This window comes from Paralichthys olivaceus, chromosome 12 (assembly GCF_024713975.1).
Source record: "Paralichthys olivaceus isolate ysfri-2021 chromosome 12, ASM2471397v2, whole genome shotgun sequence".
In the NCBI taxonomy this organism is placed as follows: Eukaryota; Metazoa; Chordata; class Actinopteri; order Pleuronectiformes; family Paralichthyidae; genus Paralichthys; species Paralichthys olivaceus.
In genome coordinates this window covers 23111137-23172084 of record NC_091104.1, presented here as the reverse complement: position 1 = coordinate 23172084, position 60948 = coordinate 23111137, and the positions used below count along the sequence as shown (strand labels likewise).

Here is a 60948-nt window from a genome sequence, read left to right as displayed (position 1 = left end):
CAAAATTCATGGACAAATTTAGATTATAACCTTTAAAGAAAATGAATATATATGGCTCAAGGTTTACGAGTGTATTAATACCAGTGCCATCTGAGTGGAAGATGAATCATTTCTTCTTTTATCAGCCTCTTTACCTTTTCAGACATGACATATACAGTTCGCTGTAAAAACAGCCGAAAGGGTCCAAGGACACATAAACAGACGGATGGGGTCCTGTCTATTGTTCTGACCATGTGAGGGAAAATGTCACTGTTAAAGTCAGTACTGTGCTGTATTCCTACAATACCTAGTAACAGAGAAATCAAATCACTTAAGGTAGTTACTTGTAGATACCTTTAAATAAAATACATTATAGTAGAATAAGAAATAATGAGTAGGCCAAACATAAAAACACTATTATATATAGATAATTTAAAACACCACCCAAGTCACTTAACAAAATTTAAACTACTAGGACTCAAATCTTAGGGGTATGATTAAGATTTATTTCAATTTGAAAATATACCCATAAATTTGTCATATGAAAACAATTATACAACCTTGGACATTTTATCACAACAAGATCACAAGTTTAACACCCACGTCCCTGCAATACAAAGAATTAACCCTTAATTTAATTTTTTCCCCATAAACATTGAAAACATTTTCAAAAAAAAGAAGAAAAAACTTAACAATACAAGATTCCACTACAACTTTCAAATTGCCATCTAATAAATACCCAGAACCCCTTGGTGCCCCAGGAAAGAATCCCGTCACGCTAGCTTGGAGTGGCGCGATCAAAGAAAAATGCAAGAGGTGGGGAATTGGGAAATTCAACCTATAAATCTGTGAAGATCAACTTTGTCTCGTCCCAAAGAGGGCACCAGACGGTAAATCTTTGCCATTGTGTCTGGTCACAGTCTCTTTTATATTATATCAAGGGATTTGTGTGGCAGGAAAATCTGCCCATGATTTATTATGATGTATACAGTGGGTTTAACATGCCATTTCTATAGCTGGAAGCCTTTCCAGAGTAATAACACCACTGACTACTGCTATTTCTCAGGAAACGTGTCCAGTGCAAAGTGAGCTCTATAGTAAAGACAAAGCTCGGGTTTCACACTAACATTTCCTTGAGTTTAAAAAAATCCCTGTTGGAGTCGTTCCAGAGGGGACAGTGACCTATTTCAAAATTTATGCAGCATTTCTCTTGAATATGATCATTGTGAGTTTGCATACAAACATAGATAATCCTTTGTTTTACTCAACATTGACAATACTGTTGTTACAATGACCCAACAAGAACAAAGGCCTGGAAAAATGCTTTGGACCCTTTCATTCATTTTCATTGTTCTGTCCAACAAGAAAGGCAATGCGTGCACATGCACAAAGAAACACACGAATGCAACATGCGCACACCGATGCACTCACGCATACACACATGCGCGCACACATGAACACAACACGCACCCCTTTCACACTGCAGCTAAAATGGGTTTTAGACAATTTAGTTCTGACATGTTGCAGCGATGATAGTTCTACTGCCACGCGAAGATGTCCCCTGTCACTCCCAGCGGCTCCTTCCTTCACCTTGATGTCACGGTGAGTCGACAACATCATTACTCATCACATCACCACTGAAACACATGCCTAGTGCAGCACTATATCACTCCCATATTGATATGTTGGTTATACTAGTATATTCAATGTACTTTATGAGAACATTATTTCATATAAACACGTCCACAGTTTCATGTATCACTTTGTATATTCACATGTCCACTTTTTCACTAGATCACCGTCATATTGACACCCACTATAATAGTACATCAATGTCGTTTGTCACAAATCCACTGTGTTATAGAAAAAACATTTTTTTAACTGATATGTGTGTACTGTGTTGTTATCGTATGATCAAATCATTTTCATGTTGACCCGTCTCGGGCCGCTTGTTTCTGTCACCTCAGCTGCTGCCCCGTTGGATTTGCGAGGGACATATTCAATATCAAAGTTGCTCTTATGGCGTCCTTTCCCCCGGCTCCAGGCGAACAGAAGCAGGAAGCAGAACACAACAACACCTAGGAAGGACAGGCAGCCCATGGCTGTAGATATAATGATAGTCTTAATGTCTATAGGGACTGTCATGTTATACAGTACTGTCCCATTCCCCCATGTGCTGTTAGAGTCTGTCAAATAGTTTGAGCTCCTGTTGCTGTAGGGAGATCTGTCCCCAATACTCAGGCTCTTCACAGCTAAAGAGGCTGACAGACTAGCATTGCCAGCAGGGTTACTGGCAATACACAAGTACACCCCGCTGTCATGCAGCTCTGCTGCCTTGATCTCCAGGGTACCATCTGGTTGGACTTCCACCCTACCAATGCTCTTGGCTGTGACATAGCGTCTGTGAGGTGTAATCCAGACCACAGAGGGCTGCGGCGCTCCCTCTGCCATGCAGCTGAGGCGGGCAGGCTGACCCTCATCAGCCATCAGCAACTGGGTCGTGTTGGGCCCAATCCGTGGTTTAGTGCAGGTCATGTACCTGGACACCAGAGGCTCCTTGAGGTCACGCAGGTTTTTCCCAAGGAGGTGCTCGGGGGCAGTGCACTCAGGCTGGACATCCAGAATCTGCAGAGAGGGGGGCTTGTGGCTATTGAGCAGCCAAAGCAATCTGCAGTCGCACACTAATGGGTTTCCTCCCAGACAAAGCCTCTGGAGGCTCTCTGGTGAGGCAAACACTCCCCTCTCCAGAGAGTCCAGGCGGTTCTGTGACACATCCAATAGTTGCAACGATTTGAGGCCCACAAAAGCAAACGGCTCAATAGAAAGCAGCTGAGCCCCTTGGAGGCGGAGCTCCAGCAGATGTGGGAGTTGGCCCAGCTCTCCCTGATGGATGTGCTGGATGCGACAGTTAGACAAGTTGAGATGTGTGAGGTAGGGCAGGTTACGCAGCGCTGCGCCGGGGAAGGCAGACAGGTTTGTGTTGGTTATGAACAACATTGTGAGGTTGAGTCCATGCAGTGAGAGGGGGGGTAGCGTGTCCAGCCAGGGCCAGTAATCAATCTCTAGTCTGCGGAGATGAGACAACCTCTTAAAGGAGAAAGGCTTTAAAAAACTAATGCTCAGGTAGCGCATGCGCAGTTCGACCAGGCTGTGCAGATGTGCTAGGGCATCAGTAGGGACCACGGTCAGGTTGGAACGTTCCAGGATCAGAATTTGGAGTCCAAGTAATCCTGTAAAAGCCCGCTGAGAGATGAAAACTAGCTCATTATCACCCACCTCCAGGGATGTCAACCTGCGCAGATCTTGGAAGGCATGATCCAGGAGAACCACCAGTCGGTTGTGGCTGAGGTCAAGGCGGGTGAGGTTGGTCAGGCCGGATAGAACACCAGCAGGAACCAGCTGAAGCACGTTACTGCGGAAGCTTAGCGAACGTAGAGCAAGCTGAGAGCGAAATGAGCCAGGCTCTACCACACTGATGAGGTTGTCACTGAGATCCAGGTCCTCCAGCTGCTGGAATGAAGAGAAGTTATCTGGCGTGACGATGCGTAGTTTGTTCTTGCTGAGGTCCAGGACGCGCGTTTCAATGGGGATGCCTTCGGGGATAGTGGGCAGGCGCTTGCGGTGGCAACTAACCGACTTGCTTTGGGCGGAGCACTCACATCGGGCGGGGCAGCTCAGGGCTGTGCTGACCAGGAGAAGCACCAAGGCCCCACCCAGGATGAGGTGGCAGTGCTGCGGGGCTGGGTGTCGCATGTCTCTTTTACCCGCGTTGCCCTCTGTCATGGCACAGCTTCTTGTCCATACAGAGCACCATCACGAATAAGCCCTACAAGACACAATACAAGAACAAAAAACCATGTTAGACTGCTGCATACTCATCTCAACTCAGACTGTCTTAACCTGCAGGTCCCAAACCTTCTTACATTTTCAACCTTTTACACTGTCTGTCTAAAGTCTTTTCTCTCTTAATGAACTCTTCCGTTTCCTAGCAATGAGGACTTAACAGAAATTCACAGCAGGGTGAGACACGGCGAGAGAAATATCAGCTGCAGAAAAAATGTGAATGTTCTTCAGTGTGTTAGCACAAAAGGTTGCAGGAGGCTAACTGGAGATGTTTTACGAGAATGGAAGATGTTTCAGCTCAATGGCGAGAAATGACCCTCGTTAGAGAGGGCCAAGTGCCCATGTGGATTTGTTGTGCCTGCGTGTGTGCTACTGTGTATTCTGCGTCACAGATAATGGAGTGTACACAATATATATATATATATATATATATATATATATGAGTGTGTGTGTAGCGGGGGGTGGGGTGGGTAGGAAATGGAACATGTGGCAAGCGTCAAACTAAACAGGAAATATCTGTAAATCAGTCCACAGAGATTACAGCAGCATTGGCTTGACCCACATAACTCCAGTATAGGATGAATGGAACCGAACATATAGGATTTCTTAATGATGCAACAATGTTGTGTTTAAGCGTGAATGTATGTATCACTGTGTATCAATATATATAATTGGGTGAATTGGGGTAGTCTGGGACATCCAACAAAATATATTCAACAGGATATTTAATATAATTTTGCATGGTAGTCATGTCACAGAAAGAGATGGGGCAAATGTCAATCAGAAGCTCCCCCTTGGAATTGTACGACAAGGTCAATGACATAAGATTCTGACAAGATGAATGTAAAGAATATAAATGTGTCATAAATAAGACAGTGTTCCTAATTGTTATCAAATTATGTTTAGATTTTTCATCAAATCTGATTGATAATGTCGGACAGCATGCTTTGGCTAATCTGGGACAGTCAGCTAAATTCTCTAAATGGGGAAATATGAAGTAAAAAAAAAGATAAAGTAATGATGTAGCAGAGGATCTGCAGTTGTCAGACAGGAGTTAATGGTAAATACAGTGTGTCTATTTTTGCTTGCTGTTGATTAAATTTGAATCCATAAAATGATAAGAATAGAACAATTTAATAGAATGTTTAAATTTAAGATAGTTCTTTATGAAAAAATAGGACTGTTATACGGTTATATGAGTTAATGGCATTTCTTTGAATAAAATACATTTTCTTATTCAGCTTTCTGTCCTTTTTTCATAATGCTTAAAAATTGGTAGGATTTAACTGGGCACGAATAAAGCAAAGTGGTTTAGGCTTTTTATTAAAGTCTAATACAAGTGTCCCAAATAACAAAGTGACCTTTGCCAGATTATCAAACTCTGGCAGAGTTTTCTTTTTTGGCACAAAGAACACTAAAAGCTGTGTCATGTCTCCTCTCAGTATGATATCTCCATTCTTTCTGCTGAAGCGGTTAGAAAACATCTTAAGGATTACAGAAAGGTATAATATGTTGATCTAATGTGTAAATCAGATACCAGAATAGGTCACAGAAGTCAGATTGCCTGAATTCGATATTAAATCAGAGGAGAGCAAGCAATAAATTCAAGAAAAATAACACATGCATAAATTTACATAATCCTGGCTACGGTTTCTTCATCACTCTTCCAGTTTCCTTACACTGCTTGGTATTTTTTTTAGCTTTTTTCATGAAAGGCTTTTCCAACAGCAATCAGTGAAGTTTTATCTCATGTTAAATTCATTTTATTTCTAATCTATACAGTATGGAGAAACACAACATGACTGCAGCCACTCTCTCAATATAGCAAACAGCAAAAGCAGCAGCTGATGATGATGTTATGACTCTACAAGTCACAGATAAGATGAGAGTAACTTCGTGCCACCATTACTTTACTCCAGTGGGTTGAAGAGAGCTGTGGAGCATATAGAGAAGTTAGTACAATTTACAGTGATACAGTAATTTAGTCATTTCTTGCACATTTCATGAATTGGATCTGTGGGTGTTGCTTCCTGGCTTTCTTTTTACATTTTGCTCATACACATGGCTCCAATCCACAGCCACTGTAGCCACGTGTGTGCGTGTGGTAGGAGGGTGTTACGGGGAGATGAGATAACGACGGGGTCATGAGCGAAAGGAGTTCAACTGTTGAACATTATGTTCTGTGAAAGCCATGTCTCTCCACAGCTCAGAATGGCACGGACCTTGACAGAAAACCAGCAGCCACAGGTTGTTGAATTGACAGATGGCTACGCAGAAAGAGCGGCTGACCATAATTGCCTCATTACCAGTAGTATCTGTATTCTGCTCGTGGCTATCTTTGCCAATTAGATGTGCAAAACATAAGACACGTCTGCAAGTGGAGGAAATTTGAATGCACGATCGTAAAGGCGCAGAGAAAATGCATGAAATATGAAAGGCGCATTTAAAAAGCTTTTTCAGCTGCTCGCAGAGCTCTGTCAATCACTGCAAAGTAGGATCCTGCCAAGGTAAGCAGATGATGAGCACACAGACAGACACATGCTTTACTTTGATAGTGAAGTGAGTGACATTCAGAAAATAGCTGAGATGAAGGAGCTGCGGAGCATGCATGCACACACACACACACAAACACACACACACACACCTGCTCACTCGTTTTCCTCCCACAGCACTCACCCCTCCGCCCGGCTCAGCAACAGCAGCAGCACTGCTCGCATCTCCGTATCTCCCCTCTCTCCCTCTTTCTTCTATCTATCCCTGTTTTATCTCTCCGTCCTCCTGTTCGCACATCTTCCACCTAACTCCTTTTCTCTCTCCAGTCCTGCCTGGCCTGGCAAAAGCCCTAGTCCGTTCATCAGTCCCTGCAGGCTGGGTTTTTATCGATCGCCGCGCAGACACATCAGATGCCAGGAATGTAGCCTTTAACAAAGAGCAGGCCGTTGCCACAGCAACTACAAGCCCTTACTCCCATCCGCTCTATAGTCTGCCAATCAAATTAATGAAAAAGGGAAGAAATAGAGTAAGTAGGGTGACATTTTTTTTCATATTCCTTTAGTCCTCGCATTTAGGGAACACACAAATAGAATTACAGTCCTGGAAATTCATTGGTAGAGCGGAGGCTAGTTTAAGGTGTTTCCGAGCCGTCACTCTGGCTGCCTTGCTATTTGTCGACCTGTCTTTTTGCCCATCCATCTGCTGCTCTGGTAACTATCTCTGTCTGTCTACCTTATTATCCGTCTACAAGCCTGCTTCTCTCTTTGTGCATCAGTCCGCCTTAAACCGTCAGCCTCTGTTCCTCCCTGCCTCTCTGTTTAATAATTACAGTCCAGTTGTCCGTCTGCTGTCCGTCTGTCGTGGTGATCCCACAGAGAGTTGTGTGACACTCTCCCCTCTGTGCCGAGCAAAGTGAAAACACCAAAGCCTTGTCATTTATTTAACCCGTGGCGGAAAAAGCACATGACAAATAAGACTGCTGCAATGCTGGAGTACTTTTTTTACTTTGTACAAAATTAAACCTCAAAACGGTCAAACGATTGCTCCTCTGGTAGGCCACTAAAAACTATCTCATTTCTAAAATGTGAGTATATTTGATTTTTAAGAGCAAATGTAGAGAAAATATGAGTCTGCCCTGATATAATATTCACACTGACAAAATGAAAGAAAGACCATCAATCATGTCCTTGGATTAAAATACTATTTCATCACTTATACAAGTGCATAACCTTGAGAAATGATCTCTGCGTAGCTCTGACTCTCCTGAAGACCAGCAGTCTGTTTGATGTCCCAATCCATATCTGGCATACAGAGCCCACTGTCCTCCAACCGCTGTCTTTCTTTCTTTCTTTGGATTTTTCAGCTATTTGCCTTGAGGACCCTTTTCTTCCTCTACAGAATGACTGAATGAATGGCTGATAAAGGCTGACAGTCATATGATATAATAATAAGAGATGCCCCAAGTATTGTCTTAAAGGCCAGTGGTTTCAAAGAACGCAAAATCATGGAGAAACAAATATCAGGAAAAATCAGTGACGTCACATATAGCAAATCTGTTAAAGGCATAATCATCAAAGTCACTTCTTCAAACACAGATGAGATTTCTGCTTTATCTATTGTGTGGCACTTTGTCAGAATTAGTCAAAGATTAACTTGCTTGTTTGGATGAGGGCTTTGTTTTCACCGCATGTAAAGCTTTTCAGACTTTCTGTAAGTGACAGGTCGTGGGATGAGTGAAACCCAGTTCCTGGGAAATGTAGTCTCAAATTCATGCAAAACTTTAAAGAACATGTAAGGATGCCAAATTTGATATTTAATTGTATGACATTATAAAGCTTTATATTTTATATTAAGGATAAAGAAAGTGTTTATTTTAAATCATGGCCGTAGAGAGACCCCACAGACGTTAGAGTAAAACAGTTCCCTGCAACATTAGGCTTGACACGCACACAGACTTACACAAACAAATGAACCAGCAAGAGAGACTGATTCTATTCATGTGCTTCTTTCTACACCTTCTTATTGTGATTTAGCTCAGCTGTATCTTTATATATATACTGTATATATATATATATATATATATATATATATATATATATATATATATATATGTATAGCCCAGAGAAACATACAGTAAAAGCGTAGACTGTATATAAAGGTGTACGACATGACTGCTCCCCAAGTTTGGACGACAATAAAAAACATGGCGGCCTCCACAGAGAGGACCCCCCCCTCCATGTAAATATAAAGAGCCCATTCTATAGTAAAGAAAACAACAATTCATACAATTTAGATGAAATACACCAGTGAAAACATCACTAGGATAATTTTATATTCTATTTCTGCAACAGTTACTGTGTTCTTCCTCAGGTAATGCCCCACCCCTCCACAAAATTTCACAGAAATAGGTTAGGAGCAGTTTTTGTGAAATGCTGCTTAACATCACACCGTCGCTAAAGAAAATGTGACACCTGTAAGATGTATCTCTTTTATATATAAATAGACATTCATAGCTAACTTTGGTCAGCCTCTTCTTCAGTGATTATTTTATTAAAGTGTTTATGTTTCACTTGCCAATAGGGGTGTGGTGTGCACCCAGTGCGGCATCGACGACTGCCTTGCCACAGAAAACCACCCAGAACCATAACCTCCTTGGTAGAGGTAATGAAACAGAATCCAAAGAGCTGATAGATTGTTTAAAAAATGAACAAGTTCACGAAAAGAGCGTACGTATGGTTTGTACAGGATTGCAGTTACTGGCGCAAGTGCATCGTTGACCACTGCAACTAAATACATACATACTATGTATGTATTTAGTTGCTGTTGACATACCTTCTAAAACACGAAGATTGATGCCCCCTACTTGCAAATCAGTTACCACTTACGGGCTCGACCAGTTTCCCAGAACCGAAAAATGGTGAACGACAATTGTAGTGACGACAGTTTAATGAAGTAGGGCTTATTTCCGCAGCCTGCCAATGATGACTGACCTCGTTATACGTCTGGATATTGGGCCCACATTGGACGGACAGACACACAACTTCAAATTAAAACTAATGTTGCTCCGTAGCAAGTTCACAATATCAACTATATAATGTGATAGCATTATGAAAATATGTTATATCACGAAAACTGATTCATGCAATTCACAGACATGTTATCTACGGCACAACAAACATGCACATGCCCCCACTGGTTGGTTAGTAAACAGCTCTGATAGCCTGACCCAGTCTAACCCAAGTTCATATGTCGTCTCCCTTCAAGCCATATTTTCAAAAAGACTCAGAGCCAGCAGTGTCATGGCTGGGATGGAAGACGTACAGGATCGCTCAGAATTCTGGGTAAATGGTAATGGTGAGGGGGGGTCAACGCGAAGGGCAGCCTACAGGGTTGAGCATTTTGGGATTTGGTTCTGAATTGGATTAGAGTCACAGTGAAACTGTAGAAAATCTGACAGCCGAAAAGGAGCTGTAGGGTGATGCATGAGTCACTGTGAGAGCGAAAGCTAGAGGAGGGAAACATAAGAGAGCGGAGAATAAAGCAGAAACACACGAAGAAACGAGAAAAGCTTATGAGATGAGATAAAAGCCTTGTTTGCTTTGGTTGACTGGGGTTTCTAATGTTATTTTTTAACCTGAGTACAGCTTGAAAACCTGATTACAGCTCTTCCAGGAGATCTCCATAATACTCTGGCAATACTCTGTGCACATGTTGGTTTTAATCTGCGGGTCTATCTGTCATGACAGGCACCTTAAACCCCTGTTCATTATCACACCACTTTCCAAACCTGTGGCCTTCGACAGAAGCCGAGCAAACTGACGCTACACTGAGAAGGACAGAGCCGGACTGTTCCAATTAAATTTTAATTCTACTATAAATCACAGTATCGATCGCCACAAAATTAGTAATGAATTCATAATGAATTTTATTGACAGAACTGTGCTTGACAGGACACTATTCGCCCTTAGGTGTCCATCAAATTAGTGCTTTTGTGAGAAGCTCTATCTGCAGTGCTGAATCTTTAATCTACTGTTATTAGCACAGTTACCCCAAATTGTGCGGTTGCAGGTGAAAACATTAAAGGCTAGAGTTGTTTCTGGTGCTCGCGGTGCATAATAATCTCGTCCATAAATCCTCTCTCCTCTTCCCACAGCCTTGCAAACATGAGGCTTTGAATTCATTTACATAGCCGCAATTATTTCCCACCCAGCTCCTCGGAAAGAAGTCATTATTATTTTCCTCAACGTAAATCTTACTGCGTTCACTCTCACTACAACCTAAGATGTTAAATGCACATTTTACACTTGTTTGGACAATTTTAAGAAAGCGCATGTTTCTTTTTAAGTCGTTTTTTTCCCCATTTAGGATCAATGGAATCATTAAAAGTCCAGATTCATCCCATTGTTTCCCCGTGAAATATTAAACACAGACCCAACTATTCGTCTTTGTTCATTTCCAGATATAATAGTGGGCATGAATAATGGAATTATTTCACATGAAAGAGTTCACATGCAGGCGATTATTGCCGCAGCGTGAGCATGTGACATAACATACCCTGTAAGATAATTGACCTGAAAGGACAAGGATGCTCAACCAATAATCATTTTTGTATCTACGCATATAACACACAAACAAATGTGCGTGCAAGCTGCGTTTACAGGGCGCTAACTGTGTCTTACATAGAATTTGATGCTAATGCAAAGAGGAAGCCAGTTGTGGCACAGATAATTAACAAAGCACGAGGGATACGCGTTCTACTCAAGTTGTCTGATGAATTAAAAAAAAACATCCCTGGTGATTAGCGTTTTATATCCATACCATAATTTAAGATGTAGAACGAGACGCAGAGGAGCTACGTGACTTAAAAACTTCAAGACAACTGAAATGTAAATCGTGCAAAAGCATTAGAAATGCATCTATTATAGACGAATGAGAATTCCCTGTGTACTCATCACAAATACTAACAAGCCAAATGCATTTTCTATTCTTGGAATAGCGGCACACCCACTGACCACCCTGCAGAGTGCAAAATGTCAGCGCGGTTTTCAGGTTGCTGCTGGAATTCGGAAGTTGAACCGTGTTCTCCTCAGCTAATTAGCGCTTGTGCATTCAAACTCTGCCAATTATACAGCTCCTTTCTGCACCAGTGGCCATGTTTCCTCTGAAGCGGCGCCTTGTTGAGCCATCAACAGCGTATCCTGTCTTCCACCATGTGGCTTGTTGTGTGTCTGCCGTGCTGCAGGCTCACGAGGGATGCTGCTTTACCCTGCAGTCTCTGGATTTAGAAACGTCTCTGCATTTGCTTATCGCGGTAGGAAGCGGGAGGGCCGGCGCAACGATTCTCCATCGCAATCTTCAGTAATGAAAGACAGAGCATAAACACTCTGTAACACAGCTTCCATGCGACGGACATGAATAAAGTGAAATAATATTCCTCCCACTTAGCTGGATTATGTCATAATAACTTGTGCCAGTTTTTTTCCTCACATTAAAATATGGAATTCAAATTCAAGGTCCTTTCAGATATGCTGAGTGTTACATACAGGTTACATCACAGCAGTTTTGGTTTCATGTCTGAATAAACACCCAAGTCACTGTGACACAAATGTTGAGATGACAATCTGAGCCGGTTGGCCACGGTAACGTCTCTGAAGCACTTCCAACAGACATCAAATCTAAGATCATCAGATTAATTTAGAGAGAAATTAAAGGCACATTGTGTTTGCTTTTTTCGGATCAATGTAAAAAAAAAAAACATTTAGACCAACGATCTCCTTCAGCTTCAACAGATTCCAATCAAATGGAAGAAACTGAATGTAAGATGTGAAGTTAAATACCCAGGTGCTCTGTTTGACAGCAATAGATTAAATTACAACATTACGAGAAGAGCAGAGAATTATCATTATTATTATTAAATGTTATTTATACAGCACCTTTCATACATAAAGTGCTGCTCAAAATGCTTTACGAAAAAACCTACTATGTTGCTCTTTGTTCTTGTTTCCAGTCACAGTCGACAAATACAAAACTCACAAGACACTAACTGCCCCGCACCAGATGGCAGCTGAGTGAGACTGAGCAGTCACTTGCTCCTCAGAAGGTCGCGTTTCCCAAATTGTGCAGTCGCTCTGATTTCGGTGTGTTCGTGAACTCTGAAGTCAGAATGTGCACAAAATACGCTGTAAACAACATTTTCTGTAATTATGTGTTTGGAGTGTTTAAACAACACCTTGACTCCTCTTTCCAATATTTACAGGATATCGAGGAGCAAAGACAAAGATTATAGCTTGACAGACAAATTATTTAAAATGTTAATCATAAAAACATCTGTATTGTTTGCAGTTATTATCTGTTATGTACAGGCCTCCGTTGTCAATATGTAGAAAGGTTTGGTAAAGTCCTGTATCTCTACATCCACTTTTGGGGGAACTCTCCATGTTGTGACATTTTTGTCCGACACATTTCTGTTACTTGCTGGTTCAGAGTTGTAGTATACTTAGCTGACTTATTTGTGCTGTTTAATTTGTGGAGGGGCTCCACATATGTACACAACGGTTCTGTTCTTTGGCTTGTTAAGTCAGAATAAATAAAAAGTGCTTCCAAAGCCATTCATGGTGCGGCCCTTTTCCTCAAATAAATAAATAAACGCTTACATTGCTGGACACCACCAGTTAACACTCGCCACTTGTGAGAAGAAGTGCAACATTGTACAATGGATTCAAAATTACATCCTGAAATAAGGGCGGCAGAAACTTGTTGAATTCTCTTAGTGGGGAAGTCATTTTTCAGATTATTCCGACATTAAGTTAGTGTATTAAGAGACTGGGTGTTGAACAAAAAGGAGCTTTGGCAGCTGCAGAGCCTGAAACCCTTCTCTTGAGTTATGAAGACTTAACCTTATCTAACAGGACAGTGCATAGTGGACACAAACATAACGAGTGCTGAGGCTGCTCTTCTGCATGTGTGGCTTGTTGCTCAGGCTCCCACTGCATCAACTTTATGACTTAACGGATGTACTTTAATGTCTCGTCAATTTAAGCCTGAGTGCTGCAGAGCATTAAAAAAGTGGAGTAAATGTTAAATAAACAAAAAAATTAAAGATGTAAGCCATGCATGAGCAAAGGGGGCATGTGTTCCTTGTGTTCCTTGTACTGACAATGGTCATTAATTAAGTCAAAAATAATGACAAATCGAAACACGCTTCTTCATGCATATTAATATTTCTCAGCATTGACGACGCCCTCTCATAGTGGTGCTTTCTGTTAATGACTAGATAAGGGTGTAACAAACATTTACGTAAAGGACACATGACGCAGGGAATGTCTCAAAAGGGCTTCAGGCCACAAAAACTACTTTGAGGAAGGTTATGACTTGTTGATGAGTTTATGATAATAAATAAAGATAATAATTAAGGGCATTTATTGAGAAGTTAATAAACCATGAAACCTTAGTTTCTTTATGTAAGATAACAGATTAGATAAGACTTTACTGATCCCACGCCAGGGAAACTCACTTGTTACAGTAGCAGATAGTCGATACACAAGACAACACGTGAAAGTATAAAATAGAATATAACAGGCAATGAAATAAAAAATAACAACACAAAGAATACATGTACATCTTTCACTAAAGACAAAAATACTTGAGTTAAGTGCAGTGGCATACGACGACTGCACAAGGATGTATACTGTATATGTATATTATGTATAAGAATATATTGAAACATATATACATATATGCATATATAGACTGATATATCATTATGAGTATACAGTATATAAATAAGTATACTTTCCCAAAAGTATACCAAATACCAGTAATATATATATATATATATATATGGAAGAATATAATTGGTATACATCATACAGATAGAAAATAATGTGCAGAGGACACAAATGTGCAAAAGTTTTTCTTTAAAGCAAGTTATTAATAACTTGGTTGCTGCTTCAGAACCACAAGCTAAAGAACCTTGAAGTCTATTAAGGTCGATGAATTCTTTTTTCCAAACACCCTCACATCTGTATCTGATGGTACTGGAAAATTTGCATCAATATTCATACATTGCATATTTCTCCTTTGCGCCATTTTATATTCTACCTCAGCACCATTGTCATTGAAGGACAGTCACACAGTAATCATATCGTATGAAATGATTGCTTGAGATGATGCCATTGCTTTATTTCTAAGGCTGCTTAGGTTTCCTGCAAAATAAATAATCAGATTTTCCACAGTGTGTCGACCGGCATTACGTTTCCCTACCTATCTTGGCAAGTGTTTTGTGGAGTAGCATATATTCCTCACCCTCTCTCTCCCTTGTTGTTGCTTATAAACCAGTGTTACTTGAAGGACACCCACCATATTAGGTTTCTGTCTAATTTTAGTCTCAGAGGTAGAACTCATCCATTTTTCATGGTAGATGTATACCACCACAGATTCATTGGCCCTTTCCCCATTCACCACAATAAGATTTGTCTCAGCGTATCGAACCAGACTTTTCCTGCACACATTCTAACGTTATCTCCTGCAAACCACTTCCATGTAATGTGTTTCAAAAACAGCATTAATGTTTAGATGCAAGTTTCATCAGTTTGTTGGCGAGCCAGCCGAGGCTTCCTGCAGCTGGGGTAAGGGTTAGGATTATCTTCTGTTAAGCTTGACAGAAATCCTACCAACCATACTGAATACAAGGTTTTACTTAACCAAAGAAAACACATGATTTAAAATTTCAACTTTAATGAACCCCTGTGGTTTCCTTCAAATCGTATTAATTTAAGAGGATACGAATCTACAACGGCAAAGAGGAATCGCTTCTTTAAATGTTCAAGCGTTAACTTACATCTATTTGTCAGCTATTAAACTAAAAGGGGGAAAGAGCCTGTTGATGCTGAATAGTCTTGTTGACAACAGTTTTATGTTTGCCACAAAAGTCAAGGGAGGCATTTGTACTGTCCTTGTAGGAGCCTGTAGCAATTATATGGTGCCCGTATCGATTCCAAGTATTGATTAAAGTCCATCCTTGATTTTAAGATTCAACAGATGGTTCTAAAGGCTTCAGAGAAAATGAGAACAATGGAAAGTCGACTCATTTGAAAACTGCATGGGACCTCATAAACAGGGGCAAACGGAAACAGAAATTGTAACTCCATCCCAGTGCGCCCTGTTCATGCAAACCACCAGAGACGAATTTGCAAAGTGTGGGCACTAGACTAGTTACACATTCATCAAATATCCTCATCTGATTAGAAAATATAAAAGTTTGGTCCTGATAAACAAGTAGCCTTTGTAAATACTGAGTTCTGAAGGCACGCTATAGCTATAGGTGAACATGTCAGGAAAGGGGTGTGTCAAGTTATCTGCTTGGCAAATTATGCAAATGTGGGCGATCCTGATGACGTCACAATGGTGAGGAAGTATCGGCTGGGCTACTGACCAAACGTTTCAGGAGCTTCAGGAGCAGGAGCTCTCTTTACTATGGATTTTGGGCTTCTTAATAAATCAATCAAATGTTATTTGTATTGTCCATATTCACAAAGAACAATTTGTCTCATAGGGCTTTAACTTTGCAGAACTTTTACATACACCAAAAGACATATATCACACCGGAGGAAAGAAACTGAAAAACATTGTGTCCTTTAAGAGACAGACAGAATGATGTTGATCTTCTCATATAACTCTCAACAGAGTAAATAAGCTTCTTTCCCAAAATGCATTCCTTTATCTGTCTGTTTCTACGTGCAGGCTCTGTAATCATACTCTATATATTGCTAGTTCTTTAGTTGTCAGATTTCTCCAGTTCATTCGCTCCGAGCGTCAGACCTCTTATTCGGTGAGAAAATATGATTCATCTCTGAATAAGAGGCCTGCAGTTAATAATAAATAGGTAATTACCTCCTGCATTTTGAAAAGCAGTTCTGAGTTCATTTGCAGAATAAAAAAGAGGAGACTAGTTAGTGGATACATTTTCTAATTTAGATATAAATAATTTCAGTTGAAACCCTGCCAGCTGTATTATTAACATTAGTTAGAACGCCTCTCGTTCCCTGAAAGGTTTCCTCCCCTTACAAACTAGACTAGACTTTTCTCTGTATTCATCTTCTCTATTTCTAGCTAGTAATTTAGCCTGCAAGCAATTATTAATATCAAGAATGTGATGAAAGGCTGAATGTTGGGCTGATTTCTAGAGCAGCAACTTTTTCATTCAGACCATTGAACTTGTGGTCTTTTTGTGCCAAAGCTGTTACATGTTCTCACTGACTTCAGAACAGTTTGAATTCTGGCAGAATAAGATGCAGCAGAAGATCTTCAGTAAGTACATTTATAAATTAGGTATTAGGAATTTAAACTTTTGTGAGAGAAGACATATTTTTTAAGTCTATTAATGCTTTTTATCTTAATCAGAGTTGTAGAAATCATTTATTGATGATCCCTGAATGTTATGTGAATTCAAACTTTATATTATATCTGAAAAGTGGGTCAGTTTGCTGGAAAAATACAACTTTTACCCAAAAGTAAGTTTGAGAATTGTCTCCCAGAGGTTTTTAAATCTCACATAGAGCGATGATTCCCAGATCCACGATTTCTATTCATCTGAGGAACAAAATGTCTCTCCGCTCTGCTGTCAGTCAGCACATAATGAAAGGTTCTGGCTGAGAATCAAGATATTTACGAGCGCAGCAGTAAATATTGGCTGTGTTAATATCAGTGTGTACTGGAAGCGTGAACTTGCCCCCAGACCCTCCTATCATTTTCCTGGAGAGCCGTTTAGTTAGCGTCATCTCTTTTTATATCAGAGCGTCTGCGAGGGATTTGGCCGTCCTCGCTGGCATTGAATAACATGGGAGGATTAGCACTTTCGCCTGTCACCAAATCATTCTGACGGATTAGCAATCTCCTCTGTCACATCAGTGAATTCACTGCAGCTCCGGAGGAATTCAATTCAGGGCGAGAGCCAGGGTGACATTGGAGTGAAAGGGAGAACGCCATTTTCGTCAGACACTTCTGACGGAGTCTGACACCACGATCAGCATGGACAATGTTAGCTCGGCTGACATTTAGTGGAAGTTAATCAACAACACAAACATCAACAGTGAGGTGGTCTTATGTACTGTTGAAAGAGTAAATCAGATTTGGATGAAAGGTCACTTTTTGTCAGTTACACGGATCAACAACGTCAGTATGAAAATCAAAGTTTAAGGCAGGGATCGAATATATCCACACTGAGGTTTTAGCATTTTCTAACCCTCTAAATGACTTTGCTTGTATATTTTCAGCATCTCTACTCAACAGACTGGACTGGGCTCCATTGGGGCCCAAACTCTTCCAGCATCAACTTGATTATATATTTGATTACACTGTATATAGGGTCTGGAAGATGTCATTCTCTTTGGCGACACCAATGGCAATAATTATGTTATGTACCAACTCATTTTGAAACATTAGGGTAAATACTAATACGTTAGGGTTTTATGTTTGCAGGACCCAAATGCACATGACAGACTTAGCAGTAAAGAAATAATGTTGAGTTAAATAAACAGATTTACAGTCACTGGAATGCAGGGAGACAAACGGAAAATCCAAAAGGCCACAAAATTTATACACTGGGAATGCAGGGATAACTGAACACTGAAACACATCAGGACAGGTGAAGACAATCATATGGGCAGGAAGCAGGACAAAGACAGGAAGTAGAGGAAGTAGCAAGCAAGTTTCAAATTAAAACAGAAAATGAAAACTCAAACGTCCATAACATAAAAAGTCTGCTTCCTTCAAAAGGGGCCAAAACAGCCTTTTCAAAGTTTACAGGAGGGCATGACATGTCTATAACCAGATTCTGCATGTGAATCTGTAGGCGAGGGACAAGCTATTGGGTTTGGTTACTTGCAGGTAGACAGTCCGTGTGGAGAACAGAAGAGGCGGAACACGTTGATTGAAGTGCATCAGCTCTTGGCTTTTCTAATTGATCTGCTTTTCCTATACACACAGCTATTAACACAGATTAGCCAAAATGGCATCTGGAGCTAAACCACCTACAAAAAGAAATGTTCGACTAGTGTGGATTTGTTGGACTTAAAACAGTGCACAATGGGAGACAGAGTCTTGGACCAGATATCCACTGCCTATGCCAGAAGCCCCAAAATAGTGGCCAGTTCCCCCAGAGACTAAATCGTCATCAGACGATAGCTGATGGACCAGAGATTGACATTAGGGTAACTATTTCTACATCATTTTGATATAGTGATGAACCTGATGGTTGTCTTATTAATGGTAAATGACGGTAACATTTGTTTGCTTGTAGCAGTCCTGCAATAAGTGGTTAATTGTGTTGGCTTTTTTGTTGAGAGAGAGAATAAAAGACAACACAAGATGCTGCCGTCTCACAGGCGATACAGAAAAAGACCTCGGCCTCTTTTCTTCTCTCAATGCTCTGCCAGGCCTCACTGATTGTAACACAGTTTTTTCTCTTAACACTACAATACCCACCAGCCCCGGTTGCTATTGTTGTTGAGACAATGCCTGTCACAGACATTGAATTTGAGCTGTAGCAGTTTCAAATCTCTTGACGGTGCAATAACTTTAACAATTCAGAATCACTACAAACACTTGGACACCAGACAGATGGCTGAGAGGCACGTCGCTTGAATGGCATCAGTTCTAATGTACTGTGGCCACTGAGATCATCGTCTCGGTTCCCCGCAGTCCGCCATTTTAGATGAAGACATTGTGAACTGCATCTTTAGGTCAAACACGTAATGAATCAAAACGCCCAATCCAAACCTCCTACCCACCTACAACCCTTGTGACAGGGAGGTAGGGGTGCTGAGGAGGCTGCAGCACCCCTAACAGGCGAAGGACTGTAATTACAGGGCAAAAATGTATTTTCGAGAGTAACATTGAAGGAAGCATAGTAGTAACCACCCACCCGTTTTTTATTTTAATATTTTATTTTCTGTTTAACTTGTCTGATGCACACATGATGAAAATAATATTTGGCACTAACTGAAAGAATCATGATGGTAACAGCATCTCTGGTTTCTTCAGTTGAAAGGTTTGCTGTCTGTTGCACTATAAAATGCAGTATAAAAATGGTGTAAAGTGTTGGCCATTCATTTAATAGAACAATTCAGATTGTTGCACTTTTGCCCTGCATTTCAAATTATATCATTATGTAGACTTTCTCTCAGCAACCCCTGCTCTTCATTTCCAGCAGCTCTGCTTTGCACAAAAGACGTAATATGCAGCAAATCCCCTCATGTCAGAAGTTGTAACAAGCAAAGGTTTTGTTTTTCTCCCTGAGTTAATTGAATAATCAATTGTTAAAATTGCTGCTGATTAATTTCCTCATTCAGTCTATTTAAAAAGTGAGTTCATTTGTCCTTATAAAACTCCCCTCTGATCTCCTCCTGACATCATTTCTGATGGCAATTGTTGCAGTTTGTACACTGATCAGGATCAATAACTAGTTAGTACCTCTGCTCTCTCTAAGTTTGTTCCTGCAGTAGAAGCACTGACTGCAGTCTACTACTGCATCTCCCACTAAAGTTGAGACATAAGCCTGAGGCTCTCTGTGACTAAGACAGAAACTCTTCTCTTTTCATTTGTTTACGCCACACTGCGGATCCACATACTAAACGTACCAGCATCAAATTAGATCTGTGTGTGTTTGTGAGTGTGTGTGTGTGTGTGTGTGTGTGTGAGTGTGTGTGTGTGTTCACTGGCTGCTGTCACAGGATATTACCTGCCTTTTATACCTGCCACATAATTGGCTGCCTGTAAATACAGACAGAGAGACAAGCAAATGTGAACCCTGTTGGGAATGGAGCTGGTTTGGACCAGTTAAATGTTTGCTAAATGCACTGAAATCCCAGGCTGCCTCACATTCACATGCATGCCTAAATATTCTAAAACATTATGCACAGTCTGATATCCACTTGAAAGCTTTGAGGTGAGAAGCAGAATTTCCTCCGCTGCACGATGAGTACGCTTCATGTTGGCTCAGGAAAGTGTGAGGAGAGAGGAGAACTATTATATGTGTTTAAACAGTGTTTCCCTCATGTAAGCACCGAAACGCTATCCTAAAAAAAGCAAATCTCAAGGGGAAAGCTAGTTTAAAGAACATTTAGCTGAGAAGGTAGCACAGAAAATAATTTTAACTGGCTCCTTTTTGGCAATGTGAAGCCAAGCGTTTTTCTTTTTCCCCTCCTGCAGACTCTGGCTGATATGTGCAGTAGCTAAGCTGTCCTAACATTATGAATCTTACAAATTGTACCGTTCAAGAAAACCAAGCATATGCCAGAAAATCAATACGGCGGAGCTGAGGACAAAGGGGCCTCTGTAGAAAAGCCTGTGTCTTACACAGGATGGAGAAGAACTAGTGGCGTACATCCATTAGTGCCTCATCTATTTTCCATCAATGAAAGACTGAGCGGCAGAATAAATAGTCACAGCTGTTCCAGCGACCACAGGCATCTCTAGGAAATAGTCACTACCATTTTTCTGGTTTTATTATTATCTGGACATTAACACATATATAATCCAGCTTTTTTATTTCCTCAGGCCTGTGTTAGGTCACTGTAAAGGTATATAAGGCCAGAAGATTTGGTCTGTGCCGCGGAATTCCTGGAGTGGCTTTAACTTACAACACCTTGGATTTTGTGCTCTCCCTTATGTATGTGCTTCTAACTCAGGTGGTAATTACTCAGTTGTTAGTATTTCTATATCTATTCAGAGCTCTGGAAATCAGTATTGGGACCAACTTTGAAGTAGAGAACAGGGCATTTTATTTCAGTACTGCATTGGATTGTTCGTGAATGGTCCCATATAGATGCATAGCAGCACTAGCACCGACATTGGCAAACAACACAAAGTCTATTTCCCCCCCACACGACACACATATGACCCACAAGGCCACCTTCTTAAAGGGACAGGCTTTGCTTGTAACACTGGAAAAGCTAGCGAGAGCAGGCTACACTGTAAAAATGACCCCAATACATCCCACCCCCTCGAATCGTCCCTCTTGTTAAAGCTACACCCACAAAATACAAGGACATGAACTGCATGACGACTGCTACAAGATGAGTTTTCTGTGAATCGCTCGCAGACTTCTGCGTATCGTCTCTGCATTAGCTGTGTATAACTCCTCAGCTGAAGACTTGGGTCATGTGCGTGACAAGTAAAATGATTGGACCTGCTTATTAATCCCCTTGTCCACTGGTTAAAAAACTCACAACCACAAATATGTGGCTTTTGTATGCAATTGGAACGGATACAATTAGCATTCACTCCCAGATGAGTGACAGTAGACATGGGTTTTATTCTCTTCCGGCTCAGGTCGGCAGTGATGAAAATGTGGAACATGGGTGAGTGCCCTAATTTGGCAAAACAGCAAGGTGAGAGCGGTCCTCAGTTTTTGATGCATTCCTGACAAACATGACGTACAGGTGGAAAAAAAAAACTGAAACAGAAAGTTCTCCACTGGCAATGGAAAAGGAGTCAATTGCTTTTTAAAGTGAGTTAACTGGCATTTCAAATCACCAATTCTACCTTTAAGTGGATAGAAGACTAAATAAACAATACTTACAAAACAGATTAACACTATATTATGTTAATATCATGAAATATATATGTTTAAATATATAAAATATGATGGTGCTGATTGCAGCCTTCTTGTGCACGACAAACCATGTAAATATTCTTGTTGAAGTATTCTCATGAGCACATGAGTACAGTGACATGCATTTATATGGCTGCAAAATGGAAATGAACATTGATTTTCCAAATTTTTTTTATCAGGACTTTTTCGAAAATCAGACATCTAAACGACTTTTTTCTGGGAAGCAAAAAGCATGTTAATAACACACAGCACACAGATATTGATTCTCGAGAGATGAGTGGCTTTGCAAGATCTCGTCCAAATCTGCCCGGGCTCAGTGATCCAGGTTCTGTCCACGCAGAAACGCTGAGTGCACTTAGCACATGTGTCTCGGCAGCCGGAGTGCACTCTCTCCCTTAATGACCATTAAAACTGATAAATGGCCGGAAACATTACAACCACTTAGCTGCTTGTAGAAATAGCATTTTTACTTTGTAAAGAGCGATCACCAACAAACTGCCCAATTCATTTCCTTCAATATTTTGCAGCTCAGCCTGCCGTGTCCTGTTGGATGATTTGCAGTGTGCTGGTATGCAGATTACTTTTTTGCAGCAGCAGCTTTTTTGAGAAGACGACATCATGCAATTTTTTTTAATGCAGGGAACATTAGCTCCCCTTCAGATGAATGCCTTTATGATCATGCCCTGTCTCTGGTTGAAGTCAAAAGGCATTTGGGGAAATGAATGGGATACATTTACAGTATGAAGCATGAAGAAGCTGAGGCCGGGTAGAACAAAAAGGCAAATTACACCACTGCATCACAAAAGGAGTTCCTCCATGTGATATAATAATGTCGTACTGCATAACGCTGCAAATGACCGAGGGTAAAATTTACAGCGATTCTCTCACAAGAACTCCAACTTGGGAGAAATTTAAGTGAAAGCCGCAGAATTCTACTTAAGTAAAGTACTGCAGCAATCACTCAGCCATAATGAATCCCACGGTGAGTTACTGAGCAACTCTGTCTCCGAATAGAGGAGAGCGAGAGAGATGGCCGGTACCCACAAAATTCAAAGTCATTCTCTCAGTTTATGGAGTTGTTGGCATCAGCACTGAGAAGTTGAGACAGAACTTTTTAGTATAAGAAATAGAAGAAAAAAAATCCATAACACTCCGGATAATGGAATTTTCTGTTTTATGTAGTACCGAAGACTCACGTCTGCATGTGTATGTCTGCTTTGTCCAAGCTCTTCAGTCCTTTCAGACGTGAACTCAGAAAACAGAAAATGTTCACACACCTGAGTCTGGAGTTTTCCTTTAACATATAAAACAACAGGAGATTCTCCCGTCAGTCACGTTCACGTGACAGAAAAAATCTCAGGAGCGTTCAGTTGTGGGGTGGCGCACCAGGCAGGAGATAATATATCAATTTTGTCACATTGGCAGCACCAGAAACTTTTGAATCTTGATGTCCTTCCAAGTTGACATCTTACTGATCGTCTTCTACGTGTAAGACACGTACTCTTCATACTGAGATATTTGTATTTTTTCTGTTTGGTCTTTTTCTTTTGTCTGTCACATATTGAAACGTCATCAACACGATCTGTTTTTGTCCAGCGTCTTGCTGTTGCTGTGTCTTCCTGGCTGGGCGTGGCTTCCAGTCGCTTCCATCTCCCGTCAACACCTATCTGCCCCTGAAATGAACCTCAGGACCACCAGTTGCGCTCCATGGACCAGCCACACTCAGCCAGCACTCCCCCGTCAGTTCTCTGCTCTGAGCAGTAAAGCCACTCTGCCTCTCTCCCCCGGTAGGTCTTTTTCAAGACCCTGACTATCTCTTGGACTGATAGCACTCTGTTGTCCACCCTTCACATTCACCTTGTTTCTACCTCCACCAAGGAGGTCATGATTTAATTGCTTTTTGTCTAACTGCCTGATTATATGAAAACTACTCAACAGATTGTCTTTAAACTTAATAGAAGGATGGGACCTGAGCCAAGACAGAACCCATTTCATTTTGTCACGAATCTGGGGACAGATCCAGGATTGTTTTTCATCAGTATATGTATATATATATATATATATATATATTTCCAATTTCTCAGAGAATGATTACTGGATCGTGATAAAAAAGAACCTGACATGTTAAGTGGACTGATATTTAGTCTAATTTCGTACAGATCCAACTAAGAATCTTGATCTCAAAAATATAAATATGTTTTCATAAGGGGACTATTAGTCCTTGGTGGAGGTACAGTATGCACTTCTTTATAGTTGCAACTAAAATCTGAATCTTATCTCTACTCTTGTGTTCTGCACATTGAGTCAAACACACAGGATTTTGTATTTTAAGGTTCACATCTATTTCTATTTTCCACACTATATTTGGCTTCTATTTATTCTGCTCTAGCCATAAAAAGTATGTAGACTGATCATTTACATCGTATTACTACTCTATATAGTAGTTTGCATCATCAGTGGCAGAGACTGGAAATCAGAGCAGTCTCAGAGACAGTTCTGGCCCCATTTCACATTTCCATCCCTCCATAATCTGAACTGGATTATATTTAAAAACCTTTTACATTTTTCTGTCACTCCTCATGATGTCACACATAACCTCTCTCTGATTGGTTGTTGGTCTGTTAAGTGACATGATAACGTCCCTTGCGCATTGAAAATGAACTGAGAGGTTTCAGACCCATTGACAAATGCAAATTGCTCCTGCGATACCAGGCTAGCAAAGTCCACCATACCCATTCTGGATTGATCACAGGAAATAATTAGGCATTCTTGTATGTCATGAAATTCAGAGGCAACCTTGCTAATTCCAAAATTCTTGTCTTGCAATTTTGTAAGAGCAGAACAGTCAGGCATTTTAAAGAAGAAATATATTTGTTTGATTTCTTTACACAAGGATTCATAAAGAGGACGTCACATTTTCATCATGAAAAAACCAGGGAATAGAAAGTAACATTCTGAAAGCCATTTTGTTCCCTTGCTGACAGATGAATATATATCTGAACTCCGCTGCTTGTGATAACATGTTTATGATGAAGTTGATATATATGCATATATGTATATATGAATCAATCATTAAATCAATCCTGAAGGTAAATCTAACTCTGACTGACGGGATCAGCAGTGACTTCAGTGAACACGTATATACTTGTACATTGATGAGTTGTTGACACCATGTTCTCACCCCACACTCAAATCAGTGCCTGAGACAATTAACAGGTTTATAATGCTGTAATTAAAATGCACCAACATGCACTAGAAAAATCATACAGTCACCAGTTTCTTTCTAATTTTAAACACAAGTGTCTCTCTACAGAGAGCGACAAGGGTGCACACTCTGCACTGGAAACTAGCATGACATTAAGACATGATGTTCAAAACTGTGACATTGGATTTCCCTTTTCCTCGATGAAACAAAGAGAGGCAAAAACATGTAGCATAGATCTTCAAGTAGTTTCTTCGTCTCAGCCACGGCAGATTGTATAAAAACATGGACAACGTGTTCCCACTTCCTCCCACTATCTAGAAATCAAGCCAAAATGTCCTGGATCAGAATGCGGCCATCTCCCGCATGTGTAGTGTTGGGATGTAAGTACTTTTAGATTCATTTTCCAATCATAATGATGTTAAAGACTGTTGCTTTAGAGAATAGGCTACACTCATTTTTACTATTAATACTAAAGTTAAATTAAAAAGCAAGTACTTACTCTTACTCAAGGAGTAAAGTTAATGAGGTGTTTTTTATTTTTTTTATTTTAGTTGATTCCATTTTGTCTGTTTGTACTTTTAGTAAAAAACTAAACTAAAATGACATGGACCATCTTTGAGTCAAATCCATGTTCTTTGACTCTTTACTTTGGTCCCATCCACTAACATAAAGCATGGAGGTTTATGACCTATTCTGCAGCCAGCCACCAGGGGGCGATCAAGACTTTTGGGCTCCGCTTGTACAATGCAGTCATGTCGTCCATCTTTATATAAAGTAAATCGTCTCAACAGCTGGATTTTACTTGACTTCATTGCAGCCCAATTAGTAATAACAAGGGAGGTCAACACTGTATAGCTGCATTCTTCGGAGGGGCAGTATATATGTAAAGACAAATGTCCAAGCGAGATCCAAGAGAGAGAGAGAGTGGGGGTGTTGATGCTTCTAACATGCAACATATGCAAATGTGAAAATAACCAAAAGAATAGAAATCTGAGGATGAAAAAGCAGAGCCACACACTGATGAAGATGTGAAGAGAGTTTTTGGTGATAAGGGACGACGTCAGTGCGATGTGCTGAAAACAAAAACATGATATCTGCAGCGGAATTCTAACATTACATTCTTCCTCTGTCTGTGTTCATGTGCATGCGTCTGACCAGAGAATGTCCTTCAGTGTTCTTTATATTTCAAAGGCAAACTCCGGACAAATCCAATTGTTCCAAATTTTTCTGGGGTTCATGTCTCATTTCCCTGACTGACACGGGTAACACATTGCTAAAAGCAACACAAACTCTTTGCAGTCTAACTTTCAGCGGGAGCATGAATATGGCCCAGTAACAGTGTGTGAAATGAGGGACTTCTTTTTGCAGTGGATCCATTTCCAAAACTGCCTTGCTAATTAATCCCAAAAGCGGCTGACCAACGCAGTAAGAGGGAATGCTTTGCACATTTTGCAAGATTAGGGAAATGCATCACAGTCGGGATGTTCTCTCGTCAGACTGCCACTGTCCCAACATGAGCTCTCTGCTCGCTCAGCCACTCCAATGTGTGACATTCAGATAGCTCTGCAATATTTGTTCTGCAGACGCAGTCTTTCAACAAACACTCACAGACAATTATACAGCGGGACGCTTTCATTTATTCCAATGTGTTTGCCAGCTGGCTTTTCACAATCTTGCAGCATTACAACGGATGTTCATTTTGGAAAACAAGCATAAACATAAAATAACTCGAAATTCAGTGTTTATGTGTGAACCCCGTCATCTGTGGGGTTGCAACATCCTAACTCCTAAGGCCAAGTTCTTTGTATTTGTTTATTCATTTATTCTAGGTGTTCATATTAGCATATGAAATTGACCCTGAAATGGAATATTTCTATTTTTATGTCAGCTTTAGTTTTAGATAAGATTCACTTTTCATTTATACACTTAGTTTTGGTCTTTATGCTTCCATAACAGTATGATAGACGTCATCAGCCACCAAATATTGCATTTTAGACCATTAAAAATAATTTTTCTCTATAGCAGTTTTTAAAGTCAGATAGTTCTGGTTCCGATCTTTTATTTCCCTCTGGTTTAAAGTTAAACTTAACAATCATTGAAAATGATAAAATCCTCTTTGCTTGGAACCACAGAAACACTTGAAAATATAACAGGTCACTGTCAGATTAAAGCCCCTTTTCCATTAGTCAAAAACCCTCTAACACCCACGAACATCTCTGGCTTCTGTCTGCAGTGGGAACGGATACAGTCGGTATTTGCTCCCACCTTGGAGGGAGTGAGGTAAGGTTTCTATTGGCTCCAATCGGCAGTGATTTCTTCTTCATTTTAGTGGTTGTAGACGCTGACGCTGCAGCTTCACTGGTGCAATGGTATCACAGGCATATAACTTCAGGGTGTCGGTGCGTAAATAGCCATGAACGTTTGTGTACATATTGTTCTTTACATCTTGGAATGAACAGGGATTTATTTCTTTGTATCATGAAAAATGCAACACTGACACGACAGCGAGGTTTGAGAGAGCTTCTCTGTTTCCAGCAACATTGTGACGTCAAAGAACATGACTCACCAGGATGAGCAAATCCTCTACTGGCAATAGGTAATAAATAATGAAAAATATACTTTTTAGTGGGTTTGCCCATGTTTGAAAAACCTGCATACACCAACTGATATAGTAATATCGGTGTTAAAGAGGTGTAAGTAATGCTGCACAGACACACACTCCTCTCAAGTCTCAAGAGAAAAGGTGACTGACAATCTACTGTACCTGCATAATCATATAAAACCCCCGAAGTTAAATTAACTCTTAGGTCACTTACTCATTTTCCACAGGGGATCAAGACTGCCAGATGTTGAGGACAATTTGTGGCTGGTTCTTGTCTGGAGTCCTCTGCACGTGTGGTGAGGACACAGTCAGTCACACACTAGTGTGTCAGAGCAGCACTATCAGTGTTCAATAAATAACTGAGAAGTATATCTCACACCTGTTCAGTACCGTCACTGCATTATCCCTTTGATCCATAGTATAAGTCAACAAAACCTCCTGTGTAGTTTCATCTATTGTTCGAATCATTGGCTCACTAAACAAAGAACATAAAATGTGAATCATGATGGCGCTGAACGAGAGGCAGCTCTGCATGCTACCTTCTCCTCAGATGGTCAACGTGGCGCCAGCTATCGCAGAGCATGTGGCGCTGCGGCCGTCATCTTTGAAAGCCACTGAAGCTGTGGCTTTGGCCGCCAACCAGCTGCATGGCCCCGTGGCAAGGAGCGCGCCCCCAGACAGAGGATCAGCCGGAGCGCTGGCGTCCACACAACAGGAGGGGCCTCAGGCACCACAAGTGGAGACGCACAGGCCTGGTGCTACTCTGTGGGTTTAATGGCCTTTGTGTTCTTTGAAGTGCTTTATAATGATGATGGGGTGAGTGCATTAAGACTGCAGCTCGCTGGGCCAATCACACTGACAGGGTCGTTACTAAAGTATAGCAGGTCCTTCCTGGGAGCCGCTGCTCCGCACCCTACCCCGAACAAACAGCCTGATTTTATTTGTACCATTACAGAGCACTCCAGCGAAGCCGCCCTGCATCCTGTCACAGAGGTGAGAAAGCCTTATTGAACATTTTAGATTGGAACAATATTTGTTCTGAAATGTGAAACAGCAGGCCGCCTCGTTCCCTCTATCATACATGACAGGCAATCAGCGGCAGTTTTTATTACCTCGCATGTGATGTCAGGAAATCAGTTTGATTTGTGCTCGTCTATCACCCAGTGTTATTTATTACACCCTGGTTGAGTCGGTAAGCCCAACATGTTTCGTATCTATTTAATCAAGAGTTTTATTTTGCTGATGATACCGATTTCATGCTACATTATAGCCATAACTGTTTAAACGACGTATCCTTACTTCACCGGGAAATATTTAATTTATTGATTTATCTTCATTGCTGCTCCGAACACATCAGAGCCCACTACACTAATACTGTAAAACAAACAGAGCATAAACAATCAATATTGATCCTGCAGTTGTTGCACAGTCTTGTTCATTTTGAGGTTGAACTGAAAGATGGTGAGATTCAGGAGAGAAAAAATATTTAGTTTGTCTTTGCATGATGCCCTTAGGTCAAAACAACTCATTTAGATCTCACTCCCACTCTTCACGTCCACCGCTCCTGCTTTCATTTTCTATATCAGCTTTACAATATTGTACGCTGTGCACTTTAAAAATCACTCTCCAAAATGCCCCCACTCCTCCTGTTGACTTTTGGCATCATTTCTGCTCTATTATCCAATTCAGTCATTTCCCTCATTCCTTTCTCTCTTTGTTTTAGCTTCTTAAACCCCCCTAGGGCTTTCGTTTCTATCACCTGCAAAGTGTGTAATCCATTTTCCCTGTTATGCATTCCTATCAGTTTTATTTTATGGGTGACTAAAGTAAATTTGCAGCAGCAGAGACGGTGGGAGGCTGCGGGTGAGATGTCGGGGGAGCTAATCATAGAATATGGGCCAGGTGCAGGCAGATCTCCCGGAGATCCAGAGTTACGGGCCTCACTGTTGAAATTAATACCGAAAAGGAAAGAGATGAGGGTTCAGGTGGGGGGGCTGCAGATAGAATAATGTTCTGATATCAAATCGGGTTCTTGGATTGACCGTAATGTGAAATCCCTCACTTGTCATTTCTGTTCCCATCAAAGTCTGTCCGCTGCCAAACACAACTATTACAAATAATATAATCCACTAAAATATTTGACTATTTGGTGTAAAACATTTTTTAGAGTCGGCACCTCCTGACCACCGTCCATGTAAAGTAATAAGATACGATTGAATAAGATAAGCTCCATAGATCCATGCTCGGGAAATTCACTTGTAGACAAGAGAACATGTGTAAGTGCAAAATAGAAGAAAAAGCAATAAAAGTATATTAGAGAGTAAATATACTTGAGCAAAGTTTAGTGCAGGCTGATGGCACGAGGATGTATACTTAGTACAATGTATAAGGAGATATTTTAATAAATGTATATATAGACTGAGGTACACAATATAAATATTAGTATAAAAACGTCATGTGTTACATGTATATTAAAGTAGTTTAATTTCACCATCGTATACTAAATAGCTGTATTCTTTTTATAGTATTAATTATATAAAGATAGATGTACATATATAAATAAAAAGTAAAAAATTCAGCAGTATACAACATGACAAATATATGAAATGTATAAAAAATGCTGTATATATTTTAGTATATTTAGTATATATATATTATATACATATATATATATATATAATAGTCACTGAATTACAGCAATAACTTGATTTGCTTCTATCTACAAGCAGCCAGTAAGCTTCATGAATTAGCTAACGTTACACAGCTAATACAAAAGCAGTGTTAGCTCTTTCGCTGATGGTGGGCTAGGAAAATAATAATATTATAGAAAGAGTATAGATATATAGAGTTTTGTTGTTAGCCTCAAACCTTGCTTTTGCAAGCAAATACTAAGAGATAATGTTATTACCTCCATTGAGGAGCTTATGTACTCTTCTGTGTAAATAGTTCGCAGGATTACACAAAAACTGTCATTTTTGTAGTTAGTTGGAGCAGTTTGTGGAGGGCTGGGGCATGACCCAAGGACGAAGCCATTTCACTTTGGAGTGGATCAGGACAAATGGCCGGATCCATAAATTGGCCAAATAATGGCTGGTGTAGGTTTTGGCACTCTTCTGTTTACAGGTGGAGAGTGAATCCGGTGATTATTTGAAATGTTGTCATTTTCACACATTCTCTGACTTTACACCACCTCAGTGCTATGGTTCCAAATGAATATTTAATGTGCTCCATTCTCGGGTGTGTGGCGTCTCCCAGTCGGCTCGTTCTCGTTGACTATTGTGGGTTTCTGCTCAATATTCCATCACTGTTCCTTTCGCACTGGAGGATTTTCGAGTCTAATTTGAAATCCGGCTGATCATCACATCAGACCAGCCTTGAATCAGAAACGCCCCTGCAATTGGAGAGTCGACTCTGACCCAACGTCTGCCCAATTATCCTCCAGAGAAGGGGCCAGCGTTAGCGAACAGTGGCAGAAGTTCAGAGAATTAAATTCAGAAGGAAGAAAATATCCTCCTTCCACTGTTGTGTTAATGAATGTACTGATTAAAGAGAGGGCAAGCCAGCTCCTTTCACACACTGTGCTTTTAAATAATCCAGAAATAGACATCTGAGGAACGATGAACGTCGAGCGTCCTCCGGGTACACGGCAATGCCGGAGGAAGGGGAGTTCACACTAACCTGAGAACTCCATTGTGCTGAAAGCCTTTTTCCTATTTCACCTGCGTCTCCTACGTGAGCCTCCTCCAGAGACCTGCCTGTTGCTTCCTTTCCTCATTTGTCAATGGAAAGGATGTGTGCTATTATCTGCCCCCAACATTGCTGAGAGCTAAGCATGTTTATATATAGCTGCAAGAGCGACAGGCACTTATAAACATTTTGACTCAAAGCAACTCAAGGTGTTTTCAGCCGGTCGTCAGAGCAACTGGGAGCACTTTCCTCTGGTATGTGCTGTGCTACCAGACATAATGAGGTGCACGGGGTGTGCACTGACTCTCGATGAGGCAATAAATAACATTATTAGTTATTAATGTGATGTGTAACTACAGTGGGTCAAGTCTGTACAGAGCAGAAGAGACACTGTGCTTTTAACGGCACCACGTGTTTTAATGTGAACACATAGATTTCAATTGATCATCTGTCAGTGGGAGGACAGAACACGACAGGCAAAGCATTGATTTTAATGTAACAGCTGGATTACATAAGCATACTGTTATTATGAAGATCTTTATTATTATGACTATGTTTAATTATTATTATTATTATCATCATCATCCTTACAGTTAGGATCACTAACTCAGTGAGTTGTTTCAATGCTGCCAAAAGTGACATGTCTTTTCATGTGTTTCTTAAGGAGAATTACACGATCCTAATTTTCAGGAATGTCACATTTCCACATTCGTTTTTAATCAAATCAAAATGTTGCCGGAAAAAACGGCTGTTGGCAGCGCTGAGCCACTTTTGGCCAGGATCCCATGTGGGTCGAGCCCTCGAGTGTATTTATGTGCAAGAGAAGGAGCGAGGGAGCGTGTGCAGGAGGAGGTGTGACACACCTGAGCAAAAAATAGGTTCTTTGAGCGTTGGAGCATAATTCTGCTCTTGTGAATTTCCCACGCACCACTGTTACATTTTAATCATGCACTGGAGAGAGGGGAACCTTGAGTTTGTTGAAACTGACGCCTACAGAAACCTGCATCTGCATTGCTAATCACACTCCAGCAAAGGGCCCCACAGACTCGCCCCGTCTTCCCTGTCAAACTAAAGATTCATCTCCAATAACAACGAGCACTCCGTAGCTCGCTGAATTGCTAATGTGTGGCGGGGCTACATCTGGAGAGGGTCGTCACTGTCCTGTTACTTTGACCACATCTGCATTCAGAATAACAGCACAGACATGGAGAGAACCAACGCACTGACTCTATCCCATGACGATACGTTTCCTGTGTAACTGATCTGTGCATCGACACAGGTCATTTTATCTTTCATCTTAATTCAAACATTTGTGAATCCCTGCCTTCAAAGTTATTCAAGGTTTTTTTGTTGCAGAGCTGTGTTGTAGCCACTCAGTCTTTTTTTTTTTTTATAATTCCTGAGCACCTAGCATCAGAAACCTGAGCTGCACCCCGTTTTTGTGACTATTTTGAGAATACTCTCTGAGAGCTCTTATTCCAGCTAAAAGGTAGCGTCAGTTTACGAGCAGTTGATGCACGTTATATCATCTTCCTAGTACAGCATTTGGGGAACTTCTCTCTTGTCTCCACTTGTTGCAGCCACCCCCCCCCCCCTTTGCTTAAGAACTCCCTAAGTGCCCCTCACCCTGTACATTGTGGTAACAGATGACATCTACAGAATGCATCTATGGATCACTTTTCAATGGCTCTATGATTGAATCTTTTCGGGGAACATTCTTACAAAATGGGACATTTCGTCACCACTGCGACAAGATATATTTGCACTGGAAAGATTTGTGAACATGAACCTTGGGATGTGATGGCATGTGTTGTTCCAGTTGAAAAACATTTTCAGTGACGGTGCAGCTTTTTGTGTGCTGCTCTGCACACTCTAGATGACTTGCAGTATATTTTTGGAAGGCTGCTTGGAGGACAGCAAGCAAGTTGAGCAAAAGTTCAACTCGGAGCCTTGTGTTGTTCCTTGTTTCTTCTCTCCAATAATAATGAGTTACTGTCTGGTAGACAGCAACACATGGTCTTTTATAGTTTAATGCTGCTTGATAATATGGTGCGATAAAGATAATCATTAAACAGTTAAAGTGGTGTGTTTATGAATTTGCCAACTCCTTGCATTAATAATGGGTTTGGCAGCCAGCTGTTGTTTTACTGTCGTAATTGGTGCTTGTACGACGATGACTTTAATTCATGTGCAACAATATAAGAGTAGGTTTGTCGGAGTCCAAAATAAACACAAGACAGCAAAAGTACCAAACTTCACAGAGCTTAAGTTTGTGTGAATGCTCCCTAATTTAACGGAATCTGTTCATTCTGACTTAATTGAGTTAAATTAACTGGTGGCCTGACACAGAGCTACTGCCTCACAGTGTAGTGTAGCGTACTGCTCTGGTGGCTTCAGCAACACAGCCGCGCTTCTTTCAGCCTTCCATTCCTCCGACAGCCTTTCCTGCATCCACACCATGTGAGGACGATACACAAGCTCCTATGTTCATGCCGTTTGAATCATACTCAGTGGTAGAAAATTCTGAACATTAAATTCATGATACAGTTTTTAAAAAACTGAGTAAAAGCATGAATTCACCAACACCCTGTCCACGTTAATGGAGTGTCTCGTCCAGGTCAATAAAACAAAGATTTTTGTTTGAGACAGAGATTTACTATATAATAAATAGGGAATTATTTAATCTGATATATTATTAAAATAATTTTCCTGTCATATCTTTATTGTCAACTCTCTAAACTGCTTTCAGACATGCACTGAACTGCAGATAATCTCCAGAAATTATCCAGAGGAGCTGTATGTGAGAACGCAAATGTCTTAGTCAGTTCCAGAATTGTCCCAGGAAGTCTCCATGAGGATACGACAGGAGATTGGTCTGAGGATCCCCTGAAGCGAGTGGGCGCTTTGATGACGCTTCTAACACTGAAAAAAAAGTGATAAAACCAAAAAGAATACAAATAGAGGAACCAAACACGTAGAAGACACCGATGAAGTTATCAGATTCCAGAGCTTTTGTTGGAACTATCCAACGCTGATGTCCATGTGCTGTTAACATCTTATCTCCTGTTGCAGACATTTTCTGGAGTTTGAAATGTGAATTGTCCCTTTTTACTTAAGTTGAATTCCCTTACATTTTATGAACATGTGGCTGTTGGACAGTTTCCTGTGGGTCTCAAACACTAACATTGCTTTTTCACATTATTGGCCCCATGTGAGAGAAATCAAAGAGCCAGGAAGCAACAAGCTGCTTGGTGTCAACTTATTTGTTTGCTTGTCAAGAGTGGTGACCAATGAAAGGGGCGTGGACCTTGACTCGCGAGGTCGTGCAAGTCAAGACTTTGGTCACGGTTGGTTACAAGGAGGCACAGAGATCAGTTTGTGCCGATTCAAACACCGGAACACTTTGATGCACTCGATAAGAACTGTGAAACCCTCCCACATGACACGATGCCCGCGAGGTACTACCGAACCAACAGAGGAGGTGGCGTGAGGGAAGGCAAGAAGAGGAAGCCTGCGGAGGAGAGCAGAAAAACAAACAATAGGTGGAAGGGTGGAGAGAGGCAGGGGTGGGGGCAGCACCACCTTCCACTCTTCCATCCATTATCTCCTTCCCCCATCCCCCTCTCACCCTTAACGAGGGATAGTTTTCTCCTCTCCTCTCATCTCTCTCCTCCCCTCAGTTCCTGGCCGTCTCCGGGGACCAAACACACCCCTGACAGGTTGCCATGGAAACGCCTCACACATACTCTCTCCCTTTCTCTCTCTCGCAGACACGCATCCTCTCTCTGTCTCCCGCTCCGTGTCTTGCAGCGGTAGCGGCTGCATCCTCTCTCTCCTCGATTAGCATCCCTCTTGCTCAGAGACAGCAGGGGCGGCAGTTGTCGAAACCCTGAGCTACCTGCAGCTGAATTCATCCGTCACCAGCAAACTTGCGAGAAAACCTACTTTTATGTTGATGCACGAACACGAGATGCAAGACTATTGTCTGAGTGGTGAATTATTTGACACAGCTCAGCAAACTATTGTTCCTGAACGCCCATCTATCTTTATTTTTAGACATGACTCGCAAATGCATTTCTGGCTATTTCCCTTGAACTTTGCTCTCCATTATAAAGATAAGAACGTCCAGATTCAATTTGCACCCAATTACCTTGGACCATGCCATACTCAATTAATGGCCGCGGACGTCAGACAAGAGACAGTAGCTAAGTCCCTTCACTGGAGAGATACTCATTTATAATTCAGCCCTATATCTCATACTTAAGGTCAAGATAGAAGTGTGTAAAGTGGTTTTTCTTTTTTTTGCAAGCACTCATCTGCATGAGAGACTCTATCTACACAATAGCTGACCCCCTGCAGGCTTTTAGAAATCCAGGTCCACTCTGGGAGGAGGGGGGGGAGTTATGAAGACAGGAGTGTGTTCTGTGCTGCAGGGCCACTTTGACTCACAGCAGAGCGCCAGCATCCAACTTCATACAGTGCATGTGTCATCCCCGCTGTGCAGCTCGGGGAGGGCTTCATCCACCTTGTGAAGTGAGTTGGTGTCATCGTGTCACCTGGTGTGCAGATGCAACCGCTCTGCTGCAACACTCGCATCCACGGGCGTCACCAAACCCCGAGCAGAAAAAAAAAAAGCTTTCCACATTTTTTTTTTTTTTCCAATTATGAAATCTCTCTTGATCAGCAGTGGGTGTTATGAGGGAGAAGTGTCGTCACCCACCCCAAACTCACACACAGTGAATGCAGCACATTTTCATTTACACCTACATGACTGTCAGAGCTGAGGCACAGCTTCCATCTCCGTTCATCACCTCACAGGGACCTCATCACTTTTTATTTATTTATCCGATTAAATTACCAAAGTCCTCCCGCCCACAGACTGCTGATGAAACCAAGGGTCATTATCTTTCCCTCCCATGACAGCCAGGTGATGGTGAGTTGTGCAGGGACAGCTTCTCACTCATCTTGGCAACAGATAGATTGAAAGCACAGATTGAATGCCCCCTGCCCTCCATCCCAAACTATAAGACATGTTGAAGGCTCAGTGTGGGGTGAGTCTTACCTTTCCTTTCACCTGCTCCTGCACACGCCAAAATCCACCTTCACGTTTTACATCACTGAGTGGGAGTCCGAGGCACACACACACACACTCTCTCACACACACACACACACACACACACACACACACACACACACACACACACACACACACACACACACACACACACACACGCACTAACTGTCACTGACACACACTTGCACAGACTGTGAATGCAATCCTGTCACTGAGTTGCTCTCCTTCCACTCTGTCTTGCCTGGAAAAAACTACCCTGAAGAAAATCCGTTGTTTGTCTTTTAATGTCTTTAATTTCATTCATATTAGATCTGCATCTCTCTCCAGTCACCAGGCTGCTAATCCGTCCTGACGGCGGCTCCGGGTTTGACGAGGGGAGGCAGCGGCACCGCGATGGATGACGGCGGGTAGAGAGAGAGAGAGAGAGAGAGAGAGAGAGAGAGAGAGAGAGAGAGAGAGGGATGGAGAGAATGAGAGAGAGAGAGAGCGTCAAGCACGCAGCTGCGACTAGAGAGGCCGGGCTGTCTTTGCCTTCAGAATAAAAGCCTAGAATTTAAAGAAGACATAAAAACAAGCATCAGATAATGAGGTCCAGTGGATGACTCCACTTGTATGTCCTCCAGATGTTGCCCAGGGGTTTATTTCGCCCTATTGACGTGAACGAGATCTATTCGCAGAAACTGAATATTATGTAATCCTAGTTATATATTTACTAGTGTGTCATCATCTTAATTGTACAAATAGTTGTTTTCTTACCCTAGACTATATTAAAGTACTTTATATTTACATCAGGAGAGGGTCGTCCCCACAGAGGCCGCCATGTCCAGAAGGACACAGTGAACCTTTGAAGGAAGAAATGAATGAATTCATCAGTTTTTGAGATAAGAGATAAGAACTGTACATACAATGCGTAAAGACAAATATTTCATTTGCTGTATCTCTCAGTTTGTGACATATTTATTAACTACTAATGATAAATCCTGATCAGGAACATGTTCTGCAGGTTAATATAAGGCTGATTTGTATGATCGTTAACTAAGGCTTTGTCCCAAACTACCCATTCATTCACTATCCCCTACTCACTATATAGGGACTTCTATGTAGAGGACTATATGGTGAGCACATCAGCAGAAGACGCTAATGTGTAGTGTTCCTTTGTGACTGTGATTACGTTATTGTCACTGGATTATGATGTAAAACAACATCTGCCAGTGAAAAATCCCATTATAAAATTGAAATGTTGATTTTACACTTCAATATACTTCTTGAATGACCATCTTTAAATTAAGGAATAAACTTGTTTGTTGCAGTTTGTGCTGTGATGTGCAGCTCCACTCTTATTACATTTGTACAAGTTGCATGATGGTACATTGCTCGATAAGTGATCATTGGTTACATTACTATTCACAATGCATAGTGGGAAACAAAAAGCTTGCTAGGGTTTAAAGGATAAGTAGTATGGATGGATGGAGTTTAGTGATAACATGAAATAACGTGGGATCATGAAAGTTGTTCTCTTCACCACCATTCCCATCATAGCAGTCAATTTCTGCCTGTTGGGATTTCTTCAGTGTTCATCATTGAGTTTTTAAATCAAAGCCTCCTTCCAACCAAACAAACCAGTAAAAACAGGATCAAGCAAATGTCCAAATTGCTCCAAGCTCGTAGCTGCACTTCCAGTCACCACACGAGGGAAGTCAATTAGATGAACAGTGGTTTGTGAAATTAATTGGTAAACTAGTGAAGTGTCCATTTGAAACCATGGTCTGTTCTCTCCTTCAGAATTATTCCTTCTCATTAGTGAGTCCTCTTCAAACTGTTCTACAATATACTTAATATGTTACTTTTTATTGTTGGTGTGCTGGACGTTTTGCTTAGAGCTTGAACACATTGTGTTCATCCTACCTGGAAGATTTCATAGTGAATGTTTTTCGTAAAATGACACTAAAAATTATTGTGATTTGCTTATATAAGTTTGAATGATTTACTAGCTGGTGTTATTTTTACATGCATTGCACGTCGACTCTTTCAGAGGTCTGTTAAGCAACTAACACAATATTCAAACCCAAGTCTGCTACTTTTCAACAGTAATAAAACAAACGTTATGCTTTTACTTTGATGACAACTTGCTGAAGAGGAAATGATTGTATGAATGTTGTTGCCATGATGGAGATCAGCACCCATGACTACCATGAATGTCTTTGTCAGTCCAACATGGTGAAATGAGGAATTTATCCAAGGCCGCAGAAAAAGACCAGCAGTGTGCCTTTAATCACAGATTAAAGGCACACTGCTGGTCCACTCCCCCCAACTGATGTTGATCAGTGAGAGAAAAAGAAAAGGCTGTTGAAGTCATTGCGTGAGTACAGTTTGTTGTGTGTGTGCATGTGTATAATAATGTGTTCAAAATACCTGATGTCAGAAGAGTGGAAGTCAAGGACAGCTTGACAAGCACACATCAGATCTCCCTGGATTATTCACAATGCACAGATGAAGAAGATGCTGCGTATGATTTGATGATTATTTAATATCTTTGGTATTTCTTGCCATCTATTTCTTACATCTATCACATCTTTGAATAAATCTTCTTGGACAGTCAACATGAATGATAGGAAGAACATATTCACACATTACAAAAACAAATCATTATCGTAGTTGGACTTTACATATCAGTGTTTTATGAAAAGGTCAATATCCTAAAGAGGATATGATTCCACATATCCACTCACTGTCAGCTTAAATCATCTTTACATCAGGAGTGTGCAAGGGCAACATGTTAAAAAAAAGGTTAAAAACTGATTAAGACTTTATTAGAAAAATCTAATGATTTTGTGATTTTATTTTGAAAGATTGGTAGGATGTCCTGTCATATTCTCGGTGGTTTACCAGGATGGTGGGAATTTGGTCTTCCAAGTTAATCAGTCTGCTATTACCAGTGAACAGCAGCTCACAGCATGGAGCACGAAGAGAGGAGTGCCTGTGGGACCTACTTTGTTTCTACCTTCAACTACCCTTTTTTATTTTTTCATTTCTTTTTTTACCCTGCTCCGTGTGAGTTTGAATCCGAGTTCAGCTTTTATCCACCTCTACCCCATATCCATCTTACTCATACACACCACACTCCCCTAATCCTCCCCTTATTTTAATCTTCTGTGACACACTGTCCCTTGTAGCTAAGTCGCAAGGGAACCCCGACTCACATGTGGCGTAGTGAAGATATGAGTTGTGTGTGAACCTTACATGTGGGCTATGCCAGTTTATTTCACTGCAGCAACTGGGATTTAAAGTGAAGATTACATTTAGGATAAGTTGAAGATTCTGGCAATTTTATATAGCACCAAGCTAATCAGAAACATTAACACTTTGACGCACATAAGTGTGATAAGAATAAAATACATAAATTGCCATCTTTAAAGCCAGAAGGGCACACTGACTCTTGTCACACCATGTCAAAGAAGTGTTTCCCATTTATTATCAAGACTGTGGCGGCCCACCATGTTCCAGTTTGTTCCAACACAGTTTCAGAATTAAACACATTTTTACACCTCTCATAATTCAATCTGACATCTCTAACTTGCTGTTGAACAAACAGCTATACAATTACAAACAGCATTGATTAGATGCTATTTGTCGCGTGCTCACCGGTGCTATCGTCCATTGAGTGTTTACCTTGCATGCAGACAGACGGGTCTGGTCAGTGGGTGTCAATAAACTGGATGGAGAGCAAGGTGCCTCCCAGCTATACAGTGTGATATGAGATTTGCCGCCTTTGGTTGCGAGGAGTTCATGCATCCCACGTGTTTGCGGACATTTACAAAGTCGAAATCGTTTCCATGCTCTTTCTTTCTTTTAGGAAATATTGATTTTCACAAAGTGATGTATCAAAGACAAGTTAAAGTAAAGTAGGTTCTTAAAAAAGCATTCGATAAAATAAGCAGTATAATCAAGGCTGTGGTTCATTTTTCATGTGTGGGGATGGGAACCAAGTGAAGGCAATGAAGTTTTCTCAGAAGTATAGAAGCATGTGTGTGTGTGTGTAGTTGAGGGGAGGATGGTAGGAATCATTTTTTTGCTGTCTTCATTAGCATGTACCTGTGGGGCTAACATCTCTGCGGGGTTCTGGCTAGACAACCTAACGCTCCCTTTTTTTCCCTGTGGTGAAAGACTGGCTTGCCACTCCCTCCTTGCACTGCCTGACACTTTGGACTGAGACGGAGACCAAAATAGAAGCAGTAAAGACGTAACAGGGCCCAATGGACGCACACACAGTTCTGGTGTCATGCTGAGGAAAAAAATGAAGCATTATCTAAAATGTTTGCAGCCATTTAGACTTTTTATAGCTCCATAATTCATTGCTGTTCCATTAATTATCAAATATTTCCTTTAATAGTTAGATGTATTAGCCTCGTCTCAGCTCTTCTGATGTGAAGCAATGTTACTCACACTGACTGCATAAAATTTACCAGACTGTAAAAGCATTTCTTTATTTCTATTTCATTCAACTTTATTGCAGACACAAAATGTGCTTATCTATATTTAATTTAAATAATTGAACTTTTTCTGAAATGCTCCAGTTTGGAAAATCGGAAACAAGGAAAACATACATATTAAATGAGAGGAATTTATCCCCGTTAGCATTTTCTAGACAATGCTTTGATTAAAACTTGCAGTGTTTAAATAAGGGTCCAGAAATTCAAAGCTAAGAAATCAGTTTCAAATGCTTCTCTGGCAGCAAATGCTTTGTTCCCCATGGAAACAACTGTGGGATATGCAAAATGAATCAAACCCGCAATGAAGTATGCTAAACATCAGGCCCAGATAAATACTGTGAATACTTTTTTTATTCTATTTTATTTTTTGTTGACAATATACCTGTGCTTTGATGGACTCAGTAGGAGCCTGTTCAATTTCCATCACGTCTGTGATGAAGCACTATGGCTGAAATTATCCGGAGGACCTGTATGCGAGAACGCAAAAGTCAGAGCCAGAGGATACAGCTGGAGGATTCACGAGTGAGTGGGCGCGTTGATGACTTTTCAAACTCGCCACAGAAGAAGAGTGTCCATTCTTAGAAGATGCTGGTGAAGACGTCGAATTGGAAAGACCACAAGATCCAAGAGCTATTGGTGATAAGGGTCTACACTGCTGTCGATGTGCTGTAAACAAACACATGTGATCTCCACAGCGGAAGTCAATTATTATTCTTGCTAGGTGCAACACCACATCTAAATGCTAATCCAGTTATTGTGAACACGTGTGACTCAGACAATCTCCTGTTATGTCTTTCATGTGAAAGGCAAACTGTGGATAAAGTACGGACCACATCACTCTGACACGAAGTTTCTGTCGGAAAACTACTTAGATGATCTGATGGCCTGTAGTTAAAATGAAATGATTTTTTCTACATTTTGAACACTTTTACAGACTCTAAAAATGTCCTTTTCTTGGATATCCATCTGATCAATCTTTAGTCAGTGGGTACATAAGAAAATACATTTTACATTCATTTTCCCTTGCACAACCTATTTTGCTAATGATGAAGCAGTAAAGGTTGCAAAGTATTCCAGTAATGTCTGTACCACTGCAGACTCCTGCCAACATTGAGAGAATATCATTCTTCATTGATGGCAAATAATGATGAATGCGAGGCTATAAATATGAATGCCACGCATTTTGACATTTTGGATTGATAAACAGAAAACATTAGTTCATTAATATTCCCAGTGATTAAAACGTAAGTTACATGACATTTCAATTTCCAATGTTTTTAATCTAACTCAAAAGGTCAGATGAGGAGACTGTAAACTTATTTTTGAGACTGACAACCCTTTCATAAGGAGCGCACACTGCTAGTTCAGGATTACAGTAGTTATTTCTTGTAAAGTAACAGAAGGTTTTAGAATCATGGAATTTCAATTCATACCAAACTGATTGTTACACTTGCTTTACACCATTACTGAGAAGAGGGGTACTTATTTGAAATTAAATAATTTGTCCAAATGTCTGATGACCATATACAGAGGAACAATTGATCATTACAGGAGTTTCATTCATTCATTATTTCAACAAATAGGATGTTCAACAGTTCATTTGTTTTAGTTTTAGTTTGCATATCTACGTCCCAGCATTGACCGGCAAAACATGACGGATTCTGTAGATAACACCGCTTGATGACTTAAAACCCATTAAAAAGAAATCGAATTAAGAAGATCTGAGCGGTAGGCCGCAGGTCAGCCCCTCCTCTCAACATGACTCTCTCACTGCGTCAGAGCCTGGTGGTGGCAGAGCCGCAGGGTCACAAGCATCTGGCTTACATCATAACTGTCGCCCTTACTCATGCAGAGGTTGTTCAGGGAGGGAGAAACAACAGGGACAGAAGGCGAACCCTTTGGTCTCAGTTCTGGGAACTCAGAGAAAACAGTGCCACCTTGACCTCCTCCTGCCAAGGGTGTTCTGCCACTTTGTAAACCTTGGGAGTAATCTGGGTTGTTGGTGTCCCTGTTGGGTACTCAGTATATCAGGTATTAACAGGGCTTTGGTGTGGGTGGAGCTTTTCAAAGTCTTATGGATAGTTTTTCAAATTGTCAAGATGCATCAGAAATAACACTGTGGCAAATATATTTACTTAAACCGTACACCTTCCACAGGTCCCACTTAGCAAAGTGTCGGATGGCATGTTATTCGACTCTTTGAGCCAGCTCCTAAACGTGAGAGCGGATGTCGTTCTCTATTTTGTTAATTTGTCACAAATAGCCTCACTCAAAGGAGAAAGTTAAAAAATAATGTAATGGGTAAACATCATTAAACAATAAAGTGAACTGATTGAGATTATAATTGTGATTACTCTCCAAGGTACCTCTGTGATTGCTCAACAAGACATTCTAGCATTACTTCTCATATATGCTGCCAACAGACGCTAGCAGCTAACAATCAACGGAAAGTTTACTTTGAAAATAGTTTGATACTGCTGTTTTAGACATGTTGGTTTTATAGTACATTTAATGAGTGGGAATTCTTTGTGTTCTGGATAATTGATTATTCAATTCAATAAAATGTTATTTGTATATGTTGATCTCACGGATTTTTACATATTAAGGTCGAAACATTGAAAAGTTTAAAAAAGTGTCTGTGGAGAGAAAAAAACTCCCTCGTTAACTGGAAGAAACCTCTGGATAAACCAGACTGAGTGTGGGCGGCCATCTGCCTCGACCGGATGGGGAGAGCAGGGAAAAATGACAAAGAGGGGAGAGAGAGGAGAGAGTGACCAGTAGCAGTGGTTATTATAATGAAAATATTGACAGTGGTATTTACAGATTTAATGATGTTATTATAGAATCACCTGTTAAAAATATGAATGATTGTTGTTGTTGTTGTTGTTGAATAGCTCTGGAGGAAGAGATACCTGCAGAATGAGAGATAGAGAGGGATAAAGAAGGAGAGAGAGACAACACAAATTTTGGGAGAGGAAAAAGACGAAGTTAGTGACAAAGAGCCCATTCCAAACAGACAAGTTTAGACACAGGAAATTAGGTTTACTTTGTGTTTTTATTTTAATATTATTATCATTATTATTTTTATCTTATTCTTTGCTGCTCCGCCTCGTTTGTTTTTTCTTTTTTGTTTATATGTATGTGTGTGCATGTATAGTTGTGTGTGTATATATCAATATATATGTATGCGTGTGTATGTAGGTATGTATATTTATATATGTATATGTGTATAAGTATGTGAATAAGTGTCATGTTTGCAGATCTCTACATGTATAGGTCTGTGGGTGAGTATATAAATATAGGTGTAGGTATATATACAGAGACATGTATGTATATAATATTCTCCCATGTATTACATTTTGAAATTATGGAGAAAAATAATAAACACAGTCTTCAAAATAAAAATGTGGATGTATTATAAAAGCTAGAAGTGGTACCAAATGAAGAGCCATTTAAAAAGTGATGGTAAGGACAGTATGTTTAAAGACACGCTAGACCCCTGGTTGATAAAAGCCCTGTTGGTGCTATTGTTACTTGTGTTATACTTCACGTGTTCTCTGTCCCTCAGCTGAAGTCTCTTCTACACCTGTCCGCAACCTACATCTGTGTCAACATAGCACTCTTAAGAAACACACTTAAATAATAAGAAACATTTAAAGTGGTTTTGAACATGCGCTCTTTTTCTCTTTCACTATACTAAGAGCAGATAAGTGGCTATTATGGACAGAAAGATAAGACTTTATTAATCCCAAGATTTCAGTACAGAAGAATATACAGTAGAATAGAATACAGGAAAAAAACACAATCAGTTAAAAATACTGCACATAATATTGAAAATATTGCACATGATGATATATTAATGTTAGAAAGTTTCAGTGTGACAGTATTGTTTAAACAAATTAACATGTTGAGAGAAGAATATTTAGACACAAAAATAGTCTCACATGTAGTGGTTTTACACACTGGTGTTTACATATACTAATAAAAATAAGAAGAATAATAACTTGGGTTTATATAGCGCCTTTCAGGGTACCCAAGGTGCTTTACAGAGAGAAGAAACAATGATACAATAATACAATAATAAAAATGAAACAAACAAGAGTCCAGATGGGAGGTGATGGAGGCATGGATGAGGCTCTCTGCCACGTAGTCAGAGAGCGATGGCCGGAGTCTGGAGATACATTAAATGTGTCACATGTTCTATAGTTTGACTGCTACAGCTTTCAGTCGAAATGTACTGTCCAAGCTCAGCCTGTTAATTCTGATGTGGCAGTTGTCGATGCCACCGGGGTCTCCTAAACACAGCCAGAGATCAAACAGTCACTTTTAGCATTTTCATTAACGCACAAGCTAAACTCAACTTAAAGGGTCCTATAGATACTTCTGCTGTCCTTGCAGCTCAGTCACTTCCTCTGTGTCTTCTTCCTTCTGTCTCTCCCATGTGTCTCCCTCCCTTTTGTACCAGAGGATCAATCAGCTAACAGCCCTCAGCTGCACTGATCAATCCTCTGGTACAGGTGGGGGTGCTCTCTGTGCCACCTCTGTGCACACATCTGAAAACTGATATTCATTTCTGTTCTGAGGCGAGAGACGGCTCAGGAGCTGTAACTGCACAACATGGTGCGCACTGCATCCACGTCTGTGGGTGCACTGCATGCTAAATAATTTATTCAATGATGGTCCCCATCACTAAGATAGGCCAATATTTCTTTAATTCTCAAAAAAAGAAAATCAGATAGAACCATCTCACTGCTTAATGTGAATCTAAAAATCCTGTCCTAAATACAGGCAACCCGTTTGTCCGGCCTCGCATAGCTTAAAACAAACTGGCTTTCTTTTCTGTGTTCATGTTATGACATCAGACGATTAAAAAAATGTAACTCAGATATGTCAACAGCTAACAATAGATGGCCTTGTGATTTCTGTAGACACGAAGAAGGCCTTTGACTGTGTTGAATGGCTCTACCTGTTCTTTAACCTGGAGCGGTTTGGCCTTGGCAGTGAATTCATTAAATGAGTGAAGGGGTGGGTAGAGGTTGCCCACTATCACCACTGCTACTTCCGTTGGTGATTGAACCAGGCAATTCTGCAATATCCTGCCTATCTGTTGGTCAGAATTCTCTTTTGTTCAATTGCTTTTTATGTTGACAATATTTTATTATTATGTCTAACCCTGCTGTATCAGGTAATTGCCTAATTCAGAGTTTCATTTTGGAAAATGAAAGTGCCCCCCATTTATTTTATCCAATTAGAATGATTTATTTATGGATGGTTCAGCTCTTTTATTTTGTATTAACAAAGGGTTAGGTACTGAGCTTGAACTGGATCCAGTGTCACTTCTCCTTAGTCTTCCTATTGTGCACATCATGACTGGGCATCATCATCAGGGTCTTGACAGTTTGTGCAAGGAAAAATACCTAGTACTATGTTTCTTAAAATCTGTTCTCTTCTCTGCATTTCTTGTATGAAAGGTGCTTTACAAATAAGGTTCAATATTATTCTTGTTATTACTACGTCAATGGATTTCCTCAAGGCTCCCACAATCTCTGGTTGTTACAGGATATACTGAAGCATATTCTGTTAGACCTGCTGACTTGTCTGCTACACTCTAAGACAGATACAGTAACTTAACCAAAATGTGCCGGCCCTCTTTATAATATATGAATGTAAATGAATCTGTATTATAACCAGAGCTTTTACAATATGAAGTGTACAAGATGTGAAGGTCCAACTCTGGTGGTTGATTTTGTGATACCGTGATAACTGACCCAGAATTACATCCAATGTTTGACAATGTCCCTGTGGAGAATGTTTTTCTTTTTCTTTTCCTCTTCTGTTCTTTTTCTTCATTGTCTATGCTGAGTGGTCAAATTGTCCCTTTTGTCCCTTCCATTTGTTAAATGAAAAAAAAAACATTCAATTAAACATACAGTATATAAAAGTTGGATGTTATCATAACGTGACTTCGTGGTCAGGGTGTATGTGCTTGGGTTGGATTTTTTTCAGGTCAACTTCCATCACGACCTCGATCTTCATCCACCACTACAAAACCTACAAAGAAAGGTAGTCGATTATGACTTTTTAGCTACCCAATCTACATTTGACGTTTCATATGACAAAATGGATTATGACCTATCCAATGGAAGTATTATGTCACTATTTTTATTTTCATGTGATCCTTAATTCTCTCTCTCTTGAGTCTCTGTAGATCACCTCCTTTGATAGATGCAATGCCTTCACCGCTAGAGAAAGAGAGCAGGGGGAATGAGATCATCGAGATGGATAGTAACAACAAGAAGAAGAACCTTCATAATAATAATAATAGTAGCACAGGGAAATAAACAGCTATGTATGTGGCTGTTAACATAGGCTGTTTTCTGTCGCTTCATACAGACATTGGTGCTCTTCGTCTTTGTGACCCTCTTGTCATTGTACGTCAGCCAAGAATCTGTCAATTATTTGTATTCTTCTCTCTGAACACTGTCACAGATGTAATGGCCTGAATAGAGAGGACATGGCACATGTGAACAGGGAATTTCAACACTTAAAGCCACAAACCAAAACTAGACAAGCAAAACAACCAAAGACTAACCTAAGTGAGGTGAGGAGCCTAGATGCTAATGATGCTCACCAGAGAGTACTGAGTCTAGAATAGAGCACAGTTAAATACAGTTAGCTACATTTCAAAGTAAAGATGTGTTTCTGTAACAAAAACAGTGACCGATTTCCTTACTGAATGTAATTTCTACCTTTTGGTAGACACTGGACTCCAGATCCAGTACAAGGTTCTGTGACAGAACCACAATGCTGAGCATCTTTTGCATTTTGTTACTTGTGGAGTATACAAATCTTTTGAGCTGCAAGATCAACACAGTGTTGACAGAGAATGGTGGTAGGAAGAGGATTAGATCACTTTACTCCACAGTTTTCAGGTTTCAGGAAAACTGATTTCACAGATGGAACAAATCATTTTATTTAGTGCATGTGACTGGTGGAATGTGAGGATGAGGAAGGTGTGTTGAAATCACAATGACCTCAAGTATATGATTCTTACTTTAAAGTACTCCTGTAGACAATGGGTCACTGAGCTTCCAGGCAGCAGGCCCAGTGAGAGGTTGATGTGGTCCTCCTCTTTGGTAGATTGGGTGCCAATTCAAATGAAAACACAGTTCCAGAATCCATAACATGAATTTATGTCACAAACCGCAAAATGAAATGTCCCATACATGGTCAACATGGGAAATCTGTGCAGCTTATAAATAGAAATGTATGCGATTCTGCATTCAGCATTGCAGGTCCCTTTGCTCAACACCTGGAAGATGATGTAACCCTTGACAGGGTAGGTGTACCCAATGCCCATGGCGATTGCTGCCATCTGTAGAACATATCTCAGAGTACTCAGCTTAAACAGCACACTGCTGAGGAACTCATAGGCATCCTCCACAGAAACATACTGGGAAGAAATGAAAAGAAATATAAAACTTCATTTTTTTCATTCTTTTAATTTGTGTCCTGTATTGACTGTGGACAAACAAAAGAGTAGCAGCATCAATTTGTGTGCCAGTGACATGCTGTACCTAATCAACTGAGATTTGGGTGTGAACTCCGCACCAAATTCACGTTGTTGACCTCCTGAGTCAGTGTCCGGAGTCTTGGAGTTCATGTAGCAGGTACTGCTCAGGTTGGGTAAACATAAACACAGAGAGAGAGAGGATGGAAACCAGACTAGAAGTTGTTTTCTTCATCATTTTCATAATGTCAGCTTTTTGTAGAGATGAAGACTCATATTAAAGTAAACCTGAATATAAAAACAATATACAGACAATGATGTGTTTGCCTCTGATTACCCGAGGTCGAGCAGATGGTAACTGGAGAGGGTTTTGTCGCAAGTTGAGGCACATGACTTTAAAATGTAGCCTTTTGCGTCCAACCATGACCAACTGGGGTGCACAGTGTTTTCAGGCCTTTCTCTGGGCTGGAGAAGTTGCTACTGGTGTCAATTGTCCTGCTGTCATCATTTGACTCACTGTCATCAGTTGACTCACGGTCATCGCTTGACTTGTAGTCAAACGTCATGCTGCTGTAATAAGCCGTCTTGCTGTCAAAAACTATCTTACTGTGAGAAACTGTGTGGCTGTCATCAAAGTGGTGTCATCAAAAACCACTCTCTTCATCTACATCTGTCGCTATCCGGAAACGCATTGGAATCAAAAGGTAAAGAAGACATATTCATGAGCAATGAGGAGGGGGCAGATCCAGTGGATGGCGGTGGAGCACCTTGGCGTAGGTTGCCATTCGCTATGGACCAAGTGGGGGAAGAGGAGGAAGGGGAAGTGCTCGACTAATTTGATCACATATATCACATATACAGTGGATGGTGGTCGTCCCCCTTATCGTTGGTTTGCCACTCGCCAATGAACTGAACAAAGAAGAAGAAGACAATGAGGAGTTTATTGGCCAATGGATTAGAATTCAAAAAGTATATAGAATATTTAAGCAGTAAATCAGCAGTATGTTTGTACAGGAAACATGGTTGAGACAAAATTTGGATTTAAGAATAGATGGATACGCTACTGTTGTGATAGGAAGGAGGGATTATGGGATGTGCTACATTCATAAGGGAAGATATGTCCTGCCTTAAACAGTGACTGCATCATGTAATAACTATTCATTATGCTAGTTTGTTGTTTGCTGATAGATCTTTATCAATACGCAATACAGTATGCACTCCATCTAATGTGAAGGAAGGGAATTTTAGGTACACTGAAACTAAGTTGCTGTCCCTAGTTATTTATGTGTGTGTTATTCTAAATATATACTAGAAACTAGTAGAATAGAAAACATGCGCATTGTGACATAGTTTCCTTTGTTGTTGCTCTTGTGATCAACCTAGTGAATAATAAAGAAGACCATTGTCTCTGTGTGAACTGTTGAGTATTTAACAATTGTGTGTGTGAGGGTATTCAAATAAATAGTTAAGTGAGTCAGAGATGTGCTACTATATTTAACTTTTTGTTTTAAAACATTTTTTATAAATAATTATGAGAAGTGCCGTTTTTCTGGAGCCCCTGCCCCATAAAATGTCTGCACACATCCCTGGGGGGGGGGGGGGGTTAAGAAAAGATGGTAATGGGGAGAAGAATTGCTCGAAGAAAAAGATACAGTTTGTCTAAATGATGGTAGAGGGACTAGGTTAGATGAACACACAGGGAACAACTCAGCACTAGACTTAACCCTAGTGTCAATGAATGTAGCAGGGATATGCGAGTGGGATTGGAAGAAACAACGGTAGGCAGTGATCATTTTCCAGTGTTGTGTAATGTAGCACTACAGAGAAATTAGGAACAAAGTGAAAAATTTGGGGAAGTGCGTTTTTAGCAGTGCTATGTTGGAAGTGTTTAGGTTTACATGTGAGAAAGAGATGGATAAAATAGACTATACAAATTTATAGAAATAAAGGAAGAATGAAGAGAAAGGTGGTTCCTTAGTGGACAGATGAGTGTGGCCAAGTAGTGAAAGAGAGAAATAAAGCTCAGGATCTTAAGAATAACTCATACTATAGAGAATTAATTAAGTATAAACAAGCACAAGCAAGGATTAGGAAAATGGTACGAAAAGCAAAAAGGACAAAAAGTCAATCTTTTTGTAATAAAATAGGGAGATCAACACCTGTGGGAGTTGTTTGGGGCATGATTAGGAGGATGAGGGGAATCAGAAGGTAATGGCAGTATCCAGTACTGAAGATGAAGAGAGGTAAGAGATGATAGAGAAAGCACTTATTCAAATCCATAGTTTTGAAAACTGAGGATGGCAAGAGAGGAAGGGCAAGGACGAGATCAGCTCATCCTGGAATTCTTGAGAGAAGGGACGATACTAACAGTACAACAGATGCTCCATTCACTTTGGAAGAAATGAGGAGAGCAATAGAAAGTTCTGTGCTAACATCTCCAGGGAAGGATGGAATCAGTTATACAATGTTAAAGCAGTCAGGTATAGTAGCATCACTGAAGCTGTAAGGTTTGTATAATAAGGTATGGGAGGTGGGGAAGTTGCCAGTTGGTTATAAAGAGGCGGTGATTGTTCCTGTAAGGAATCCAGGGAGGGATCCATCAATCCAATGAACTATATTATAGCACTGACATCACATATGGGAAGAGTAATGGAATAAATGATTATGGAAAGATTTGAATTGTATTTGGAAAGCAGAGGAATCGTATCTCGCCATCAGAGTGGATTTAAGAGACGAAGAGGGACCATGGTTATTTAATCCATGAGCATGGTGGGTCAAAGGTCATGACGTCATTGTCACAGTTAAGAGCACACCCCCAACCAAATCTTAATTAATGGTTTAACACCTCCACTTGCTTAAGAGCAAAAAACACAAATATACAAAACATTTACATTGACAACATTTCATCAGTCATACATACACCAAACATAAAACTCATGAATCTGTCCATTTTTGGCTTTGTTACAGGTTTTGTTTCAACCTTGTCTGCAGTTTGACAATACTCTATGTTTATTCTGCAAAACGTTACAAGAACACATGAGTGACAAAAAAGAAATAAGTAACATAACAGAAACAAAGAGAAACCAACAGTTATGCACTAGGAGTGTTGATGTATTAAGTGAATATTATATACTCACACAATCATATATTCATATTTTTTTATTTACAAGGTAAAAGGTAGATATTTTTCCTGTGTTTGAAATGTTTCCGGTAATAAAATAGCGTTTGGCTTCTAACACTTTATATTTATGGATATATGGGGCAGAAAGCTGAATCTGAATTCTTAGAAATGAAACATAAGACACATCATGCGTGTCAATGAAGCTTTCAGCCAATCAGAGCAGAGTTGTGACATCACCCCAGGCTGCTGCAGCTGGAGGAGAGCAACTGCACGGTCTGACTGTGAATGGCTGTTTCCCTTTAAATGTCAGCTCTGGGATACGCTGGCGTCGTGCTAATTCTTTTAACGTGTGAAAGAGGCATTGATGCTTCTACGTGTACCTTTCATTTGCCACAATGTAAACATTACTTCTGTCACCTCCTGTGATTTTGTGTCAACAAGATGTGGTTTATGGCACCTCTTCACACCTGTGCATTAACATTTAAAACATCAACATTAAGAACTAAAGCAGAACATTTTAAACTAAGACATTATAAGCAGACAAATAACAAATGATTGTGGAATCTAACAATTTTTCTGCACTTCCACTCACATAAGCCTGCTGACCGATTGCATAATCAGAGCAAAAACAGCACATGATGTCCCTCAGTAGTTCCATATGTCTTGCATTGCCAAAATTCTGTTCACTATTAAGTTCATTGTTGTAGAGCACAAGGCAACAATTAATGAGAGAGGACTTGAGATGATGTGTATCTTTCTCCTGGCTAAGGAGGGAAGCTTCCACAGCAATAGAGTAAAGAAGTCCACCAGCAGCAGAGGGGCCCACAACTTGAAAAAAGTAAAATAACACAACACACGTGAGAATTGACTGATTACTTTAGTCAGGGCAGCTGTGGGAGTGAAAAATCTCAGCCCAAATTAGCCAGTTTACAATTTCTTGAAGATTTCCCCCATTCCACTGCTCGAGGTAGCTGCACCACAAATCCTGGTACTTCTGTTGCAAAGGAAGGATAACTTAACCATTGGTGCCAGTCAACAAAAGCTTGCAGGAAAAAAGACAAAGTTATTAATCAATCAATCAAACACTTTATTTGTATAGCCCATACTAACAAATCACTATTCATAGGGCTTAACAGGATGTGACATCCTCTGCCCTTAACCCTCAACAAGAGAAAACTGTTTTCTTCCCCAATTATTCACTTGTCTTTAAGATATCAACCATAGAAATAGAATGATTATTCCATTTGACCTAGACTGTGTCTCCACATAAGCAAATGCTTAATTATGTCAAGCTCTTCAGAACTTACTCAGAACTTTCCAAACATGTTCAACAAAGTCCCCACTCGTCCAGTCTTATTTCTCTATAGAAGTCGTTCACTCACTGAAACCATATCATTTCCCTGCCAAAAAATAACCACAGCCACTGGGGAAAGAGCTAGCATGCCACTGTCACTCTACAAAATGCTCATTCATTTCCCACTGAAATAATTTAAATGCCTACTCTTTTTACGCCCAACCTCAATTTATCATAGTAATGCCCTCAGAAACCTCTAAAATATCACTGACAAATGATTATGAACAGCAAGCTTATGTTAACCAAGCCACTTATTTATTAAAATGACCTTGCTAATGTTATATGTAAGATGTCAATTATTCCAAGCTTTGCAAAAAATAACCTACTTTAAAGGTACAGTGTGTAGAAATTAGTGACATCTAGTGGTGAAGTTGGATGTTGCAGCTGAACATCCCTCACCTTTATAGTAAGGAGGATCCACTCCTGATGTTACTATAAAGTATTTAAATGAAAAGGGCCCGCTCTAGGTTAGGTTGTTGCTGTTTACACTCTCACTCTTCTCTCCCTTCGTCTTTATTTTGCACACAAAGCTTGGCATGGACAAATATAGTCAAGTGATCCAGGAAGAGTTTGAGTTGACATTCTCGGTTGCTTTACATCACTAAGTACCACTTGTAATGTTTTTGCAGGTCATCTACAGTGAGTTATGCTAAAGTGAGTGTGTGTGTGTTTGTGTGAAATGCTACATTATAAGCTGCAGTTACTGGATGCCATTCTGACAACTCGATCCACAACCCACACTAGTGTTTTCCACATATACTGCAGCTGGACTCTGTGTACAGATAAAGAAAAGACATTTTGGAGTATTTCTTATACTCTACAACACAAGTCAAATAAAATATTAAACAGTTGGCTCTATGTTATATTAATGGCAGAATTCGCAATGACCCTAAAGCTTAAATATTTCTCACTGTGTTTTTTCCTACAGGGATGCAGTAAGAGATGCTGTATGTTGGACGGTGGAGGATAAAGTGTGTGGTTGGGACTGGAGGCAGCAGTATTAATGAACTATTTTATCACTGGTCCAGAGCCCTGTGACTTGCAGCACCTGCGGAGAACAAATCCTCTTCTTCACTGTGTCGTGGGAGGAAAATTAGTCAGGAGACAACATAACCTAGTGAGTCAACCTGCTCTAATATCAAGTGGCTTGGTGTTCAATGTATTCAATGAAGTCATTTTGCCACCACCTGGTGAATGAGAGCACATAGAGAGTGATTAGAAAATGAGGATTACAGAGCTAAAAAGCTGTCATCATAGTTGTGGAACTAGATGAAGCAAGTGTCATGTTAATAGGCTTTCCAGCATATTGTTATCTTGATAATTGGCATATTTTAATAACAACCCTTGTTAATATCCTATTGCATCTTTCCATGATAGTGCTTATAATTCTAAAACAGTTCGTTATCCTGATTTATGCTCAAGAATAATGTATAAATTGACATTAACTCAAGCAAAATTCTGTACTGTAAACATCTAAGTAATTAAACAAAAAAAACAACCGATTTATTGTGCACAGACGACCCAGTTTTCTATGGAGTCATGCACAAATGCACTGGGAAATAACAACGATGAAAACATGGCGTGAAAAAATGTCTCTGAGGTGGCTGAGGCTGCATCAGTCGGTGAAAACAAGTGCACAAAGGTAGCAACAGACTGCAAAGTACTTGAGGCATTAAAAACATGGAGCAAAACAACATGATCATCAAACAGCACGTCTCCAACCATGTATAAAATGCCAGTGCAGAAAAGAAATGTTTTGAAAGCATATCCAGGAGAGCAGCAATAATGTTGCTTCAGTCCTTATAAAGGACCAAGTAGTTAAATAATGCTTATTACTGTACATGTAGCCATTTTTCTTCCCCCCTGGCTGTGTCCCAATTCTATACTGCATACTAACTTTATATAGAATGCAAGATAAGCTGACTGTCCTTGATACTGTCTTTAGTGGTTTCATACCAAAGAAGAAAAAAAAATTATTAATTAAATTTCATTTCAGTAGAATTTTTCAACAATTATTACATCATTTCTTCACAAATAATTATTTCTGCAACTATGTCATGACAATCCTCCATTTATTTTATTTCTTTGAGCTGTGAGTGGCTCCTTAAAGAGGCTGTATTAATCAATATGTTTATATCAGCAATGGATCAAATGACGATATGTATGTTTTATGTGTTTACTGCTGCCAACTGGCCAAAACGTGCAGACCCTTATCAGTTATATATTGGAAGTGAAGTGTGTGTGTGTGGCATAACAAAGTGTTTACATCAGTGAATCGAGACAACAGATTCAATGTGACTACTGAGTCTGTCGAGCTCATTCGTCACAGCTGGTTGACACAGGGAGAGCACAGGGGCCTATTATTACCAGCCAGTTAATGCATAACTGCAAGTGCAAACACCATGAAACTTCACAAAAGGCTAAATGCTAATATATCCAGTTTGTATAAACATGAGTGCTAATGATCTCACAATCCGTTAAAGGTTTGTTGGAGGCAAAGTTGAAGTTAATGAGAAATTCCCCTGATTGGATATCTTCAAGATTTGTAGTAAAAGCTTGAAATCATTGACTGATGATTGCCCTTGGTTTTGCAGAAAGAAGCTTTTAAGCTTAACTTTCTGGTCAACTAGTGGTTTTCACTTATTCTAATGAGGGGCTAACTACCTGTCATGGTGAGTGTAATTTATTGTAATGAAGCACATGGTAAGATAGATAACCAGCATCGTGGGTCCTGAGGACAGGAGTCAGAGCCACTGTATTTAAGAAACAAATCACTGTGGTCATTAACACAATGCAAACTAAATGTCAATTTTTCAATTAGCAAAGGGAAAGAAGCAAAGGGCAAAGTGATTTGTAGCGACGAGTTAATGAGTAAAAGTCAGAAAAGTGACCAGATACCAAAGGACAGCTCAGCAAAGGGAAATTACAAATGGCAAAAGTCTGAGATTATGGGCCTCCTTCCCTCGGAGTTTGGAAAAAGGTCCCTCCTCACCCTGCCCTTGTTTACTTGCCTCCAGTTCTCTAAATTTCTAGATGCCTATGTTATCGTCTATCTCTCCGTCATCTTTTTAAGGGGGTAGCAGGGGGATGCTGGAGTCAGTCCCAGCTGACATTGGGTGAGTGGTGTGGTAAACCCCGGACAGATCACCAGTGTATCACAGAGCTAACATACAGAGACAACCACTCATGCTCACATTCACAGTGGGAGGAAGCTGGAGTACCTGGAGAGAACCCACACAAACACATGGAGAGAATGAAAACCGAACCACGAACGTGAACCTTGTTGCTGTGAGGCAACGGTGCTATAACCACCACACCACTGTGCTATCCCCTGTGTTATCATGGCAATGTAGTCATAATATTGCTGTTACATATATTTATGATTGCACCAAATACATAAAAAAGGTCTGTCCGAAGGCATTTATTTGTTTTAGACTCAAGGAAAGGAGCAAAAAAACCTGTAAAAATTCCCCCAAAAAACAATATTACTGACTAAAACCAAATCTGATCCCCTTTTGATGACTAATGTAAAAGACCGAACAGATTTAATATTCCTCACTCGTGAATTTTCCTTGACAATGTTTGGAGCCTCCCTAGGGGGGAGACTCAACACCCCCTTTGGAAACATCCAGGCTCCGAATGGAATAGTTTGGCATTTTGGAGAATGCAATTATTCATTTGACAACAAGATCAACGTGATTCTGACCCGGGGTTTGACCCAGTTGCCAACCACTGCTGGCAACTGCTGCTGCAGTTTATCCAAAGACAAGTTCGACTCACAGACAAACTGTTGGCACGCTGCAACCCCGATGACTGAAGAGAAAAAGAATAAATAGGTACTAGTCTAAGATGTGCCTTAGAGGTCCAGTGTGTAAGATTTAGGTGAAAGGGATTTTTGGCAGAAATTGAATATAAAATAATCCAAGTGATGTTTTCACTGGTGTGTTTCCTCTAAATTGTTTGAATTGTTGTTGTTTTTATCATAGAATAGGCCCTTTACATCTAAAAACTTTATATTCACATTGAGTTTTTATGACAACTGAAGTTCACCACAGGTTCTCTCTCATGTTGGGAAGGGGAGGGTGAGGTGAGGAGTATTCAGCTGCAACATGACACTTCGCCTCTAGACGTCACTAAATTCGACACACTGTACCTTTAAATCTGATCAATACAATGTTCAAATCAGCCTGCGATGTGAACATGGAACAATACATTGTTTCTTCTTAGTTGGCTGTCAGGAGGCGGCTATTGGCACAGACGGGTGCACAGGGAGTTTGGATCAATAATGAAAACACCACTATGTTTGCAATAACTGCTTTAAGCATCATGGATGGTGTTCTGTGTTCATGGGCTGATAGGGTCTCAAGGGTCCTTCTATATATATATGTTAAGTATATGCCACTGAGCCGCAAATGTAATCCAAGGATTCTAAATTACAAAGCCACAGAGAAAGCTAATTGTGTCTCTCATTACCTCCTTCATTCATTTAATCTGGGTTAACAAATCCTGCCATTGATCCCTGCGCTGGTGGGAGAGAAATAAGCACCCAAGTGGGCCCTGGGGAAATTGATCAGCCATTTACCGAACGGTAAGCTGATAAAACATTGAGCTGCGCCAATAGTCATTGCTTAGATTCTTTCATTGTTAGTGTATTACACAATGTAATGTCCTAATAACTGCTGGGAACATACACTGTATGTTTTAAAGATGTATATGTTGGTAAATGTGTAATTTCATTCCTGGGATTGTGCCTTTAAATACAATTCAATTCACTACAACCTTTGCTGTTTTATGCTTCTGATCATTTATCAGGAATTCCCTCGTCACCTCTCCGCACACAATACATTTTCAGCTTATATCGCTGCCTGAGTTAATTACTTTTCCTGTTAATTGTGTGCTGCCACCATCAAAAGCACCTGATAGGAAAGACCACAGTGTAATCCACACCGCAGCGAGCTGCTGAATCACTGCCTTTCTAAGATGAAATCCTGCATCATGCAGATTTTTGGCTCTAAACAAATCCATCCTTTGACTTTGTACTGGCCTGAGAAACACCAGTTTAAAGTCGAATGGGGTTGCAGCTCCCTCCAGTGTAAAGGGATGGGCAGCAATGACCTATTAAAACCTGCCTGGAGCCACAGCATCAACAGAAATACCCGGAGTTGCTGGGTAAATATTCCACGGTAATAACATTTGATGTTTTTGCGTTTTTTCGCTCAATTCAATAAGCTCTAAAACAAATTGCCTCAGCAATATTTTTTTTCCCTTTTGGAAAGCTATTCTGATTTTGGCCTTTATTTCGTATTTCCCCTGACGCATTATATCCTTCAGTCCCATTGATTTGACCCATTGTCTCGCACTGGAGGCTTTGGGGTTTTGATAACTGCCTCTGATTGGAAAACAAGGAGGCCCTGCAGCTACAGGGAGCCAACTGGAGACTGAGAAACTCTGGTCAATTCAATTTGCCACATTGATTGTGTTCATTGCTGCCAAGGTTAGTCCGTAACCCCATTTAATAAAGTGACCGTGTCAGTGGCCTTGTGTTTACCTGTCTGCACAAACTGGGACATTTGGTTTTGTTGCGATGCACAACAGATTTCAATAGACAAAAAACAGGATTTCATTTTTCTGGCAGTTGCAGAGAAGATTTGATTACATGCTATATTAAAGTAGATATTTGACCACTGATACTAGAGGATTGACTTGTTCTCGACCAAAGAGGTTAAGTTTTCGATGCTGTCTGTCTCTTAACAGGACTGATTCCCATATTGTGTGGAGGGGTGGGGCCTGACCCAAGGAAGAACTCATTACAATTAGGAGCAGATTTGGATTTTTATTTCACTTTCTTTCAGGAGATGGATTTGGCAGAGGTATGGTCTTGCAGATTCTCTTCAGGTTCAATGAATTAGCAGTTGTTTGGGTTTTCACAATGCTGTGGATGACACGTTCACTCATTTACACTGGTGGAATTTGAAGTGATTGGACCGTTGGACAGGTTTCTTGTCTGTTGGCCGAGGCCCTTTGTGATGTCTTCAGTAGAACAGGACAACAAACACATATTGTACTTACATTTGGCTTGCAAATGGTCCCATAAGATAAATCAGCTGCCCTTTAAAGGTTTCTACCACAACCGTGTCGGAAACTTCAACAAGGACCTAATAAAGCTTCTCCGCTCACTTAACGCTCCATCAGCTCAAGGAGGCTCCGGTTGTGGACGCCTCGCCTGCTGGCTTAAAGAATGCCAACCTTGAGAATGTGATGACATTTGTCATGTTGAAGTGACATTTTTAAAGCCGCCCTGGTGGCAATGAAGTGAGATGGGAAGCCATGTTGCCCAAAGTAACCTTTTCTTTCCAAGTTCCCTTCATTCTGACATTTTAAAAGATCTTGGGATGAGGTAGAGGGTGGGTCCGAGTTTGGTAGTGTCACACCAGCTCAGGGTAACAGTGAATGCTAAGCTGCTGGGAAGGATGTTCCTGATTTTTAAGACTGATTTTTTTTCTCTTTCACTGTTACTGGATTATACAGTCGAAATATTCGGTTGGTTTTTCAATCCAACCACCAAAAGTCAATATCCTTCAATACAGCACCACTGCAAGTGAAAAAGTATTTCATTTATAACAGGAAATGTACCGATTACAGGTTGCAAAAAAGTATTCCACAATTTAAAAGTTAATAACTGCAAAACCAATGTTTTAATTATATTAACACTCCAATGAGTCATGAAATACTTTAAAAAGGTTGATTATATCCAACAGTTCAAGGCAAAAAAGCAGAAAACAAAAGGTCTAACAATCTAATAATATGCAGGCAAATTAATATAATAAATTAAAAGGGTTTAATGTCATTTAGGATTACAGCACCAAACAATGCTGTAGAAAAATGGGAGAGAAATATAAATGTTTTGCATTTCAGGGTTCCCTGCCATTAAAAAAAAAAAAGAAAATCAACAGAAATTTCTTTAGTAGAGTTTGCAGTACTCTAGTTGTCATCCACTATTATTGCTCTCATTGTTAGTGTTTTGGAAGATTCGTGTTTGTCATGTTTTTTTCCATGACATTCACGTCCTGGGCAGTTTATGGAAACATTTGGCTTGTAGTCATGGATTGAGTTTCCTTTCCTCATGATTGCATTCCGCATAGTCTTTGCAGCAAAGTAAACATATGCACCAACAACAAATAAGACAAGAAAATGAGAGAGGCACATGGGGCATTTCTCAAACAACAAATTTGTTCTTGGTGGTTGAGCCGCTTTTGGTGGCTGTGTCTGCGTGGGACTGGTAGCCAATCGTCATCTTCGTGGGAAGCCCCAGGCGCTCCTTGTACACTCTCCTGTTAAGGAAAATGGCATCATATGAGAATATAGAGATCACCACCACCTACAAAACGTCCAACTGACACAAAAGATCCATCTCACCCTATGTGTGTCACAGCTTCCCGGTTCTCGTAGTCTGAGGTCCACACGGCTATTTTGTCCCCTTTTGTGCGGATGTTGACCACGGCTCCGCAGACATCATCGCTGTACTCGTCAAATGCCTCTCCGACTAAACACAGGAGCTGAGGAAGGGATAGAGAGGGAAGAAAAGGGCTATTGAGATAACCTGATGAGTCACATCTTAACTTTAAATATAACTGCAAATCCTCCACATTCTCACAAAAGAGGAAGGCCGCAGACATTGTTGGCTTTGTCACCTTGTTCACGAAATCAGTGTGAACTGTGAGGTTCCTGCCACAGTAGCTCAGGTCTACGTGAATATTTTCAGGGTGAGATGTGATTTTTTTTTTTCACAATTAATGTTTGGCCTTTTCTAAAATTAGTGAGGGAGAAACAGCATTTCACAATGACACAACGTTTTCAATAATGAAAAATATCTCAGTTTGAGCTATAACATTGAAATACTATATTTTTTGTTGTGCCCTTGTAAATATCTATATACATCTATCCATCTAATCAAAACATCTGGATGAACAACTTAAT

General features: G+C 40.3%; 2 protein-coding genes across 4 annotated transcripts in view; both read right to left on the bottom strand.

The window, feature by feature from the left end:
* Positions 1-448: 448 nt before the first annotated feature.
* lingo2b (leucine rich repeat and Ig domain containing 2b) lies at positions 449-36929 on the bottom strand. Of its 3 annotated transcripts, none has more exons than XM_020084855.2 (2): positions 36485-36929; positions 449-3805 (listed from the first exon to the last, which is right to left on the bottom strand). In XM_020084855.2, the coding sequence occupies exon 2, from the start codon at positions 3760-3762 to the stop codon at positions 1894-1896; it is 1869 nt and encodes a 622-aa protein (XP_019940414.2). In that variant the 5' UTR covers positions 3763-3805; positions 36485-36929; the 3' UTR covers positions 449-1893. The 3 variants fall into 3 exon arrangements, with proteins under 3 accessions (XP_019940414.2, XP_069392169.1, XP_069392168.1); XM_069536068.1 differs by lacking the exon at positions 36485-36929 and adding an exon at positions 6467-7288; XM_069536067.1 differs by lacking the exon at positions 36485-36929 and adding an exon at positions 6499-7288.
* A 22635-nt stretch (positions 36930-59564) lies between these two features.
* eif4eb (eukaryotic translation initiation factor 4eb) overlaps positions 59565-60948 on the bottom strand; it is an 8209-nt gene continuing 6825 nt past the window's right edge. The window contains exons 6-7 of the mRNA XM_069535281.1: positions 60388-60527; positions 59565-60302 (exon numbers count right to left, since the gene is read on the bottom strand). Of these exons, the coding sequence (XP_069391382.1) occupies positions 60188-60302; positions 60388-60527 (255 nt within the window). The 3' untranslated portion in view covers positions 59565-60187. The remainder of the gene's footprint in view (positions 60303-60387; positions 60528-60948) is intronic.

What these genes read in the sequence shown, in the direction of transcription:
- lingo2b (XM_020084855.2), bottom strand. Translation starts at nt 3,762, where the DNA reads ATGACAGAGGGCAACGCGGGTAAAAGAGACATGCGACACCCAGCCCCG.